General features: G+C 47.1%; 2 pseudogenes; both read right to left on the bottom strand.

Annotated features, from left to right (window-relative positions):
- Window positions 1-37,085: 37,085 nt before the first annotated feature.
- LOC141575504 (U4 spliceosomal RNA) lies at window positions 37,086-37,218 on the bottom strand (annotated as a pseudogene).
- Window positions 37,219-46,025: 8,807 nt separating this feature from the next.
- Window positions 46,026-48,116, bottom strand: LOC141575395 (G patch domain-containing protein 8-like; annotated as a pseudogene).
- Between the last annotated feature and the right edge of the window lie 23,664 nt (window positions 48,117-71,780).

Below are 71,780 nucleotides of genomic sequence, written 5' to 3'. Positions count from 1 at the left end.
TCCACCGCCAGTAACAGTGTTCTAGTTTCCTTAATGCCTTGCGCTCTTTCCCACCTGCTCCTTTCACTCAGGCTGCCCTTCCCCAAAGCCCCTCCACATCCCCCGTCTGCACTGGATCTCTCTTTTACGAAACAGTGCGGTGTTCCCAGCATTCCCTGAGCTGTCCACGTGCAGCAGACTCTCCTGTCCTTTGTGGCGTTACTGTACCCGTTCACCTCAGTTGTAGAGCTGTTGAGACTTTTCTGTGCTGATTTGTTTTCATGGATCCTGTGCCTCTGGCAGAACAGAGAGAGGAATCTGCCTTTTACTTGTACTGCCAGCTTCTCCCAGGATAGGGCTTATGATCTGATAGATACAGTAAATAACTGTTGTCTTCCTGACTGACTGACTGACTGAATGACCTAGTGTATGAACTTGATGGTTTCTGAAGTTCGGTTCTTGTTTTACGTTGTTTTGTGTTCCTAGGAAGGGGCGACTGAGCCCGAAATTAAGAACCCAGAATGCAAAAAGAAAAACAAAAGAAAGAAAAACAAAGGAAAACCAGAATACGTTACTGGGACGGTGGAATTTGCTCCAGGGGAGCTAAGAGATCATAACACACGGACCTCTGTTGGTGGAGCCAACAGAGCTTATACACTGGGTAAGTTAGTGAACGTGGATGGCATTTGTTTTTCTCTGTGCCTAGAAACAAGTGTGCTCTGGGGAGAAGGGTACATATAGCTCAGCAGTAGACAGAATGTATGCTTAGCGTGCAGGAGTTCCTGGGGTCAGTATCCAGGTCCTCCAATAAACGAGTGTGATACGGGTAAGGAAGGAAGGCACAAAGGTTTCGTTTTGCTTCAGCAGTGTCTTCGCAGGAAAGCCTAATCCTCCATCCTTTTCTGTGGTTTTTAGCCGACGCGGGACCTGGCGCGGCTCCGGTGCGGCCCGGCAGCTCCCTGCCGCCTGCGGCGACCCCGGAGGCCCAGGTAAGTGAGGTGGTCGTGCTCTGTTGGACGTCGTTCTGGGAAAGGTGATCTTCCTGTTTTCCCGGCAGCCGTTCCTGGCCTCGTCTCCAGACTGTGTGTTCTGTGACGGGTCTGGCGTGGCGTGGCGTGTCGCTGCCTTTCAGACTCCAACTCTTGCCCAGGGTTAGTGGGCTGTTTCTCCCGGGAGCCCGTCGCCTTGGCTGGTGCCTGCAGGAGCCATGAGGGAGTGCTTAGAAGCCGGGGCCCGCAGACTTTGACTGCGGGTTTCTCGAAGCAGCGTGAGGAGGGTGAGCCCGCGCTCCACACTGACTTCTCCCGGCTCGGCTGACTCCTTCCTGTCCTCCTGCACCTGGGGTTGCTCCTGGGTCACTGAGACGGATTTCTGTGTCGTCACTCTTCTGACTGGTTTCCCGGCTCAGGCCAGGTGATACTCCTGTTTAGAATGTCCATTCAGATCCTGGTAACTGAAATCACAGCCCGTCACTGTCTGTTCTCGGGAGGTAAGTGTGTCTTGGCCGCTGCCTCCAGTTGTACTCTGGGCAGAAAAGCCTGACTCTCCGAGGTGGTGCATTTGTAGCAGGGAGTAGAGGCTGGAAGGGAAAGAGCCCGCCGTGAAAATGCCTCCTCCCCTGCGGGGGAATTCCGATGCGCACCAGAGTGCCTACGTTGTGTTCCCCACCCTGCGCCGGGTCGGGCCTGCCCTGGAAGCTGTCAGAGCTGCTCTTCGGCCTCATCGCACACCGTGGGGCCTTGCGCACGAGCTAGGACAGTCCCTTTGGTGTCAGGTGTGGGATTGAGACTCCCCACGTCAGTCTCCCTTGGACGCGGGTAGGGTGCGTTCTGTAGCGAACGTAAAATCCAGACGTCCCTGAAGGTAGGGAGGATTGTAGCGGAGCCTGACTCCCTTCTGAGGACAGCCTTGTCCCCTCAGGAGCCCTTGGGCAGCTCCGCCGCAGGACTCCGGGATGCCCAGCTCCCCAGGGCTCTTTGCGCCCAGGGGCAGCCCCTGCGGGGCGGAGGAGTGGCCCTTTGTGAGGAGGGGGCAGAGAGGGCCTGGCAGGGCCCTGCAGGCAGAGCCCTGCAGGCAGAGCGGCGACCCCGGTGGAGAATGAGCTCTTCACGCCCGTCCCGTCTCCGTGTTCCTGGTCCGCGCCGGGCAAGCTTGCGTGGAGCTGGGGAAGGTGGCGGGGAGGGCCGTCCCGCCCGCCCAGAGCAGAGCGGCTGGCTCTTGGGAAGGCGCTAGTTTGCCCGTGTGCTGGAAGCTCTGTGTGCAGCCTCTCGGGCAGGAGGACCCTTGGCTTCCTCCACTTGGAGACAGCGGCGGCGACGTGCGGCGTCAGGGTCCTATCCCCGTGTCCTCCTGTGCGGCCCAGGCTGCAGGCAGGCCCCAGAGGGCTGGGCGGAGCGTGTGGCGCCGTGCTGCTCTCTGGGCACCCGGTGGAGGGGAGGGTGCCCGGTGCCGACAGCTGCTGCGTTGGGTTTCGGCTTTTGTCGGTGTTGGCGCTTTTGTCTGTCATCCAACCCAGCTCTCCCTTCTGTCCCGCAGGCCACCCCGTGGGCCGGAGGGCCCCAACCTTTCCGAGGACCAGCCCGCGTGGCCTGCCCCGAGAGCGGCCCGTCGTCGTCCAGCGGGCCACCTGCACCTGGGCCCCCCTTGAGCCCTGTGCAGCCTCGCCCCCCACCGCCAGCTGCTCCGCTCGGTAAGAGGAAAGCATAGTCCTCTGTTTCTTCCTTGAGTCACTGCAGAAGAAGGGCAGATCGCTCTCCAGTGCTTCCCCGTGCACGGGCCGCCCTGACCGGGCTCACGGCCGTGTCCCTCTGGTCCCTTAGCAGACGCACTTGATGGGCCGCGTCTTCCCCGTCCTGCCCTGGGGAGGGAGGTGTCTCTTGTGGAGGGAAAGAGGGTCCTCTGACGGAGGGCAGACGTGTCGGTTCTGCACACGGGCCTTCAACAGAGACCACGTTCCGGGCTCCCTGGAGGAGAAGCCCGCCCCTGTCACTGTCTGCAGCGAGTGGAGCCCTGACCTTCCACAGCCGATGATCGGTTATGGAAGAAACACCCGAACCCGGGGCCTGTTGTCTCTTCAGTCAAGGGTCCTGAGACCTGTCTCCCATTCTGTCTGATGTGAGGCTTAGTGTGATACGGGGAAGAAAGCCACAAAGATCTTTTGTGCTTGAGCAAACTAACATGTTTTGTAAGGTAGTGAACGGTGAACGTTTTTTGTATTTTATTTTATCTCTGCCGAGAAGCTAGCTGACTTGGGGAAGGATATAGGTTAGTGGTAAATAGAACGCTTGCTTAGCATGCAGAATTCCGTGTGCTCATTCCCAGTACCTCCACTTAAAAGAAGAAGAAAAGGAAAAACAAAAACAAGAGCAAACTTCAAATGTTAGAAATACATAGTGCGCAAACACAACTTCGATATCCATTCTTTTTACGTGTTTTCCTCTTACTACTTGGTTTGAAATATATCCCAACCGTGACTTAAGCACTTATTTTTTTAAATGCTCTAACTCCTTGAAATAATTTTCTGCCACTTTTATTTTCACAAATCCACAAACGGAGATAGACGCACATGGTGGTTCTAATTTACATTCGTGATTATTCTCATTAACGTACATGTAACTACATTTTACAGATGATATGACAGTGCGCCACGTTGCAGAAGAGAAAGGAAGAGGATCTTCCTGGGATGAGGTACTGTCTCTTGTTGTTAATGTCCTTGTGTGACTATGTAAGTACCAGGGGATTCTGAGACATAAGCCGGGGGTTGGTGTGAGTGTGCATTTTCACGTTTGCACCTGCTGATGAGAACTTTGGACTTATACTTTTAACTTACCATTTAGGATGTGATTCTGTGCTTAATGCCGTAGGACTGGATAATGCACTTGTGTTAATTTTCCAGACTCACCTAGTGAAACCAGTGTCTGTATGTGAATTCTTTTTTTCAGGGTCTTTCCGTTACTGTTTATTAGAGGATATGGAAAAGAAATTCATCCCTGGGAAAGTTAGGTGTATCTTGGAGTTGGTTCTTGTTTTAGCCGTCCTCACTTGAAATTAATTAAGTGATGTTTCATTTTGAAGGCAGCATGTTTTGTCTTCCCATTCCACCGCCAGTAACAGTGTTCTAGTTTCCTTAATGCCTTGCGCTCTTTCCCACCTGCTCCTTTCACTCAGGCTGCCCTTCCCCAAAGCCCCTCCACATCCCCCGTCTGCACTGGATCTCTCTTTTACGAAACAGTGCGGTGTTCCCAGCATTCCCTGAGCTGTCCACGTGCAGCAGACTCTCCTGTCCTTTGTGGCGTTACTGTACCCGTTCACCTCAGTTGTAGAGCTGTTGAGACTTTTCTGTGCTGATTTGTTTTCATGGATCCTGTGCCTCTGGCAGAACAGAGAGAGGAATCTGCCTTTTACTTGTACTGCCAGCTTCTCCCAGGATAGGGCTTATGATCTGATAGATACAGTAAATAACTGTTGTCTTCCTGACTGACTGACTGACTGAATGACCTAGTGTATGAACTTGATGGTTTCTGAAGTTCGGTTCTTGTTTTACGTTGTTTTGTGTTCCTAGGAAGGGGCGACTGAGCCCGAAATTAAGAACCCAGAATGCAAAAAGAAAAACAAAAGAAAGAAAAACAAAGGAAAACCAGAATACGTTACTGGGACGGTGGAATTTGCTCCAGGGGAGCTAAGAGATCATAACACACGGACCTCTGTTGGTGGAGCCAACAGAGCTTATACACTGGGTAAGTTAGTGAACGTGGATGGCATTTGTTTTTCTCTGTGCCTAGAAACAAGTGTGCTCTGGGGAGAAGGGTACATATAGCTCAGCAGTAGACAGAATGTATGCTTAGCGTGCAGGAGTTCCTGGGGTCAGTATCCAGGTCCTCCAATAAACGAGTGTGATACGGGTAAGGAAGGAAGGCACAAAGGTTTCGTTTTGCTTCAGCAGTGTCTTCGCAGGAAAGCCTAATCCTCCATCCTTTTCTGTGGTTTTTAGCCGACGCGGGACCTGGCGCGGCTCCGGTGCGGCCCGGCAGCTCCCTGCCGCCTGCGGCGACCCCGGAGGCCCAGGTAAGTGAGGTGGTCGTGCTCTGTTGGACGTCGTTCTGGGAAAGGTGATCTTCCTGTTTTCCCGGCAGCCGTTCCTGGCCTCGTCTCCAGACTGTGTGTTCTGTGACGGGTCTGGCGTGGCGTGGCGTGTCGCTGCCTTTCAGACTCCAACTCTTGCCCAGGGTTAGTGGGCTGTTTCTCCCGGGAGCCCGTCGCCTTGGCTGGTGCCTGCAGGAGCCATGAGGGAGTGCTTAGAAGCCGGGGCCCGCAGACTTTGACTGCGGGTTTCTCGAAGCAGCGTGAGGAGGGTGAGCCCGCGCTCCACACTGACTTCTCCCGGCTCGGCTGACTCCTTCCTGTCCTCCTGCACCTGGGGTTGCTCCTGGGTCACTGAGACGGATTTCTGTGTCGTCACTCTTCTGACTGGTTTCCCGGCTCAGGCCAGGTGATACTCCTGTTTAGAATGTCCATTCAGATCCTGGTAACTGAAATCACAGCCCGTCACTGTCTGTTCTCGGGAGGTAAGTGTGTCTTGGCCGCTGCCTCCAGTTGTACTCTGGGCAGAAAAGCCTGACTCTCCGAGGTGGTGCATTTGTAGCAGGGAGTAGAGGCTGGAAGGGAAAGAGCCCGCCGTGAAAATGCCTCCTCCCCTGCGGGGGAATTCCGATGCGCACCAGAGTGCCTACGTTGTGTTCCCCACCCTGCGCCGGGTCGGGCCTGCCCTGGAAGCTGTCAGAGCTGCTCTTCGGCCTCATCGCACACCGTGGGGCCTTGCGCACGAGCTAGGACAGTCCCTTTGGTGTCAGGTGTGGGATTGAGACTCCCCACGTCAGTCTCCCTTGGACGCGGGTAGGGTGCGTTCTGTAGCGAACGTAAAATCCAGACGTCCCTGAAGGTAGGGAGGATTGTAGCGGAGCCTGACTCCCTTCTGAGGACAGCCTTGTCCCCTCAGGAGCCCTTGGGCAGCTCCGCCGCAGGACTCCGGGATGCCCAGCTCCCCAGGGCTCTTTGCGCCCAGGGGCAGCCCCTGCGGGGCGGAGGAGTGGCCCTTTGTGAGGAGGGGGCAGAGAGGGCCTGGCAGGGCCCTGCAGGCAGAGCCCTGCAGGCAGAGCGGCGACCCCGGTGGAGAATGAGCTCTTCACGCCCGTCCCGTCTCCGTGTTCCTGGTCCGCGCCGGGCAAGCTTGCGTGGAGCTGGGGAAGGTGGCGGGGAGGGCCGTCCCGCCCGCCCAGAGCAGAGCGGCTGGCTCTTGGGAAGGCGCTAGTTTGCCCGTGTGCTGGAAGCTCTGTGTGCAGCCTCTCGGGCAGGAGGACCCTTGGCTTCCTCCACTTGGAGACAGCGGCGGCGACGTGCGGCGTCAGGGTCCTATCCCCGTGTCCTCCTGTGCGGCCCAGGCTGCAGGCAGGCCCCAGAGGGCTGGGCGGAGCGTGTGGCGCCGTGCTGCTCTCTGGGCACCCGGTGGAGGGGAGGGTGCCCGGTGCCGACAGCTGCTGCGTTGGGTTTCGGCTTTTGTCGGTGTTGGCGCTTTTGTCTGTCATCCAACCCAGCTCTCCCTTCTGTCCCGCAGGCCACCCCGTGGGCCGGAGGGCCCCAACCTTTCCGAGGACCAGCCCGCGTGGCCTGCCCCGAGAGCGGCCCGTCGTCGTCCAGCGGGCCACCTGCACCTGGGCCCCCCTTGAGCCCTGTGCAGCCTCGCCCCCCACCGCCAGCTGCTCCGCTCGGTAAGAGGAAAGCATAGTCCTCTGTTTCTTCCTTGAGTCACTGCAGAAGAAGGGCAGATCGCTCTCCAGTGCTTCCCCGTGCACGGGCCGCCCTGACCGGGCTCACGGCCGTGTCCCTCTGGTCCCTTAGCAGACGCACTTGATGGGCCGCGTCTTCCCCGTCCTGCCCTGGGGAGGGAGGTGTCTCTTGTGGAGGGAAAGAGGGTCCTCTGACGGAGGGCAGACGTGTCGGTTCTGCACACGGGCCTTCAACAGAGACCACGTTCCGGGCTCCCTGGAGGAGAAGCCCGCCCCTGTCACTGTCTGCAGCGAGTGGAGCCCTGACCTTCCACAGCCGATGATCGGTTATGGAAGAAACACCCGAACCCGGGGCCTGTTGTCTCTTCAGTCAAGGGTCCTGAGACCTGTCTCCCATTCTGTCTGACGTGAGGCTTAGTGTGATACGGGGAAGAAAGCCACAAAGATCTTTTGTGCTTGAGCAAACTAACATGTTTTGTAAGGTAGTGAACGGTGAACGTTTTTTGTATTTTATTTTATCTCTGCCGAGAAGCTAGCTGACTTGGGGAAGGATATAGGTTAGTGGTAAATAGAACGCTTGCTTAGCATGCAGAATTCCGTGTGCTCATTCCCAGTACCTCCACTTAAAAGAAGAAGAAAAGGAAAAACAAAAACAAGAGCAAACTTCAAATGTTAGAAATACATAGTGCGCAAACACAACTTCGATATCCATTCTTTTTACGTGTTTTCCTCTTACTACTTGGTTTGAAATATATCCCAACCGTGACTTAAGCACTTATTTTTTTAAATGCTCTAACTCCTTGAAATAATTTTCTGCCACTTTTATTTTCACAAATCCACAAACGGAGATAGACGCACATGGTGGTTCTAATTTACATTCGTGATTATTCTCATTAACGTACATGTAACTACATTTTACAGATGATATGACAGTGCGCCACGTTGCAGAAGAGAAAGGAAGAGGATCTTCCTGGGATGAGGTACTGTCTCTTGTTGTTAATGTCCTTGTGTGACTATGTAAGTACCAGGGGATTCTGAGACATAAGCCGGGGGTTGGTGTGAGTGTGCATTTTCACGTTTGCACCTGCTGATGAGAACTTTGGACTTATACTTTTAACTTACCATTTAGGATGTGATTCTGTGCTTAATGCCGTAGGACTGGATAATGCACTTGTGTTAATTTTCCAGACTCACCTAGTGAAACCAGTGTCTGTATGTGAATTCTTTTTTTCAGGGTCTTTCCGTTACTGTTTATTAGAGGATATGGAAAAGAAATTCATCCCTGGGAAAGTTAGGTGTATCTTGGAGTTGGTTCTTGTTTTAGCCGTCCTCACTTGAAATTAATTAAGTGATGTTTCATTTTGAAGGCAGCATGTTTTGTCTTCCCATTCCACCGCCAGTAACAGTGTTCTAGTTTCCTTAATGCCTTGCGCTCTTTCCCACCTGCTCCTTTCACTCAGGCTGCCCTTCCCCAAAGCCCCTCCACATCCCCCGTCTGCACTGGATCTCTCTTTTACGAAACAGTGCGGTGTTCCCAGCATTCCCTGAGCTGTCCACGTGCAGCAGACTCTCCTGTCCTTTGTGGCGTTACTGTACCCGTTCACCTCAGTTGTAGAGCTGTTGAGACTTTTCTGTGCTGATTTGTTTTCATGGATCCTGTGCCTCTGGCAGAACAGAGAGAGGAATCTGCCTTTTACTTGTACTGCCAGCTTCTCCCAGGATAGGGCTTATGATCTGATAGATACAGTAAATAACTGTTGTCTTCCTGACTGACTGACTGACTGAATGACCTAGTGTATGAACTTGATGGTTTCTGAAGTTCGGTTCTTGTTTTACGTTGTTTTGTGTTCCTAGGAAGGGGCGACTGAGCCCGAAATTAAGAACCCAGAATGCAAAAAGAAAAACAAAAGAAAGAAAAACAAAGGAAAACCAGAATACGTTACTGGGACGGTGGAATTTGCTCCAGGGGAGCTAAGAGATCATAACACACGGACCTCTGTTGGTGGAGCCAACAGAGCTTATACACTGGGTAAGTTAGTGAACGTGGATGGCATTTGTTTTTCTCTGTGCCTAGAAACAAGTGTGCTCTGGGGAGAAGGGTACATATAGCTCAGCAGTAGACAGAATGTATGCTTAGCGTGCAGGAGTTCCTGGGGTCAGTATCCAGGTCCTCCAATAAACGAGTGTGATACGGGTAAGGAAGGAAGGCACAAAGGTTTCGTTTTGCTTCAGCAGTGTCTTCGCAGGAAAGCCTAATCCTCCATCCTTTTCTGTGGTTTTTAGCCGACGCGGGACCTGGCGCGGCTCCGGTGCGGCCCGGCAGCTCCCTGCCGCCTGCGGCGACCCCGGAGGCCCAGGTAAGTGAGGTGGTCGTGCTCTGTTGGACGTCGTTCTGGGAAAGGTGATCTTCCTGTTTTCCCGGCAGCCGTTCCTGGCCTCGTCTCCAGACTGTGTGTTCTGTGACGGGTCTGGCGTGGCGTGGCGTGTCGCTGCCTTTCAGACTCCAACTCTTGCCCAGGGTTAGTGGGCTGTTTCTCCCGGGAGCCCGTCGCCTTGGCTGGTGCCTGCAGGAGCCATGAGGGAGTGCTTAGAAGCCGGGGCCCGCAGACTTTGACTGCGGGTTTCTCGAAGCAGCGTGAGGAGGGTGAGCCCGCGCTCCACACTGACTTCTCCCGGCTCGGCTGACTCCTTCCTGTCCTCCTGCACCTGGGGTTGCTCCTGGGTCACTGAGACGGATTTCTGTGTCGTCACTCTTCTGACTGGTTTCCCGGCTCAGGCCAGGTGATACTCCTGTTTAGAATGTCCATTCAGATCCTGGTAACTGAAATCACAGCCCGTCACTGTCTGTTCTCGGGAGGTAAGTGTGTCTTGGCCGCTGCCTCCAGTTGTACTCTGGGCAGAAAAGCCTGACTCTCCGAGGTGGTGCATTTGTAGCAGGGAGTAGAGGCTGGAAGGGAAAGAGCCCGCCGTGAAAATGCCTCCTCCCCTGCGGGGGAATTCCGATGCGCACCAGAGTGCCTACGTTGTGTTCCCCACCCTGCGCCGGGTCGGGCCTGCCCTGGAAGCTGTCAGAGCTGCTCTTCGGCCTCATCGCACACCGTGGGGCCTTGCGCACGAGCTAGGACAGTCCCTTTGGTGTCAGGTGTGGGATTGAGACTCCCCACGTCAGTCTCCCTTGGACGCGGGTAGGGTGCGTTCTGTAGCGAACGTAAAATCCAGACGTCCCTGAAGGTAGGGAGGATTGTAGCGGAGCCTGACTCCCTTCTGAGGACAGCCTTGTCCCCTCAGGAGCCCTTGGGCAGCTCCGCCGCAGGACTCCGGGATGCCCAGCTCCCCAGGGCTCTTTGCGCCCAGGGGCAGCCCCTGCGGGGCGGAGGAGTGGCCCTTTGTGAGGAGGGGGCAGAGAGGGCCTGGCAGGGCCCTGCAGGCAGAGCCCTGCAGGCAGAGCGGCGACCCCGGTGGAGAATGAGCTCTTCACGCCCGTCCCGTCTCCGTGTTCCTGGTCCGCGCCGGGCAAGCTTGCGTGGAGCTGGGGAAGGTGGCGGGGAGGGCCGTCCCGCCCGCCCAGAGCAGAGCGGCTGGCTCTTGGGAAGGCGCTAGTTTGCCCGTGTGCTGGAAGCTCTGTGTGCAGCCTCTCGGGCAGGAGGACCCTTGGCTTCCTCCACTTGGAGACAGCGGCGGCGACGTGCGGCGTCAGGGTCCTATCCCCGTGTCCTCCTGTGCGGCCCAGGCTGCAGGCAGGCCCCAGAGGGCTGGGCGGAGCGTGTGGCGCCGTGCTGCTCTCTGGGCACCCGGTGGAGGGGAGGGTGCCCGGTGCCGACAGCTGCTGCGTTGGGTTTCGGCTTTTGTCGGTGTTGGCGCTTTTGTCTGTCATCCAACCCAGCTCTCCCTTCTGTCCCGCAGGCCACCCCGTGGGCCGGAGGGCCCCAACCTTTCCGAGGACCAGCCCGCGTGGCCTGCCCCGAGAGCGGCCCGTCGTCGTCCAGCGGGCCACCTGCACCTGGGCCCCCCTTGAGCCCTGTGCAGCCTCGCCCCCCACCGCCAGCTGCTCCGCTCGGTAAGAGGAAAGCATAGTCCTCTGTTTCTTCCTTGAGTCACTGCAGAAGAAGGGCAGATCGCTCTCCAGTGCTTCCCCGTGCACGGGCCGCCCTGACCGGGCTCACGGCCGTGTCCCTCTGGTCCCTTAGCAGACGCACTTGATGGGCCGCGTCTTCCCCGTCCTGCCCTGGGGAGGGAGGTGTCTCTTGTGGAGGGAAAGAGGGTCCTCTGACGGAGGGCAGACGTGTCGGTTCTGCACACGGGCCTTCAACAGAGACCACGTTCCGGGCTCCCTGGAGGAGAAGCCCGCCCCTGTCACTGTCTGCAGCGAGTGGAGCCCTGACCTTCCACAGCCGATGATCGGTTATGGAAGAAACACCCGAACCCGGGGCCTGTTGTCTCTTCAGTCAAGGGTCCTGAGACCTGTCTCCCATTCTGTCTGACGTGAGGCTTAGTGTGATACGGGGAAGAAAGCCACAAAGATCTTTTGTGCTTGAGCAAACTAACATGTTTTGTAAGGTAGTGAACGGTGAACGTTTTTTGTATTTTATTTTATCTCTGCCGAGAAGCTAGCTGACTTGGGGAAGGATATAGGTTAGTGGTAAATAGAACGCTTGCTTAGCATGCAGAATTCCGTGTGCTCATTCCCAGTACCTCCACTTAAAAGAAGAAGAAAAGGAAAAACAAAAACAAGAGCAAACTTCAAATGTTAGAAATACATAGTGCGCAAACACAACTTCGATATCCATTCTTTTTACGTGTTTTCCTCTTACTACTTGGTTTGAAATATATCCCAACCGTGACTTAAGCACTTATTTTTTTAAATGCTCTAACTCCTTGAAATAATTTTCTGCCACTTTTATTTTCACAAATCCACAAACGGAGATAGACGCACATGGTGGTTCTAATTTACATTCGTGATTATTCTCATTAACGTACATGTAACTACATTTTACAGATGATATGACAGTGCGCCACGTTGCAGAAGAGAAAGGAAGAGGATCTTCCTGGGATGAGGTACTGTCTCTTGTTGTTAATGTCCTTGTGTGACTATGTAAGTACCAGGGGATTCTGAGACATAAGCCGGGGGTTGGTGTGAGTGTGCATTTTCACGTTTGCACCTGCTGATGAGAACTTTGGACTTATACTTTTAACTTACCATTTAGGATGTGATTCTGTGCTTAATGCCGTAGGACTGGATAATGCACTTGTGTTAATTTTCCAGACTCACCTAGTGAAACCAGTGTCTGTATGTGAATTCTTTTTTTCAGGGTCTTTCCGTTACTGTTTATTAGAGGATATGGAAAAGAAATTCATCCCTGGGAAAGTTAGGTGTATCTTGGAGTTGGTTCTTGTTTTAGCCGTCCTCACTTGAAATTAATTAAGTGATGTTTCATTTTGAAGGCAGCATGTTTTGTCTTCCCATTCCACCGCCAGTAACAGTGTTCTAGTTTCCTTAATGCCTTGCGCTCTTTCCCACCTGCTCCTTTCACTCAGGCTGCCCTTCCCCAAAGCCCCTCCACATCCCCCGTCTGCACTGGATCTCTCTTTTACGAAACAGTGCGGTGTTCCCAGCATTCCCTGAGCTGTCCACGTGCAGCAGACTCTCCTGTCCTTTGTGGCGTTACTGTACCCGTTCACCTCAGTTGTAGAGCTGTTGAGACTTTTCTGTGCTGATTTGTTTTCATGGATCCTGTGCCTCTGGCAGAACAGAGAGAGGAATCTGCCTTTTACTTGTACTGCCAGCTTCTCCCAGGATAGGGCTTATGATCTGATAGATACAGTAAATAACTGTTGTCTTCCTGACTGACTGACTGACTGAATGACCTAGTGTATGAACTTGATGGTTTCTGAAGTTCGGTTCTTGTTTTACGTTGTTTTGTGTTCCTAGGAAGGGGCGACTGAGCCCGAAATTAAGAACCCAGAATGCAAAAAGAAAAACAAAAGAAAGAAAAACAAAGGAAAACCAGAATACGTTACTGGGACGGTGGAATTTGCTCCAGGGGAGCTAAGAGATCATAACACACGGACCTCTGTTGGTGGAGCCAACAGAGCTTATACACTGGGTAAGTTAGTGAACGTGGATGGCATTTGTTTTTCTCTGTGCCTAGAAACAAGTGTGCTCTGGGGAGAAGGGTACATATAGCTCAGCAGTAGACAGAATGTATGCTTAGCGTGCAGGAGTTCCTGGGGTCAGTATCCAGGTCCTCCAATAAACGAGTGTGATACGGGTAAGGAAGGAAGGCACAAAGGTTTCGTTTTGCTTCAGCAGTGTCTTCGCAGGAAAGCCTAATCCTCCATCCTTTTCTGTGGTTTTTAGCCGACGCGGGACCTGGCGCGGCTCCGGTGCGGCCCGGCAGCTCCCTGCCGCCTGCGGCGACCCCGGAGGCCCAGGTAAGTGAGGTGGTCGTGCTCTGTTGGACGTCGTTCTGGGAAAGGTGATCTTCCTGTTTTCCCGGCAGCCGTTCCTGGCCTCGTCTCCAGACTGTGTGTTCTGTGACGGGTCTGGCGTGGCGTGGCGTGTCGCTGCCTTTCAGACTCCAACTCTTGCCCAGGGTTAGTGGGCTGTTTCTCCCGGGAGCCCGTCGCCTTGGCTGGTGCCTGCAGGAGCCATGAGGGAGTGCTTAGAAGCCGGGGCCCGCAGACTTTGACTGCGGGTTTCTCGAAGCAGCGTGAGGAGGGTGAGCCCGCGCTCCACACTGACTTCTCCCGGCTCGGCTGACTCCTTCCTGTCCTCCTGCACCTGGGGTTGCTCCTGGGTCACTGAGACGGATTTCTGTGTCGTCACTCTTCTGACTGGTTTCCCGGCTCAGGCCAGGTGATACTCCTGTTTAGAATGTCCATTCAGATCCTGGTAACTGAAATCACAGCCCGTCACTGTCTGTTCTCGGGAGGTAAGTGTGTCTTGGCCGCTGCCTCCAGTTGTACTCTGGGCAGAAAAGCCTGACTCTCCGAGGTGGTGCATTTGTAGCAGGGAGTAGAGGCTGGAAGGGAAAGAGCCCGCCGTGAAAATGCCTCCTCCCCTGCGGGGGAATTCCGATGCGCACCAGAGTGCCTACGTTGTGTTCCCCACCCTGCGCCGGGTCGGGCCTGCCCTGGAAGCTGTCAGAGCTGCTCTTCGGCCTCATCGCACACCGTGGGGCCTTGCGCACGAGCTAGGACAGTCCCTTTGGTGTCAGGTGTGGGATTGAGACTCCCCACGTCAGTCTCCCTTGGACGCGGGTAGGGTGCGTTCTGTAGCGAACGTAAAATCCAGACGTCCCTGAAGGTAGGGAGGATTGTAGCGGAGCCTGACTCCCTTCTGAGGACAGCCTTGTCCCCTCAGGAGCCCTTGGGCAGCTCCGCCGCAGGACTCCGGGATGCCCAGCTCCCCAGGGCTCTTTGCGCCCAGGGGCAGCCCCTGCGGGGCGGAGGAGTGGCCCTTTGTGAGGAGGGGGCAGAGAGGGCCTGGCAGGGCCCTGCAGGCAGAGCCCTGCAGGCAGAGCGGCGACCCCGGTGGAGAATGAGCTCTTCACGCCCGTCCCGTCTCCGTGTTCCTGGTCCGCGCCGGGCAAGCTTGCGTGGAGCTGGGGAAGGTGGCGGGGAGGGCCGTCCCGCCCGCCCAGAGCAGAGCGGCTGGCTCTTGGGAAGGCGCTAGTTTGCCCGTGTGCTGGAAGCTCTGTGTGCAGCCTCTCGGGCAGGAGGACCCTTGGCTTCCTCCACTTGGAGACAGCGGCGGCGACGTGCGGCGTCAGGGTCCTATCCCCGTGTCCTCCTGTGCGGCCCAGGCTGCAGGCAGGCCCCAGAGGGCTGGGCGGAGCGTGTGGCGCCGTGCTGCTCTCTGGGCACCCGGTGGAGGGGAGGGTGCCCGGTGCCGACAGCTGCTGCGTTGGGTTTCGGCTTTTGTCGGTGTTGGCGCTTTTGTCTGTCATCCAACCCAGCTCTCCCTTCTGTCCCGCAGGCCACCCCGTGGGCCGGAGGGCCCCAACCTTTCCGAGGACCAGCCCGCGTGGCCTGCCCCGAGAGCGGCCCGTCGTCGTCCAGCGGGCCACCTGCACCTGGGCCCCCCTTGAGCCCTGTGCAGCCTCGCCCCCCACCGCCAGCTGCTCCGCTCGGTAAGAGGAAAGCATAGTCCTCTGTTTCTTCCTTGAGTCACTGCAGAAGAAGGGCAGATCGCTCTCCAGTGCTTCCCCGTGCACGGGCCGCCCTGACCGGGCTCACGGCCGTGTCCCTCTGGTCCCTTAGCAGACGCACTTGATGGGCCGCGTCTTCCCCGTCCTGCCCTGGGGAGGGAGGTGTCTCTTGTGGAGGGAAAGAGGGTCCTCTGACGGAGGGCAGACGTGTCGGTTCTGCACACGGGCCTTCAACAGAGACCACGTTCCGGGCTCCCTGGAGGAGAAGCCCGCCCCTGTCACTGTCTGCAGCGAGTGGAGCCCTGACCTTCCACAGCCGATGATCGGTTATGGAAGAAACACCCGAACCCGGGGCCTGTTGTCTCTTCAGTCAAGGGTCCTGAGACCTGTCTCCCATTCTGTCTGACGTGAGGCTTAGTGTGATACGGGGAAGAAAGCCACAAAGATCTTTTGTGCTTGAGCAAACTAACATGTTTTGTAAGGTAGTGAACGGTGAACGTTTTTTGTATTTTATTTTATCTCTGCCGAGAAGCTAGCTGACTTGGGGAAGGATATAGGTTAGTGGTAAATAGAACGCTTGCTTAGCATGCAGAATTCCGTGTGCTCATTCCCAGTACCTCCACTTAAAAGAAGAAGAAAAGGAAAAACAAAAACAAGAGCAAACTTCAAATGTTAGAAATACATAGTGCGCAAACACAACTTCGATATCCATTCTTTTTACGTGTTTTCCTCTTACTACTTGGTTTGAAATATATCCCAACCGTGACTTAAGCACTTATTTTTTTAAATGCTCTAACTCCTTGAAATAATTTTCTGCCACTTTTATTTTCACAAATCCACAAGCGGAGATAGACGCACATGGTGGTTCTAATTTACATTCGTGATTATTCTCATTAACGTACATGTAACTACATTTTACAGATGATATGACAGTGCGCCACGTTGCAGAAGAGAAAGGAAGAGGATCTTCCTGGGATGAGGTACTGTCTCTTGTTGTTAATGTCCTTGTGTGACTATGTAAGTACCAGGGGATTCTGAGACATAAGCCGGGGGTTGGTGTGAGTGTGCATTTTCACGTTTGCACCTGCTGATGAGAACTTTGGACTTATACTTTTAACTTACCATTTAGGATGTGATTCTGTGCTTAATGCCGTAGGACTGGATAATGCACTTGTGTTAATTTTCCAGACTCACCTAGTGAAACCAGTGTCTGTATGTGAATTCTTTTTTTCAGGGTCTTTCCGTTACTGTTTATTAGAGGATATGGAAAAGAAATTCATCCCTGGGAAAGTTAGGTGTATCTTGGAGTTGGTTCTTGTTTTAGCCGTCCTCACTTGAAATTAATTAAGTGATGTTTCATTTTGAAGGCAGCATGTTTTGTCTTCCCATTCCACCGCCAGTAACAGTGTTCTAGTTTCCTTAATGCCTTGCGCTCTTTCCCACCTGCTCCTTTCACTCAGGCTGCCCTTCCCCAAAGCCCCTCCACATCCCCCGTCTGCACTGGATCTCTCTTTTACGAAACAGTGCGGTGTTCCCAGCATTCCCTGAGCTGTCCACGTGCAGCAGACTCTCCTGTCCTTTGTGGCGTTACTGTACCCGTTCACCTCAGTTGTAGAGCTGTTGAGACTTTTCTGTGCTGATTTGTTTTCATGGATCCTGTGCCTCTGGCAGAACAGAGAGAGGAATCTGCCTTTTACTTGTACTGCCAGCTTCTCCCAGGATAGGGCTTATGATCTGATAGATACAGTAAATAACTGTTGTCTTCCTGACTGACTGACTGACTGAATGACCTAGTGTATGAACTTGATGGTTTCTGAAGTTCGGTTCTTGTTTTACGTTGTTTTGTGTTCCTAGGAAGGGGCGACTGAGCCCGAAATTAAGAACCCAGAATGCAAAAAGAAAAACAAAAGAAAGAAAAACAAAGGAAAACCAGAATACGTTACTGGGACGGTGGAATTTGCTCCAGGGGAGCTAAGAGATCATAACACACGGACCTCTGTTGGTGGAGCCAACAGAGCTTATACACTGGGTAAGTTAGTGAACGTGGATGGCATTTGTTTTTCTCTGTGCCTAGAAACAAGTGTGCTCTGGGGAGAAGGGTACATATAGCTCAGCAGTAGACAGAATGTATGCTTAGCGTGCAGGAGTTCCTGGGGTCAGTATCCAGGTCCTCCAATAAACGAGTGTGATACGGGTAAGGAAGGAAGGCACAAAGGTTTCGTTTTGCTTCAGCAGTGTCTTCGCAGGAAAGCCTAATCCTCCATCCTTTTCTGTGGTTTTTAGCCGACGCGGGACCTGGCGCGGCTCCGGTGCGGCCCGGCAGCTCCCTGCCGCCTGCGGCGACCCCGGAGGCCCAGGTAAGTGAGGTGGTCGTGCTCTGTTGGACGTCGTTCTGGGAAAGGTGATCTTCCTGTTTTCCCGGCAGCCGTTCCTGGCCTCGTCTCCAGACTGTGTGTTCTGTGACGGGTCTGGCGTGGCGTGGCGTGTCGCTGCCTTTCAGACTCCAACTCTTGCCCAGGGTTAGTGGGCTGTTTCTCCCGGGAGCCCGTCGCCTTGGCTGGTGCCTGCAGGAGCCATGAGGGAGTGCTTAGAAGCCGGGGCCCGCAGACTTTGACTGCGGGTTTCTCGAAGCAGCGTGAGGAGGGTGAGCCCGCGCTCCACACTGACTTCTCCCGGCTCGGCTGACTCCTTCCTGTCCTCCTGCACCTGGGGTTGCTCCTGGGTCACTGAGACGGATTTCTGTGTCGTCACTCTTCTGACTGGTTTCCCGGCTCAGGCCAGGTGATACTCCTGTTTAGAATGTCCATTCAGATCCTGGTAACTGAAATCACAGCCCGTCACTGTCTGTTCTCGGGAGGTAAGTGTGTCTTGGCCGCTGCCTCCAGTTGTACTCTGGGCAGAAAAGCCTGACTCTCCGAGGTGGTGCATTTGTAGCAGGGAGTAGAGGCTGGAAGGGAAAGAGCCCGCCGTGAAAATGCCTCCTCCCCTGCGGGGGAATTCCGATGCGCACCAGAGTGCCTACGTTGTGTTCCCCACCCTGCGCCGGGTCGGGCCTGCCCTGGAAGCTGTCAGAGCTGCTCTTCGGCCTCATCGCACACCGTGGGGCCTTGCGCACGAGCTAGGACAGTCCCTTTGGTGTCAGGTGTGGGATTGAGACTCCCCACGTCAGTCTCCCTTGGACGCGGGTAGGGTGCGTTCTGTAGCGAACGTAAAATCCAGACGTCCCTGAAGGTAGGGAGGATTGTAGCGGAGCCTGACTCCCTTCTGAGGACAGCCTTGTCCCCTCAGGAGCCCTTGGGCAGCTCCGCCGCAGGACTCCGGGATGCCCAGCTCCCCAGGGCTCTTTGCGCCCAGGGGCAGCCCCTGCGGGGCGGAGGAGTGGCCCTTTGTGAGGAGGGGGCAGAGAGGGCCTGGCAGGGCCCTGCAGGCAGAGCCCTGCAGGCAGAGCGGCGACCCCGGTGGAGAATGAGCTCTTCACGCCCGTCCCGTCTCCGTGTTCCTGGTCCGCGCCGGGCAAGCTTGCGTGGAGCTGGGGAAGGTGGCGGGGAGGGCCGTCCCGCCCGCCCAGAGCAGAGCGGCTGGCTCTTGGGAAGGCGCTAGTTTGCCCGTGTGCTGGAAGCTCTGTGTGCAGCCTCTCGGGCAGGAGGACCCTTGGCTTCCTCCACTTGGAGACAGCGGCGGCGACGTGCGGCGTCAGGGTCCTATCCCCGTGTCCTCCTGTGCGGCCCAGGCTGCAGGCAGGCCCCAGAGGGCTGGGCGGAGCGTGTGGCGCCGTGCTGCTCTCTGGGCACCCGGTGGAGGGGAGGGTGCCCGGTGCCGACAGCTGCTGCGTTGGGTTTCGGCTTTTGTCGGTGTTGGCGCTTTTGTCTGTCATCCAACCCAGCTCTCCCTTCTGTCCCGCAGGCCACCCCGTGGGCCGGAGGGCCCCAACCTTTCCGAGGACCAGCCCGCGTGGCCTGCCCCGAGAGCGGCCCGTCGTCGTCCAGCGGGCCACCTGCACCTGGGCCCCCCTTGAGCCCTGTGCAGCCTCGCCCCCCACCGCCAGCTGCTCCGCTCGGTAAGAGGAAAGCATAGTCCTCTGTTTCTTCCTTGAGTCACTGCAGAAGAAGGGCAGATCGCTCTCCAGTGCTTCCCCGTGCACGGGCCGCCCTGACCGGGCTCACGGCCGTGTCCCTCTGGTCCCTTAGCAGACGCACTTGATGGGCCGCGTCTTCCCCGTCCTGCCCTGGGGAGGGAGGTGTCTCTTGTGGAGGGAAAGAGGGTCCTCTGACGGAGGGCAGACGTGTCGGTTCTGCACACGGGCCTTCAACAGAGACCACGTTCCGGGCTCCCTGGAGGAGAAGCCCGCCCCTGTCACTGTCTGCAGCGAGTGGAGCCCTGACCTTCCACAGCCGATGATCGGTTATGGAAGAAACACCCGAACCCGGGGCCTGTTGTCTCTTCAGTCAAGGGTCCTGAGACCTGTCTCCTAGTGTGTGTGATATGAGACCGAGTGTCATACGGGTAAACAGGGCTCATAGTTTTGTTTCTTTTGATAATTTCTACTCAGAAATGCCTAATCCTGCATCCTTTGTTTAGTTTTTTTCTGATGCAGAACCTCTGCGTCTCCAGTGTTCCCCGGTAGCTCCTGCCTGCCTTAGGCGACCACGGAGGCCCAGTTAAATTGGGATGTCATTTTCGGTGGAAGTCTTTCTGGGATATGTATTCTTTTTTTTTTTTTTTGTAGCAGCAGCCTCTTCTACCCTGTCTGCAGACTTTATGTTCTGTTTCGTGTCTGGCATCTCATTTTTTTTCAAATTGAAACTCTTGCCCAGGGTCCATTGGCTTTTCCTCTCAGCCAGTCACCTGAGTGTTGCTTGCAGAAGCCATTAGCAATGGAGTACATGAGGGCTGAGAACCTCAGCTTTGACTGTTTGTTTCTTAAAATAGCATAAGAATGGTGAGCCCTTGCTCCATACTGACTTCTCCTGGCTCGGCTGACTCCCTTTTACCTCCTTCACTTGGGATTGCTCCTGGGTCACTGAGACTGTTTCCTGTTGTCATTCTTTGAATGGTTTCCTTGCTCAGGCTGGGGGATTCTCCTTTGTAGAATGCCCATTCAATTACTCGTAACTGATAACTGAGCAAAGCCACCCCTCCATCCTTACACCGTGTGGTTTGTGCAACTTTTGAGTCTTCCTGTGTGTGGTAAATATCACAGCCCGTCACTGTCTTTTCTGGGGAGGTAAAGGTGCCTTCCCCTCTGCCATCAGTTGTACTTTTGGGCAGAAAAGTCTGACTCTCAGAGATGGTGCATTTGTAGTAGGGAATAGAGGATGGAATGGAAAGAGCCCGCAGTGAAAATGCCTCCTTCCCTGCAGGACCAATTCGCACCAAAGTCCTGGCATCATGTTCTTCATCCCGCGCTGGGTCGATTCTGCCCTGGAAGCTCTCAGAGCTGCTTCTCTGTCTCATCACACACCATGGGATTTTCCACATGCGCTAAAATCCCATTCGTGTTATTTGCAGGATTGAAATTTCCCCCTTCCCTTTCCCATAGGACAAATGTAGTGTGATTTTCCTAGCGAACTTAAAATCCAGACATCTCTGAGAATAAGGATGATTGTAGCGGAGCCCGACTCCCTTCTGAGGACAGCCTTGTCCCCTCAGAAGCACATTGCCAGCTCCCCCACAGGACTGCAGGGTGCCCAGCTCCTCAGAGCTCATTGCGCCCAGGGGCAGCTCCTGCTGGCGGAGGAGGGCCCTTTGTTAGCAGGGAGTAGAGAGGGTCTGGCAGGGTCCTGCAGACAGAGCAAGTACCCAGGTGCGGCTCTCATTCTATGTGTGGGAAACCAGGCCTTCGGTTCCTTTCTTTCTCTGTGTTTCTGGTTCATGCAGACCATGCTTCTGTGGAGCTGGGGAAGGTGTCAGGGTGGGTTGTCCTGCACAGAGAGGCTTCCTGTTTGGGAGGCCCTAGTTTATCAATTTGCTGGAACCTCTGTACATCGTCTCAGGCAGGACTCTCGACTTCCTCCACTTACAGACACTGGCGGTGTCGTGTGGCAACAGTGTTTTATCCCCAAGGTCGAGTGTGTGGCCCTGTGCTGCTGTCTGTGCACCCGGTGGAGGGGAGGGTGCCCGGTGCTGACAGCTGCTGCATTGGGTTTCAGGTTCTGTAGGTGTTGTTCCTTTTGTCTGTCATCCAACACAGCTCTCTCTTCTGCAAGTCACTGTGGATTCCAGAGGTCCCAGTACTTGTCCAGGACCACTTGGTGTGCCTCGCCCAATGGGACACCCAGTGTCACTTCTCAGAGGCTATTCGTCACCGCCACCCCGACCTCCCTTGTGGCCTATGCGGTCTCAGCCACCGCCACCCCCCCACCACCAGTTACAGCACTCGTTAAGATGAGAGCATGTGCTTCTGCTCCCTTGTCGAGTCTTTGCAGAAGGGGAGATGGCACTCCAGGGCCTTGCGATGCCTGAGGAAATCTGACTTGGGACATTGTGACGTCTGTCTAGCTTCCCAGCACACACATCTGATGGACTGTGTCATTTCCCTGTCCTGACCTGGGAAGCAGGCGTCTCTTGTATAGAACAGAAGAGACTTTTGACAGAATATCAAGTGAATTTGAAGTCCCAGTTTGGCCGATGTGCTTCTTGCATGGACCATGTGATGTGCTCTGTGAGGGGTGAAGCACACCCCTAACTTCAGGGGCTCACGGGGTTGCCTCGAGGGGTGAGGGAGCGAGTGAGGGAGAGAGACATTCACAGCAGACAGCTTGTCACCATAGCAGATGTGCCCGTGCAGGGCCTCAGAGTGCAGAAGAAGGACACGTGAGCCACACAGGAGTGAATAGGAGGGTGTGGAGGGGAAGAAAGAAATTGAGGGGCTGCCCAGTGGGCGTTTGTTGGGTTCACTCAGATGGAGCTGGAAGGTCACTCCCGGCAGGGTGGGCAGTTCAGGTGGGCCGTGTGAATGCAGCGTGAGGTCCACTCAGAGCCACGTGTGTGTGCAGGGGACTCAGTGCAGCCATGCACGTATCCCCTTCAGAACCCACTGCCTCCAGAAAGCCCTCAGTTCACAACCTCATATAAAGATAATTGTTCTCTTGGGTTTCTGAAAGTTCTGGGTCTGGATGAAATCTGTGGATATCAGAGAAACTGAAGTTTAGCTTGTTTTTTTCAGGGTATTTGTGTGGCTGAAGTTTTCTTTTAATTTGAAAAGTGCAGGCAGGATTTAGATCAGCTGAGCAGGTGCCTTGCCCTTCAGCATGAGGCAGGTTCTTTGGGGGAAGTCAGGGGTGATCAGGAGACCCCCTGTAGGACCCCTGTCCCCACACCCCTGCTCCCTCATCACCATGCCCACTGTCAGCTTGGCATCTCCACATTTATGTCACAAGATCCAATTTCTGATTCTTTGAGTTCTTGCAGTTCATCCCCTAACACCAAGACTCAGTGGGGCCCCCACAGGGTCTCAGCGTTGTTGTCTGTGAGCCGGGGGGTAACGCTGTTCCCTGACGTCATTGTGAGGAGGGTTGGGTCAAGCACACATATTGTTTTGCAAAATGACTGGGACATATTTCTCACTCAGCATTCTCATAGTTTAAAAGAAAGTGTCTGCACACAGTATCATCAAAAGAGACTTCAGGAAGTACATTAAATTAAACTGAAGATATAAGAGCTCAGGCCCAGAGCTTACCACTCTCTGCTTTAAAGATAAGGCGAAAGGTCCCTTTCTTCTATTAAATATTAGGTCTTACTAGTTAAAGAAGGAAATATAATAATGAGAATGTGCACATTTTGACATCTGTGTCTGAGATGTGAAAACAATTATTTTCATTCTGTATAGACACGGAGATGCACACACAGACTACAGTGTCCATCAGAGGCCTTACATACATTAGAGAAGACAAAATTGGGAAAAAATAAGATCCTATTAAAATAAATAACTCTTTTTGCCTTACAGCACATTCTGCCAACTGAAGGGGCCCCTCAGCTGTGGCAATGATGTGTTTAGAGAAGATGTCAGAGGTGCATTATGGCCGAATGTTTCCCTGCTCCAACCTGCCCCCTCTGCTGTTCTCTCCTATTGTCACCCCTAATGAAATTGTCACAGTTCTCTCTGTGTCAGTGTCTGCTTCCTGGAGGACCAGTGGTCACACACTCTTGAGGGCATGCAGTGATTTACGGGCACACAACTCACAAACCAGCAGGAACTAAGATGACAGGGCAGACGCAAGATTACCCCTTCAGGGCAGCAGTGACCGCAGGGGCCCCGGGGCTCCTCCTGGGTGGTGGGTACAGCCTGTATCTAGATCTAGTGATGGCTGTGCTGCTTCAGTCTGTAAACACTCACTGGGCATGTGGGGCCTGTCAGTCACAGGGGTGTCCGGTCGTGAGCTAGATGACCAGAATGAAGTGGCCGTGTCTCATGGTGAGGAACGGATGAGGTGCAGGAGGGAGCCATGGGCGTCCAGCGAGAGGCCCTGCACTGACCAGGCCCATGCCCCCACCCCATGTCAGCTGCCCGGCAGCCCCGGCTCCAGGCAGGCCCTGAGGCGGGCTGAGGGCGGCAGTGCTCTCAGTGAGCCCCGTGAGCACCCCTCATCCTCCCACAGCCTCCTGACTCTGAGGTGGGCGGGGCAGGGTCAGTGGGTGGGACGCCACCACTGCCAGGGAGAAGGTGTTGGGTATAAAAAGAGTCCACTCTACTCTGCGCCAGCTGTCCCTGGAGCCCACGGGGCCCTCCCTCCTTCCAGGTGGGGGAGGCAGCCAGCCCTGCAGCAGCTCTGGGGTCCAGGCTGGGCCACAAACAGGTCAAGGTGAGACTGCTGCACTGCCTGGGAAGTGGGGGGAACAGCGATGCAGCAGTAAATGCCAGCAGGAGCAGCTCTGTAACCGGCCTCCACTGTGAGCAGAGCTGGGGCTGGAACATCACTGTGAGGGTGGGAGGGCTGGGAGAGATGTGGCCCTGTGGCCCTGGACAGGGCTAGACCTGAGCTCAGGGCCTGAGGGCCTGGGGGAGAGATAGAGAAAGACACGCAGGGAGAGACAGTGTGTGAGTGAGAGAAAGGTGGGGGTCAAGTCCTAGAGAGGGACAGGAGGTGACAAGAGAGGGACACCGGGTAGGGGGAAGCAGAGACAAGAGGAGGCAGGAAGGAAAGAGGGAGCCAGCCCAGGGTGCATGGTGGGGGACAATGGGCCAGGGTGACTGGGAAGGGGAGTTGGCCCATCCTTCACCAAGCCGTGCAGCTGCCACCGTCAGGGCCGCAGGGACCAGCAGCCCGCCCAGCTAGATAGGAACCATCGGCCCTCAGGACGGGGCTGACAGCCACGCCCAGGGCCCTCCGGCCACTTCCCAGGTAAGGAGGACCAGGAGGGCTCTCCCCAGCACCACAGCAGCACCATCTCTAGCTTCACAGAGACCCTGTGATCAGGCACCGTCCCATCCCCCGTTCCACAGAAGGGAAACTGAGGCTCGGCCAGCCAGCCAACTTGGCCCTGTCTGCAGGGTTATTCACTTTCCCGATGCTTCTTTCCCAGGCAGGCCTGTGCCCCTGTCCTAAGAAGGGGGGCTGTGACAAGCCCGAAGGCCTGGGTCCCACCCGACTGCCCTCCTGTGCTGGGTGACCTGGGCAGGTCTCTTCCCCTCCTTGGGCCTCGACTGTATGACCAGCGGACCTTCTCCCCATTTTCCTGGGAAGTGGGACCCCAGCAGGGCCATCACTCCAGGCCTACCAGGGCCCTGGTTGGGTGTGGGGTGAGCTCTGGCTCTCGGGGGAATTCCTTTCTGGGCGGGGCGATGGCTCATGTGCGCTCACCACTTTTTATGGGGTCACATCCTGCTATTTCCGTCTGGAATGGGACTTATCTACCATGGAGCCTGAAACTTGGTTTTCCACATTTTTCTAAATTGGTCCTTGTGCAGAAGAGCAGCTCCCCTGGCCGGGATGACAAACTCAGTCCTGGTGAGGAGGCCCTTCTTACTCCCCTCACCTCACTGCTGCTGGTCACACCCAAACTCCAGGGCCATGTTCGCCCCCTTGGATTCCCTGCTCCCCCTCCCCATGCCAAGCCCAGCCTCCTCCTGCCCCAGCGACCCCTCCTCCTGAGGGAAGTTGTGGGGCCCTTAGGGTCAGGACTTCAAGCCCTGTGTCACGGCAGGGAACACCCCAGCTGATTGGTGGCAGGCCTGGAAGCAAGGGTGGGGCCCTGAGCCCCAAGACGGGCTGTGTGGCCTTGGTCAGGTCACAGCCTCTCAGCCCAGCATCACAGCCTCGCACACCCCTCCAGGCCCACGTGCCTGAGATGTCACTCAGTCACACACGCAGGCTCCAGCCCCACTCCCCACCCCCATGCAGGCACATGGAGGGCACACATGCACACACAGGGACATGCACACACATACAGGAACACACACACATGCATGGGGACACACACACAGGCTCATCCCCCAGCCGCCAGGATGCCACTTTTTCATTATCCTACATGTCGCTGCTGCAATAAAATAATTAAAACATGAATATTCAAACGGGAAATGCTGGAGAGGGTGTGGAAAACTGAACCCTTGTGCACTGCTGGTGGGAATGCAGTTTGGTCCTGCAGTTATGGAAAATGGTATGGAGATTCCTCAAAAAACTAAAAATACACTTACTATATGATACAATAATCCCACTCCTGGGCATATGTCCAAAGGGAGCCTTAATACAGAAAGACACCTGCACCCCAATGTTCATAGCACTATTTACAATAGCCAAGACATGGAGACAGCTTAAATGTCCACCAACAGATGACTGGATACAGAAGCCGTGTCATGTATACAATGGAATACTACTCAGCCAAAAAAATAATATCATGCCATTTGCAGCAACATGGATGGCCCTGGAAAACGTCATTCTAAGTGAAGTAAGCCAGAAAGAAAGAAAAACACAATATGACAACACTCATGTGGAATCTAAAATTAAACAGACATAGAAAACAAACTTATGGTTACCAGAGGGGAACAGGGTGGGAAGGGATAAACTGGGAGTTTGAGATTTGCAGTTAGTGACTGGTAAATATAAAATAGAGCAACAAGTTTATACTACACAGCACAGGGAACCATAGTCAGTATCTTGTAGTAGCTCATGGTGAGAAAGGACATGAAATGAATATTCGTATGTCCATGTATGACTGAAGCATTGTGCTGTACACCAGAAATTGACACAACATTGTAAACTGACTATACGTCAATAAAATAAAAATTTAAAAACCTGAACATTTAAAACGACCCTTGAGAGAAATGGCCCCATCTCACCAAAGGCAAGAAAACGCTGAGACACTATGGGGAGGAGGAGGCGAGATGGTGCTGAGAGGCTGGAGGAGCGGGAGGGCAGCTACAGAGGGGCACCAGGCAAGGGGCGAATGTGGAAAAGAGGGGATAGCTGCTCTAGCCCAAGGAACGCTTGTCAGCCAGATGTGTGACGTGGCCCTGTGGCATTTGGACAGGCCAGGGTGGGGCAGGGTTAAAAATGGGCCACAGGCTGACCTGGGCCTCTTTCTGGCTTCCAGCTGGGCTGGGGATGGAGGGACATGTGTGACCCAGCCTCCCCTAGCCAGTGTGAGTTGCAGACCTCCCTGGGCACAGGCTCAGCCAGGAAGGTCTAAAGCTTGGCCCCTGCCTGGGTCAGCTGTGTGCTTTCTGAATGACTGCTGGACCTCTCTGGTCTACGTGCCACCCCACACTGACACACGTGCGTACACACACACACACCCTCCCAGTAGAGTGCCTTGTAGGGGATGCTCCATGTGGGGCCACCAGGTGACACAAGCTGGCAGTTGGGAAGATGTACACACTGTGTGTTTGTTCCATTTGTACTTTTTGTTTCTTTGGTCAGGTTGGATATATTATCATTTGTTATGCTCCTCTTCATTTTTATGTACTGAAATTTATTTATTTTTTGAATAGAAAACATGACAATTAGGCAAGTTAAATGGCTGAGAGGTGACACACACACACACTGGGGTGCATCATGAACCCCCTGGATCTTGGCTAATGATGGAAGTGGACACATGAAGGATTCCCTGATGTGACAAGTGAATGTGAGCATCTTGAAGCCCAGTCATGTGATGTTCCTACCTTAATGTTCTTTGGAATAAATGATTGCTTCCCCATGTTCCTGCTTTACTGAATTACCCACTGCTTTGGTGAGTCAGCCTCAGATACCAAAACCTGCAAAGTAATATACCACATCATATGCTTTCACTAATGAAAAATAAATGCACTAGCTTCCTTTTTTTGAAGTAAATCATTTTAAATTTGCATCTTATATTTGGTTATCAAGAGGCAAGCAGAACCCTCCGATTTTAATGAGAACAGTGCTTCTGTGTCTTTTTGTCACATATCTGCTTAATGTTAGGTGTGGTGTTGCTAAGTCAGATCCACATCTAGTTGTTTTTTTCCAGCATAATAGGAAAATCCTGCTTCACACAGGTGCATGGTAGTAAACGAAGCAGTACACAACCTGCACGCATTGCAACGCTTGTCTACTCCTGACTCAGGCTGCTCCAAAATCATTTCATGAAAGTTCAGTGAAATTTTGCTTCACCTGGGAATCAGATGTTAAATCAATCAGGCTCTCATAGTCCCATGACACTAATGAGGTTGGGTTAGGTTACTGTAAATAAATTTCTAACCCAAGCATTATTACCTTTTGTTACAGGAAAATATTAACAGAGTAGGATGCAAACCCCTGCGGAGCTGCACAGCGGCCCTGAAAGTATCTCCATCAACCATAGGATTAATTTCAGTCAAGTCACTGAGTGTAGGAAAACAAAGTTTTCTTTTGATGACATTTCATCAAATACTGTAAAAACTGTCACATTTTCCCCTTGCATTGACAGATTAACCTCATTTAATTTAGTAAAAATATCTGCAAGATATACAAGTCTTAGCAGCCATGATGAATTTGTTAAACAATCAGATCTTCAAAAAGCAGAATCCATGAAAACCAATCGTTCACAACGAAGCTCAAAAAGTCTTACAAGATCTTTACGTCGGGAAAGCCGCCTCACCTCTGTATTTAGAAGTGCTGTGTGCTGGGCACCCAATTCTTCACATAAAATTTTTAGTAGTCTGGGCTGATGTAGCCAAGCTTCAATATAATTGATGATTTGGACTGCCTGATCGAGCATGTTTTCCAAAGATGTAGGCATTATTTTAACTGCAAGTGCATGTCTATGTAATAGGCAGTGATTCCTGGTGCTTTCGGGAGCCACATATTTTATCCAGGTGACAGTCCCAGCAATTTTCCGGTCCACCCCCCTAGAAGCATCACTACAAACACCAGCACATTTTCCCCATTCAATTTCACAGTTTTGCATAAAGCTGTGGACGCAGTTGAAAATGTCCTCACCAACGGCATTCTTTGCAAAGATTCACGTAAGAGCAGGTTGTCCTCAGTGGACTTGTTAAACCTGCAACAAGCAAACACGAGGAGCACAGCGAGTCCTGAGACGTCGGCTGGATCTGGAAGCTGCAGTGAGAACCTGCCACAAGTTTCCCGTCTACAAACAGGCCCTTCTTCAGTGGCAGCAGCTAGAGCCTTAATTCGACCAGCAGCCATACTGACAACTGCACGGCGTCTATTTGCTTTTACAATACTGTTCGTCACACATCCACATCACAACGGCTTTTGCACAAGGCTTGGTGAGCAATTCTCTGATGTATGAGCCTCCACTCAGGGCTGCATTGTAACTTACACTGCATGATGCTTCTCTAGCGCTTCCATGAACTGTGTTGACAATTTTAGGTGCTGGGGGTTTATTGTTTTCATGTGAATCAAGATGTTGCTTGAAAAAGATAATGTCTTTGTCTTTATATGCAGCATGTTTAGTTTCCAAATGTCTTCAAAACTTACTAGGGGCCAAAGAGCTTTTCAATAAAATTTTCTTACATAACACACACTGAGCATGAGGTGCAAATCTATTTCCAAAGGAAGTAAATCCAAAAAACAAATAACTTTCCTCATATTTTCTTCTTAGTGGTTTCTTACTAAATGTTGTTATTTTGTTGGAATTGGACATAAACTTGACCCTGGAAAACTCACTTCCTGAATTTCTAGAAACGGAAGGCTGCAAGTGCTCATCTTTACTTTGTAATATTCTGACCTTTTGATCACTTGATTCAGACACAATTTGATAACAAAAAAGATTCTACTTCTTGTTTAAGTCTTCCTTGTTTCAGCAACAGATCCACAGGCAATGTGTTTGTGGTACAAAACATGGTTAATTTAGAATAAACATTGAGTATCACAAATGTGTTGAAATTATAAGTCAGGACACAGAAGATGAGCCATCATCAAAGAGATGATGCCAAGCATCTCATCAGTGACTGTGTTAAGTGCTGCCTGGGCATCAAGGCGCAGGTGGAGCATCGCACGCTCATGTATCAGGTGATCTCTCACTCGACATCCTGGTGCTCTCAGGCATGGGACACCTTTTCCTAAAGGTAGGTTATCACATAAAAATAAAAGCCATAGCAATGAGTTTGGTAGTCTTAAATTTTATTTTAAAATAAATTACAAATAAAAAATTACTGTTAGCATGGATCTTTTTCCCACAACACTTATTAACTTAGACAATATTAATATTCTGCAGAAGACAGTTTGGGAACCGTTGGACTAAGAAATAATGAAGAGATCATAAGTGTATTTTTAAGGAAGGGACTTCGAGGTCCCATGGCAGGGGCTGGCAAACTTTTCCCTAAAGGATCACACGGTAAATATTTTTGACTCTATGGGGCCACACGGTCTGTATTGCAACCACTCAGTTTTGTAGCTGTGGCAGCAGCCACAGGCAATACGGTAAAGAATGGGCACAGGTGTGTCCCAATGTATCTCTATTTACAAAACTAGGATGGGGCTAAAATTTACCAACTCCTTTCATGGATACAGTATCCCGGAATCTCTTTTAGCTTTCTGCTGCCTGCTGTCATTAGACACACTCGTTGTTGACACCATTATACATCTGAAAGCTGCTTTCAGGGCTAGAGACTGTTTGATGAGCTATGTCAAAAACACACAAACACAGTTCAAGGTTTTGCAAGACACAGAATTCTGCTGTATCCCAAATACTGTGTGTTAACATTGAAAAATAAACTATAAACTGAAAGTTAGTTACTACTTCTCTGGACTTAAAAGTACGTAAATATTTACAGTATACAGAATAAGACTCATTAAAAGTACTGTATATATTTTACTGATTACTCTGCATCCCATTATTTTTTTTACTGAAGGCTTAACAAAGACCTAATGAAAACATAATCTCTCATTTTAATAGGTTTATTCCTCATAGAATAGCTTTTAAAAAGCATAATTAAATGGAAAGGTAATGCAAGTTTTAGGACCTCTAAAGAATGCTGGCTTTGTAAGTTTAGGCGTTCAGACTTAGGGTCTGCCTAAACATAGCTACTTTTGATTTAAGCTTTATGATTTGGCTGCAGAGTGAGCACGGGCTCCTCATGTTAGATCCTGACTCTGGCTTTCCTAGTGACAGCTAGAGAGCAAGGTACCTGGATGAGGAGTCTTTCCTTCTGTAATCACACTCTTTGCCCTAGCAGCTTGAAATGCAGACTCTTTCAAAAAATAAAATTAAGGGATAGGGTGGAAGGGGAGTAACCAAAAGCCTAGAATGAGAAAAAATTAAAATCAGACACTGCAAAAGCAGAACTAACTACAAACCTCCTAGATGACCATTCCTTACAATTTATTTTATAGCCAGGCAGTGCAAATTCTTCTTCACCATAATGCCGATCTTAAGAGTGAAGTAGAAGATGCCTAGCATAAGAGAAACACTAATATTTTTGTCCTGTTTATTACCCAGGTAATTTCATTGCTTTGAAATGCTCCCCCATCCACTGACTTCATAAAAAGACATTAAAAACTTTCAGAAATAAACCTAACTTTTTAAAGTACAGCCATACCTTAATGTCTCTAAAACTAAGCATAGAAAGTAATCTAAAATGGAATTATACATAGAAGTGTTACACCATGACTTTTTGCTGTAACGACTCTTGTCTCAATAACCAAGCTCCTAAGGTTACTAATGTTTGAGTGACCATTGTTTACTACGTGCCAGGAACTGCTAAATCTTTCATAGATTGGCTCATTTAATCCTCAGAACAAACCTGAGAGTCAGACTATCATTTATCCACCCCCAACAAGCAGGGATAAAGAAATAGACACAGAGGTTAAGCCACCTGCTAAGTTAACACACCTGTGAAGAACTAAGAACAGAACCCAAAAAGCTCACTTACAGAGCCCACGTGCTAGTCACTGCTGTGTGTCCCTGAACACTCCTAACTTCCCAAGCACTCAAAACACCTGGTACCAGGGGTTGGCTGGTGCAGAGAGAAATGACCAATGATGGGTCGCAGCTGCCAGGAAGTCAAGGGTCTCAAACTGGAGGCGGCAGCGGCAGCAAGGCCTGCTTTTCCATTGCTGGGAGAAAATGAGACTGTCCTTCCACAGTCCCGAACGGAATTTGGTGACAAGAACTGTATGGAGCTGATCGCTGGGTGACCTAAAAGCTTAGGACCCCTCTCCTTTGCTGCCCGAGAAGGACGTAGCGGAGTAGGAAGCTTTGTTATCAGGAAGGGGGGCCTCATCCCCACCTCTTTAGTGGTGCTTCCCCGAATCTCTTGAGGACAGAGATTGTCCTCTCTAAAGTTTCTGTTCGACTCCCTGAAAAGGGCAGGGTGAGGGGGAACCCTCAACTTTTGTCTCTTCCGGTTAAGCTGACAGGTAGCACAACCCACTCACCCCCACCTCAGGCGGTTCCGGCTTTGAACAACACCCTTGGGGGCAGGAAGGCTGAGGAAGAGCACAGTCCACTCACAAAGGCAGGGTGGGCACGGACACCCCATCCAGCACCTGAATGCTTTTCTCAACAGTCACCTCAACCTGCAGCCTGGGCCAGCTGTCCCTCGGCTTCTCCTTGTCACAGGTGCGCGCTGCCAGCTGCCCCCGACAGCTGGGAGCTGGCTTTCCATCGGAGTCTACCCTCGCTTGCGGAGCTCCTCTTGTGTCCCTGGGCGGTGGTCTCAGCTAACAACTACAGGAAAAGGACACTATCTTTCTCCTTCATCTCCATCAGTGATGGGGAGAACAGTGTGGCTGGGCTGTGGAGCCTGGGGCCACCCTTTCACAGAGCGCAAGGCAGCCGTCTCGCCAGAGGGCACCGCTGGGCCGCTGCGGGGCTGCGGTCCCACCCGCATCCGCACCCAGGCCTGAGCAGGGTCAACAGCCAGTCCTCGTGGACGAGAGGGGGGAAGGGGAGGAAAGAAGTGGGGAGGGGGAGGCAGGGGGAAGGGGGAAATGAAAAAAAAAAAACAGAGGAAAGAAAGGAGGATTCGGGATCGGGTGATGCTCTCAGCTCGGGGATATCGCCTGTGCCTTCTCCGCAGACATCCATTCGCGGTTGGCGCAGCCGCTCATCTGAAGACACATTGAGCTCTCTGGGGCACCGAGCTTCCCGTCTTGCACTAGCTTCTTGAACTCGCCAAGTTTCGTGATCCTTGCAGCACTAAGTTCTCACACCTTGAGGGTGAAGTCCTCCTCTTCAGAACTCCTGACGAGGCTGCGACACCAATAATCCCATCCACACTCCTCCCGGAGAAGGGAGAAGGGATGGTTTAAGGACATTTTCCCGAGTGTGCAAACGGTGTTTCCATTTCTATCTCTGGGGGAATTTTTGTCACTTGACCACATACAGAGACCTTCAAAGGAGTCTGAAAATTATGATTTCTTTTTTTAAAACTGAAGTAGAGTTGATTTACAATATTGTGTTAGTTTCAGGCATACAGCATAGTGATTCCGTTTGCTGGGCTTTTTCCTTACAGATTATATTTCATTCTGGGTTATTACAAGATATTGGGTATAATTCCCCATGCTGCACAGTAATTTCTCATTGCTTATCCATTTTATGTTTGGTGGTTTGTGTCTGTTAACCCCATATGCCTAATTTGCATCCCCCATTTTGGTAACCATAAATCTGTTTTCTATGTGAGTCTCTTTCTGTTTTGTATATAGTTTCATTTCTATTATTTTTTAGATTCCACATGTAAGTGATATCATGTAGTATTTGTCATATAGTGTTTGTCTTTCTCTGTCTTAAACTGGGTGTACTGAGACTTGTATTTGAGATTCAGATTCTAAAGGTGAGGTGAGACTAGTTCAGAAAGAGCAGTCTTAAACACGCCCCGCAAAGAGCATTCCTTACATCATATGTTCTGGTTACCTATGGCTGCGTGTTAAACCATCTCAAAGCAATAATCCTCTCTGTGTTCAGGATCTATGGGTCAGGACTTTAGTTAGGACTCAGCTGAGTGATGCTTCTGCTCCTAGGTTTGACTGGGGTCACGCAGTGGCATTCAGCTCGCAGCAGCCTGTCCCTAGTCTGAGAAGGCTTTTTCCACGTGCCCGAGACTCTGGTGGGCACAATACGAAGGTTGGCTGAGTGGGCGTGCTGTCCCTCCCCATGCATTCTCAGGGCTTCTCCACACAGTCTCCCCGGCAGGTAGCTGCTCTCCTACCTGGTGGCTTAGACGCCCAGAGCGGGCGATCCTTGCAAAAGGGGAAACTGTCGGGCTCTTAGCAATCAGACTTTGAAACTGACATGACAAGCCTTCAAATGCAAGAGAGGAGAAACGGCATACAGACGCCCCGTCCTGCTGGAGGGATGGCCAGACAACCGTGGCCATCCTAAACCCGCCCTGCAGGTGGGAGGCTCAGCAGGGTCCTTGTGCTCACTCTTATGAAATCTGAATCACAGTGCTCAAACTGTAAAAGTAAATAAATAAAATTTTAAACCTCAGGTTTAAGAAATACCCTGGAGAGTTTTCCTAGATACAGATGACTTATAAAAAGCTAAGCTATTGGTTGTATCTACATTGTAGGATTTTTCACAATTTAAATTTTAGGTTCTGGAAGTAATTACCAAAGTTTAAAAATATTTAGTGTCCTTTTGAATACAAATAGGCTGTTATCTTCCTCTTGAGTTAGTCTGAGTGAAAAAAAATCTAGGGTCACACCTTTCATAATATAGTTTGGATACCAAGCAACTGGACGTTTGGGGTATATGTTGTGTGTATTTCTAGTTTAGGAAGAGATTAAAAGGACAGGTGAGTTGTCGCACATCAGTGTGTCATTCCTTCTGGGATGAAAATGAAATTTTAGACTTCTAATTTGGTGTTAGATGCAGAAAATAAAATAACCTCAGAATAAACATAGAAGGCTGACCAAGTGTCATCCAAGACCATTACAGCTCCAGAGACACCCCATAAACCATATAATCTTCTTTAGCTAAATACACACCAAAAGAGTTCATTCTTTGCTGACTGGACAAGTCTTTTATTACTTTGTAAGTAATAAAATAAGAAAGAGACCACTTCTGAAAGTTTTATTTGGAGGTCCTGAATTTATCTTTAAACTTCCATTCTTAATTAGAGGTCACCTGTACTCTCCATTATTCCACTCCTTAATTTTACTTTGAAATAATTTTAGACTTTCAAAAAGGGTAAAATATTACAAATATTGTCCATATAGCCTTTACCCAGCTCCTCCAAAGACGAATGTCTTATAAAGTCATGGTGCAGTCATCAAGCCCTGGGAAGTTAACAGTAACAAGATGTCACTAACTAACCTACAGGCTTTATTCAAGTTTCACCCTTCATTCCACCAGTGTCCCTTCTCTGGTCCAGGACACACACTGGGTTTAGTCATCAGCTGTCCTCCGTGTCCTCCAATCTGTGGCGGTTCCCTGCCCTCCTGTCCTTCACGAACTTGACACTTTGGAAGAAGAAAGGCCATTTTGTCTATTTTCCCTCATTTGGGTTTGTCTGACTTTTCCTCAGTTTTATGTTTAAATTGTCTTTATTTTTTTTGCAAAAACACCAGAGAAATGGCTCTGTGCCCTCCTCAGTGCCTTATATTGAGGCGTATATGACATTAATATGTCTCATTATTGGTGGTGTTAAATGAAAACTTGACTAAAATTATATCCAGTAGGTTTTTTCACTATAAAATTAGTTTTTCTATTTATAATTATAAAGTATTTTGGGGGGAGACACAAACATGTGCAAATATCCTTCTTCCCATTATACAGAAGTTTTGGCCACAAATTTTGGCATCCATTGATGGTTTTTTTCCTGCAGAAGTTATTACAGTGGTATATGCCAAAAAAGATTTTCTACTTCCATTATTTTTATATATGTATTAATTGGAAATATTACTAATTGCTTAAAGGAATTCTGGATTTTATTTCCCACCCTACTGTGGCTTGATGATAACAATGATTATATACGAAAATAATACTGAGTTTTAGGTTTTGATTCCCCTCTGTTTTGGGGTAGCTATTATTAGCCTTACTTTGATCTATTTGTTATTAAGGCCATTTTGTAGGGAAGTATTAAGGCTATTCCATCTTCTTTCTACCTGTCTTTTCCTCTTTGTCTCTAAAACTTAATTTTTTAAAACCATACTACCTTTTTATTTTCCACTTTTTTTTCTCTATCATCTATTTCATGTGGAAGATATTAACCATAATATAGAAGCTTTGGATGTGATATCATTTGAAGAGAAATAAATTAATTAATAGAAGAGAAGAAAACAGTATTTTATGTTGGTTTCATTTTTTGAGCCAGAAAATTGACACATTAGCGAGATGAGAGAAAGCAGCTTGGCATGACCAGAATGATCAATAACTTCCACAGCCCCTAGGAAACAGGTCGGAGGCAAAATTCAAACAAACCAAGGGGCCAGTAGGAAAGAAATTAAGTACACAAGTTCAAAACAGAATAACTGGCCCCTGGAGGATTTTTAAAACAGTAGAATTTTAACTGAATCTTGAAATGTTTCTGACATTCTTTGAACAAGAGGAGACGTAGCCCTCAGGCCACAGACGGAGTGTTTTGGGGAGACTGGGAGACATCCGTCTGGAATTCCACTGCCAAGAGCAGAGTGAGGCCGGGGTGCTTGTGAAGACGTGGATCTGGCTTGACTGGGACTCAAAGGATGGTGGTGGAAGAATGGTTTCAATTAAAAGAGGAAAAAGACCTGTAAAGTATGTTTATTTTCATCTGAAGAAGAGTTGAGGACATGTATCTAACTAACTAACTAACTAACTAACTAACTCACTCACTAAATAAATAAATAGAACAACAACAACAACAACAACAAAAGCAATGAATATATGTATGTTCACGTATAACTGAAAAATTGTGCTCTACCCTGGAAATTGACACAACATTGTAAACTGATTATAACAATAAAAAAGAAAGAAAGAAAGAAAAGAAAAGAAAAAAGACAGGACAGGACATGTGTCACATGATGGTATCACCTGTCAAGCTCATCTCAAGGGAGAAAACAAACAATTTTGAGGAAGCAGTTCTTCTGTATCATCATTTTTTCATGGGTAGATGGTAGGAATGATTTATTTTATAATCTTTCTGATGAAGGCAAACAGCTCATAAGCTAAGTCATAGCTGAATGTTTGCCCCATTCTTCACCTCAACATACTTCTGGTCATCCATCTGCACAATCTAAAACACAAATGATTGGCACACAAACTGGCCCCCCTCTGCAAAGAGTTCCAGGCTCCCAGGATAAACTTCAGCCCACACAAGGGTGGTGGATGCAGGAAGTCTCAGCTCCTGAAGCCTGCTGCTCCAGTGCCTTCAAACTGTGCAGCTCTCAGTGGACCAGCCCTGACCCAGCCTTGGGTAGGAGAGACCAGCAAGCTCTGGGAGGAAGAAAGGGGGCTTTGGATCGTGCTCTCAACCATGTGCATTTTATTTTATTTTTGCTAGCATATTCAAAATTAGTGAAACTTCAACTGAGAAGAAATTATATTATATAGTGGTCCATTTTACCATAAATAATGCAAAAATAGACTACAGCACAGAAATGAGATAATTCATGGACAAATTTAAAATGTCTCCTGAGTTCCAACTCAACTTTGTTTGAGTGTGACCCTAAACTTCACACTTATGAAGCTGACATCACTTTCTTCCATAAACTTATCTTCCCTTACCCAACTTCTTATTTTTTATTAATTGTATGGATCTTAAGTTTTAGAGTGTTCTGAGCGTTAGAGTCAACTTCAATTATTCTTTCTCCATGATACTCCACTTTTCATTGGTCACAGAGTTCTGTCAGTTCTTCATTTAAAATATATTTCAGATTATGTTTTATGTAAGATTGCATTGAAAGAAAGTGTTGCTGTTTTTCAATTAGCAATAATCATGCCTTGGATAAACCTCACCGGCTATGATACTGCCACTGTGCAAAACTTAAGTGTTGCTGTTTTTAAAAGTCTGTAAATGGTGGTATAATAGAAGGGGTGATTGGCTTTGGAGTCAGCCTCCAAGGCACATCATAGCTCTACTACTTTGGACAAATTAATATTTTAATGTCTTCATCCTTTAAATGAAGATAACTTCTTTGTAACATTGTTGTGGATTAAGGTAATTTGCAAATTGAATGGCATTTAGTAGAAGTTCAATATATTTAATTTTTGTTCTGACTTTCCTAAAGAGCACAGACTGGCAAATACTCATTTTTTTCTTCCAGTTTTATTGAGTTATAATTTACACTATATAAGGTTAATATGTACAGCATAATGATTTGACTTCAATATATCATGAAGTGATCACCACAGCAAGTTTAGTGAACATGTATTATCTCATATAGATACAAAATTAAAGAAATAGAAAATTTTTTTTCCTTGTGAGAACTCTTAGGATTTACTCTCTTAACAACTTTTATTATATAACATACAGCAGTGTTAATTATACTTATCATGTTGTACATTACATCCCTAGTACCTATAACTGGACATTTATACCTTTTGAATGCCTTTATCCAATTTCCCCTCTTCTCACTCTCCACCTCTGGTAACCATAAATCTGATCTTTTTTTCTATGAGTTTGTTTTTGAAGTATAATTGACCTACAACACTTTGTGAGTTCCTGTTGCAAAACATAGTGATTCAATATTTCTATATATTTCAAAATGATCACCATGGTAAGTCTGGTTTCCATCTGTCACCAAACAGGTATCAGCTAATTACTGACTATATTCGCCACACTGTACATTTCATACCCATGACTCATTTATTTTGCAACTGCAAGTTTGTACCTCTTAATCTCCCTCACTTATTTCTCTCCTCCCTTTATCCCCCTCCCTTTTGGTAACCTTCTGTTTGTTCTTTGTATCTATGACTCTGTTACTGTCTTGTTATGTTCATTCATTTGTTTGTTAGATTCCACATGAAAGTAAAATCAAATAGTATTTGTCTTTTTCTCTCTGATGTATTTCACCTAACCTAATACCTTTCAGGTCCGTCCATGTTGTCTCAAATGGCAAGATTTCATTCTTTTTTATAGCTGAGTAGTATTTCATTGCACATATGTGCCACATCTTCTTTATCCATTCATCTATTGATGGCCATTTAGGTTGCTCCCATATCTTGGCTATTATAAATAATGCTGCCATGAATGTTGGGGTGCATGTATCTTTTTGAATTAGTATTTCTGTTTTCTTCAGATAAATACCCAGGAATAGAATTACTGGATCCTATGATAGTTCTTTTTTTAATTTTTGAAGAACCTCCATGTTTTTCTTAGTGACTGCACCAATATACATTCTCACCACTGCTCGAGGGTTCCCTTTCCTCCACATGCTTGCCAACACTTGTTATTTGTTGTCTCTTTGACAACAGCCATTCTGACAGTTGTGAGATAAATAGCTCATTGTAGTTTTGATTTGCATTTCCCTGATGATTAGTGATATTGGAAGTCTTTTCATGTGATATTGGCCATCTGTATGTTTCCTTGGGAAAAATATCTATTCATATCCTCTGCCCATTTTTTAATTGGGTTTTTTGTTTGTTTGTTTGTTTTGATGTTAAATTGTGTGAGTTCTTTGTATGTTTTGGATATTAATCTTTAATTGGATATAGCATTTGCAAATATCTCCTCCCATTTAGTAGGTGTGCTTTTAATTTTGTTGATAGTTTCCTTTGCTGTGCAAAAGCTTTTCAGTTTGATATAATCTCAATTGTTTATTTTTGCTTTTGTTTCCCTTGCCAGGGGAAACATAATCTAGAAAAATATTAATGAGACTAATGTCAAAGAGATACTGCCTATGTTTTCTTCTAGAAGTTTTATGATCTCAAGCCTTACATTTAAGTCTTTAAATCATTTTAAATTTATTTTTCTGCATGGCATGAGAAAATAGTCCAGTTTATTTATTTATTTATTTATTTTTGCATGTAGCTGTCCTGTTTTCCCAGCACCATTTATTGAAGAGGCCGTCCATTGCCCAGTGTATATTCTTGCCTCCTTTGTTGTAGACTAATTGCCCATGTAAATGTGGGTTCACTTCTGGGCTTTCTGCTCTGTCCCTTTGATCTGTGTGTCTGTTTGGGGCCAGCACTATGCTGTAGCTTTGTAGTGTGATTTGAAATCAGGGAGCATGATACCTCCAGCTTTTTCTTCTTTCTCAAAACTTTTGGCTACAAAGATCTTTTCTGTTTCCAAGCAAATTTTGTAATTTTTGTTCTATTTCTGTGAAAAATGCTATTGGTATTTTGATAGAGATTGCACTGGATCTGTAGATTACCTTGAGTGGTGTGGGAATATAACAATACTAATTCTTCCAGTCCGTGAGTGTGTTACATCTTTCCAACTATTTCTATTGTCTTCAGGTTCTTTCATAAGCATCTTACACTTTTCTGTGTACAGGTCTTTTACCGCCTGAGATTTATTCCTGGGTATTCTTTTTGCTGCAACTCTAAAGGAGATTGTTTTCTTAATTTCTCTTTCTAATAGTTTGTTGTTAGTGTATAGAAATACAACAGATTTCTATATGTTGATTTTGTATCCTGCAACTTTTCTGAATTCATTGATGAGTTCTGGTAGTTTTCTGAATGTATTTTTAGGATTTTCTATGTATATATTATGTCATCTGTCAACAGTGACAGTTTTACTTCTTTCTTTCCAATTTGGATTCCTTTTATTCTTTTCCTTGTCTGGTTGCTGTGGCTAGGGCTTAAATAGTATGTTAAATAAAAGTAGTGAGATTGGGCATCCTTGTCTTGTTCCTGATCTAAGAGGAAATGCTATTAGCTTTTCATGATTGAGTATGATGCTAGCTGTGGGCTTGTCATAAATGGTCTTCATTATGTTGAGGTGTGTTCCCTCTGTACCCACTTTGTTGAGAGTTTTTATCATAAAAAGGATGTTAAATTTTGTCAAAACCTTTTTCTGCATCTATTGAGATGACTATGTGTTTTATTCATCAGGTTGTTAATATGGTGTATCACATTGACTGATTTGCAGATACTCAACCATCCTTGCATCCCTGGATAAACCCCACGTGATCATGGTGTTTGATCTTTTTACTGTATTTAATATTTGGTTGAGGATTTTTGCATCTGTCTTCATCAGTGATATTGACCTGTTTTTTTTTTTTCTGATATTTTCATTGGGTTTTGTGTCAGGGTGTTGCTGGTTTCTTAGAATGTGTTCAGAAGTGTTCCTTCCTGTGCAGGTTCTGAAATGGTTTGAAAAGGATAGGTGTTAACCTCTCCAAATGTTTGGTAGAATTCACTTGTGAAAGCCTTTTGGTCCTGGACTTTTGTTTGTTAGGAGTTTTTTGTTTTTGTTTTTATTTTTGTTTTTCAGGTTTTGTTTTTTTTTTTTTTTTTTTTTTTACTAATTCAGTTTCATTAGTTATAATTGATCTGTCCATATTTTTCTCCTGGTTCAGTTTTGGGAGATTGCACATTTCTAGAAATGTTTTCATTTCTTCTAGGTTGTCCATGTTATTGGTATATAGTTGTCGGCAGGAGTTTCTTGTGATCCTTTGTATTTCTGTGGTGTTGTAATTTCCTTTTCATTTCTGACTTTATTGATTTGGGCTCCCTCTTTCTCTCTCTCTCTCTTTCTTTTTTTGATAATTCTGGCTAAAGGTTTATCAGTTTTGTTTATCTTCTCAAAGAACCAGCTCTTAGTTTCATTGATTTTTTTCCATTTTTCTAGTCTTTATTTTGTTTCTGCTCTGTAAATACTAAATTTTTTAAAATCTCCTCAAGTATATCTTCCCAGCTTTAAGGAGGTGTTAAAATTTAAACTTTGTATTTCTTGAGTACTTATTAATTGACATTCTGATTAAACATTAACAATGTTCTTTGGCTGGTCATTTTTATACTTACCATCAGTTGTATAAGCTGCTTTTATTTCCTAATTACTACTGAGTCTTCTGCATTTCTCTCCCTGCTCAGAATATCAAAATCACAGGTATCAAAATCTTGGCATATCACTTTTGGAATGTTTTACATTCCTGTTTAGGATATTATTAATATTTTATTTTTAACTTTTTTTTATTGAGTTACAGTCATTTTACAATGTTGTGTCAAATTATTTATACTTTAAACAGAAGCTTTTGTTTTTATTTTTGTCCTTGGGTCATTTGGTCTCTGTTGCAAAGATTCAGTGTTAGTGGGAAACAGGCATTTCTTTACTATTATAGTCTTCTGTCCCTAGTTTTAATGAACAACCAAAATATTTTATTGGCTAAGATTCAAGAAATGAATATATAACTGAGTTTGCTTGTGAATAAGTCAGTTAAAATATTTGCATTTTTGTTGTTCCACTTCTAAAAATCTGTATAGATGTCATTTCCTATTTCAGATGTTTGAAGCAAGACATGGTAGGCAGTTGTTATTTGGAAATTTCAAGAGTAAGCCCTGAAATCGTCTCTTTGCAGAAATCTAGAATTGAGAATGTATTTCCCGAATACATATACTTGTTAGTGCCTTGGTTCCTTATTTTGACAACTTTATAGTAGGACTACTGCATTGACCAGAAAAGAATAAGCTGTTTGTTTGGGGGATTTTCTGGTGAATATATTTCTGCAGTGAATCTGCCTAGAGTAAAAGAATGTATAGGTCTCATTTTATTTACAAAACACTGTTAGGTGTAAATGGGACTTTCCAATTGGTTTGACAGTTGTTCAGAACATAAATATTCAGTGTATATAAATTAATTGTTTAAATATTTGACCTTCAAAGTTGTACTCAAACACCTTGATAAAATATTATTAAATAGCGGTTAAAATCACCTAATTCAGGGATCAACAGACTTCTCCTGTAAAGAATCAGACAGTAAATATTTTAGGTATTGTGGGCCATACGCTCTCTGTTGCAAAGACCCAGCTGTGCTATTATAGTGCAAAAGCAGCCAAAGACAGTACATAAACAAATGAGAGTGACACTCAATAAAAGTTTATTTAGAAAAACAAGCAAGAGACTATAATTTGCCAATGAGTTTCAGTTTTAAAATACACTATATATGGGAACTCTGTACTTTCTGTTCAATTTTTCTGTAAACCTAAAACTACTCAAAAAAAAAAGTATTACTATTTTTAAAAAGTCCCAGAAAATAAAAATAATTGGGAATCAAGATTAAAACTTCCATGGCATTGCTTGGTTTTCACTGAATGATAATCTACTGGATGATTAACTCACAAGTCCTGACTGGCACATATGCTCTCAGAGGGTCTCATAGTATTCTGTTTTACTGGGATCTTTTTTAGGACTTACTTTATTCATTGATTAAAACAAACAAAAAATTGTGACATACTGTTTCCTTATGAACCATAGCATCAATGCCCAGAGCACCTTCTTTGATGCATGGGGGACTTGTTAGAGAAATTGATCATTTAAAATATGTCCTTGGTTGAACAGAAAATCATTCCTGAAGAGTTTTTAATTATACTGCTATTCTCCAGTCATTTATATGTTAATTACTTTGAGTTTCGACCCTACAGTATCTATTTTCTTCTATTCTATGAATATAGCAAGGAGTATGTGTTTCAGTAAGTCAGCTAAAATATTTACAGTCATTGGCTGTAATACCTAGATAACTCATTTGACAATTAATTTGAAAAAATTCATTTAAACTAATGTGTTGTAGCTGAACTAACTTTTGAAACTTAAATATGACTATAATATATGTATTTACTTTTAACCTTTCTATTGTGACATACAGCACATACAGAAATGTGCATGAGACAGAGATGTCCAGTTTAACAAGTTATCATGAAGCAAACAGTGGAACTAGCAGGCAAGTCAGGATATGGAGCATAGCCACCGTCTCAGAGACTTCTTGTATGCCCCAGTCCAACCATAACTCCTTCCCTAAATCCTAGGGCTAACTACAGTTGTGATTTTTATAGTAGCCCTTTCCTTTTCTTTATATGTGTACAGCTCTAAACAGTATAGTTTAATTTTGCCTCTTTTTAAATTTTACATTTGGACTCATATAGTATGAATCCTTCAGTTTATGAGTAATCCTTTGTACTGTATTCATTTTAGCTATTCAACAATATAAATGGCCATGGTAGACTGAAATGATGAAATACTGAGCTGTGTTCAAGGCTGTGTTCAGTAGAACTGCTCCCATGAGTGACCTGTCAAATTGTTGGTGTCTCTTCCTGCCCTTTAATTGCATTTTCTACCATGCAGGACGCTGTTGCAGGCACCTAATGATGACCAGGGTGGGTGGTGAAAGGCGCACCTTTCACCTTTTATCACCCTAAGTTTTACGGTGATAGGATTGACTTTGTTGTGTTAAAGACTGGTTATAAAGATCTTAAAAATGTGAATGTTGTATACATATAGTAGATACACATAGCACATGTACAAACTTGTGTTTCTGACTAAAGAAACACTTTAATCACCAAAACATTTGATTTTACATAAAAAATATTTTGTTTTTCATGTGAAATTTCCACCGACAATGGAAATCATAACTGCTGAGCAACTGATGGAATATTTAGGTTAGTGTTGAAAAGTGAATGATTTTTAGATCTTTTAATATAAAACAAAGTTTTCAAAACTTACAAATATATTATCAAATTTCACCTTTTGAAGTGCTATTATATGAGCTATTTTTAAATTATAATTTTTAATCTCTTACTTTAAAAAATTTATCAGTATATTACTGTCTTGGATGTTCAAGCCTTCTTTCTGACCAGCATTAAAATTTTGTAATGTAAATATGGAGACTGGTGACATCTGGAAAGTAACAAGATATGTATTAATTCCAATAAATTGCAGAATGGAAAATGGCACAGAAACTCTAACACTTCATGCAGAAAGTGTTTAAAAATATTCAGTAGACTTGAATTAAAACCCAGGAAGCACTTTAGAACAGTGCTACCCTGAATATAATTCACTGATCTCTGCCTGTCTATAAAATGCTAGTTACTAGTCTGCAGTGATACAGAGGCTTGTATTAGAATGTAGAGCATTTAAATTAGTAAGCACACTGTTTAGTCCATCTGAAATTTTTTCAGAGCAAAATTTTCTTGATGAAGGAAACAGTATATTAAATTGCATTCTTACAAAAGCTTCTTATTTCAAAACAGACCAGTAATGTACAGTTTGCAGACCAGCTGCATTGAGTAGAACTTGTTTACAGAGCAGGTAGTTATATATCACACTGAAATATTTTATGATTTAGCAAATAAAAATTTTTATGTTAATAATGTTACCAAATAGGAAATCTTAATCCATTTTTACAGCTTTATTAGTAATTAAATTTTTATTTAAAAAAATCTCTTTAGTTGATTAGTTTGCCTGTGCCATTCCAGACAACTAGCTAACTGATTTTTTGTGAGACGTAGGTCTAGTGAAGTAATTAAGATTGCATCTTTTCAAAGACCTTTTTCTTTATGTAAGTAATATCATTTAATCCCATTCACCAGCCAGGGAAACTCATAGTTAACTGTTGACTATTTTGAATACCTAGATATCTGGAAATAGAATTTCTGTTTATAACCTTTTTAGTCTAGCTTGGTGGTGATTCTTTTTTCTTCCTACCTTCCTACCTTCCTACTTTCCTACTTTCCTACCTTCCTTCCTTTTTTCTTTTCTTTCCTTTTCTTTTCTTTCCTTTTCTTTTCTTTTCTTTTCTTTTCTTTTCTTTTCTTTTCTTTTCTTTTCTTTCTTTCTTTCTTTCTTTCTTTCTTTCTTTCTTTCTTTCTTTCTTTCTTTCTTTCTTTCTTTCTTTCTTTCTTTCTTTCTTTTCTTTCTTTCTTCTTTCTTTTTTGCATCTAGCAGAAAACAAATAATTTATTTTTTTGTTTTCAGTTTATAACCTTTAAAGTTTCTTAATTTAACTAGGGCAAACATATTTACATAAAGCCACCAGAACAAGGATCACTTAAAGTGCTGGATATAAAAAATATGATTGCAGTATACTACAAATATGGAATCTTTTTATATGAACTACAAAAAGCAGCATTTATGTTTATAGAGTTCAGTGCGATTGTTTACATTAAAAAATCCTGTAAATTAAGAAGGCAACAACGTGACAGAAGAAAATACAACCGCTGGACACACGAGCTCCTCTCTGGGGAAGCACGTGGGCGACTCTGTCCTGCAGAGCTTCTATTCATGACACGATCTTCTTTTCTGGGATATGCAGGTGTCTCTTCTGGGGTGACGGACACGAGGACAACCGTGCCAAATGTGTGACTCTTTGTGTGGGGAGTGGATCGAATGACAGCCTGAGTGGCATCTAATTCCAGATCAGACCCCGTTTCCACCTCACTCTGGATAAATAAGGTCACCAAGGTCAAAGACACTGAGAAGACAGGACAAGATAGACAACCCACCAGCCAGAAAGGAGAAAAATGTTTTAAAATGTATAGCTAGAAGTGCAGAGTATAAAAAGTAGATGGAGGAGGGGAATATTTCAACTTGACTGTTGGGCGGTGTTGCTGCAGAGGGGCGGGTAGCACTTCCTGGTGCGCTGTAGCTTAGGAACACAGGCGAGGGAGGGGCAAACAGAAAGGGGAAAGGGAACAAAATCCCTTTTGGGGATAGCAGTAGATTTTAGAGCGAACCCTTTAGAGTAAACCCAAAGCAAACCTCAAATCTAAAACCACCCCTGCAAGTCATAATTCAATTCTTTGGCTGTCAGACAGCCCATCCCAGCTTTTACTTGCTGGTATTAATGGCTCAACACTCCCAAAGGAAGAGTTATGGGCCACCTTCCCTGGCCCTACCTGGACTTCTATCCCTCAGCTCATGTGCCCTGGCTGGGGTGATGTTGCAGGTCCTGACCTGAGAAGATGGGGCGAAGCAGTGGGTGAAGGCGGGGGTGGTGGCAGCTGCTGCGGCAGGCCACGAGGCAAGCAGGGCCAGGTAGAGGGCAGCATGTGGGACGGGGTGGAAGGTGAAAGGCCCAGGATGGACCGCTGAGGCGGGAATGATGTGGATGGGATGGCTAGTGAGAAAGGTGGCAGGGTGGCCAGGGATGATTGCGTGAGTAAGGTGGGACAAGGAAATGAGGATCAGGTGAGGCTGGGGAGTATGATGTACTGGGGCAAGGGCTGGGGTGAGGGTACGGGTGGATGCCGATGGCGGCGGCAGCTGCTGCGGCTTGATGCTGTAGGACACAGGCTGAGTGGCTGTGTCGGAGGTGGCAGAGGCTGTGGCTGGCTGCTGAGTGTGGACGGGCTGCCAGGCTGGAGCGGCTGGGCTGGGGCAGCAGAGGCTGGGCAGGCATTTGCTCGCTGGGCCAGCAGCTGCTCTGGGTGTGTGCTGTGTGGCCTGCTGGAGCTTGCTGTGCTTCTCCAGCCCCTGGGGGGCTAGGGAAGCACCTCGGTCCATCAGCTGAGTCAGTCCTAGGCTTCCCCCCGACCCCGGAGGTGCATAACTGGGGAAGTGCTCCAGGTCTGACGCTGTAGGCAGCAAGCCGGGTTCCACAGGGCCTGGTTGGCTGCCACTCTCCGAGGACTCGAGGGTGTCCCCAGCACTGGCATCAGGGAGCAGTTATGGGTGATGGTTGGGTCCCCAGGATAGCAGTCAGAGTGCACTGGGGAGCCTAGCGGAGCCACAGGGTGATTAGCAGTGGCTTCTTCAGACTCTGGCTCTTCTGGGGGCAGGTCTGATAAGGGGCTGGCTGTTTCCTCTGAGGGGAGCTGATGTCCAGATGGGGCATCTCTGCTCCCTGGAGGCCCTTCTCCTGTGTCTGACTGTTCTTGCTCTTCCCCCTTTCTCAGCCAGACTCTTCACATTTCTTGGGGCTAGGCTTTCAGGAAGCTGGGAGCTTTCCTATTGGTGGAAGAACAGGCTTACTGCTAAGAGAAGGTGGGAGCTTGGGCCCAAACTGACCTTGTGGAGGGTCCTTGAGCTTCAGCCAGCTTTACTAGGGGTGGCCAGCATCTCCTCACTCACACTGGGTTTCCTCTCCACTTTCCTCGACTGAATCTTCTCCAGTAGTTTGGCAGTGACAGTTCTTGTCTTCAGGGCTGCAGTCACCTTCTGACCCTCTTCCTGCACCGATGTTGCTGTTCTGGGAAGGTGGGCCTAACCCTCTGCCATCTTCTTCTTCTCCCCGGGGCCTCCTCCCCAACCCGATCGAAAACAGTGGGGCGACCGGGAGCGGTAGATTTTAAAGCGAATGAAGTCTCGACAACCAGACCGCCTGTCCTCGGGGCTCTCGTGACCCCATGATCCCTTCCTGGAGCCTGACCTCTGGGAGGGGCTCCAGGTGTGCCGCGGCCCCTGCTGCAGCTCCGGCTCCGCCGCCGGCTGTGGGACCTCGATCGCCCCCTCGTGCGACTCTGAGACAGGCGCCGGGACTGGCCGCAGCTGGGGCTGTGGTCATCACCAGAAGATGAGTATTTGTGCGCTTTGGACCGGTGCTTGGAATTGGCTTAGTCTGAGTCATCCGAGTCATGGGAGCTATTGGAGTGCCTTTGTGATCGGTCACTATAGCCACTGTAGCTGTCACCAGAGGAACTGCGCGGCCTACTCTGGCAGCTCTGGTCTGAAGACGCGTCTGAGCTACTTGAGTAAGAAGGCCGGGGAGGAGCGGCGTGAGGAGCGGCGCCGGCCAGGCCGTGAGCGGCTGCGGGAGTGCTCGCTGCCCGGCTCCTCCACCCCCTGCTCCCCCCTCCTCCCTCCTCCTCACTGTACTGGGGTGGAGACTTCAGGTGCAGCCGGCGTGACGAAGCACGATCACTATCCTCATCTCTGCTGGGTCGACTCCGATGGCTGGAGCGGCTGCTCCGTTTGGTGCTAGCTCCTCGCTGGCAGGATGAAGCTGGAGGTTCATCTTTGTGTTTCCTCTCACCGTGATCTTGGGAGGTGCCACCGGCCCCACCTTCATCCTTCTTGCCGCTATTTCCTTCTTCAGCTAGAATGGGTCTCCGCTGGGAACCGTCCTGAGCTCGCCGCGTCTTCGTGGTGGTGCAGGGCTACCACTCCCAGCGGTTCTGGTTTAGGCCCCGGCTCAGAAGCTTCTGGGGCTGATGACTTATTTTTCTTTTGTTTTCATTTCTTGCGCTTCTTAGACTGCTCCCCAGACTCTGCCTTAGAGCTTTTCTCTTCTGGGTCAGCTTTGTGTTTCCATTTGTGTTTGCTGGATTTTTTGTGTTGCTTTTTCGTTTTGTGTCTGTGGGACTTACCAGATCATTCTTTCTTGCTAGGAAGGCTTCTCCATGTGTCTTCTGTCTCTGACCCATGGCTGCCTCTGGATTCTTGCTTATTCAGGCTGCTACAGGCAGACCCTGAAGCAGGGGCATCCAATCCACCTCCTGAAGAATGCTCTACATTATGCCCCTCTTCCTTGCTTTTATTTGGCTCACCAGGATCACAGCCTTGGAGACGGTCCTTTGAGGAGCCTCCTATGTCCTTTGGCTTTTCTGTCCCTTTAGCTCTGGCATCGTTGTTCTTTGAAAGCTTAAAGTCAAAGTACAAAGAGTTACAACTGTATGAAATGGAGGGTTCTGCCTTCGTGAAAATTAATAGTTCTGATGGTCAGTGGAGGGCAGTGCTTTCATCTTTGCTCAAAACTGGAAAGAAGGGACCAGTAGGATGTTTAGGCCCCTCCCGGCTTTCTTTCCCTGGTGGAGGGGCCTGAGGGGGTTCTTTAGAAGGGTTAGACTCTCTGAATCCTTCTGACTGACTTTCTAAGCTTTGTTCACTTTCATCCCCTCCTGAGGTCGTCTTTGTCTCAGCTTTGCTCCTACGCTCTGTGGGCTCAGCCACACTGGTTTCCGTCGGTCTTTTCTAATCCTTGGCTTGCTGCCAGCTTGACGCAGCCCTTAGGCTTGGGAGAACTACTTGTTTTGCTCTCTGGGGATTCTTTGGGTGTGTACTATTATCACCTTCCCTTTGTTCGCTGGCTGTCATGAAGAGTAGGAAAGGAAGATTAGGTTTTACTTCGCACTGTGCTGGGAGGATGTAGTGGTAGTATTCTGGCTCTGCAGCCCCAGCTCCTTCTTCTTACTTCATTCTTTTTAACTTAGATAATTTTGAGACAAGGGACCCTCCATCCTGAGCGTGTTCATCCTCTTTTTTTACCATCAAGATTACTGCTACCATCAGAGTCTCCCACCTTCTGAAGTCCTTAGTCAGAAGCCTTCTCAGCAGCTTTTGTTCCATCTTCAGAGGTCCCTTCCTCTGCCTGGTCACTGGAAACTGATGCTATTGATTCAAGTTTGACAGGACCCTTCTTGGCAAAGGAAAATGACAGCCCCAGTTTTTGCAGTGGGGTCCCCAGATTATTCTTAATGCCAAAGCTGATGCCTTGAGAGGCTAGCCAGTGAGCCTGTGCCAGTCCAGTGGTATTAGTGATTTGTATTGCAGTAAAAGGGCCTCCTTTATCTGTGGAGAATTCAGATCCCAGGCCGCAAGTAGCGGGCCACTTCCAGGTGCACATTCAGCTTGTTTTCTTTGCTCTGCCAGCTCATGGAGCCACCGTAGGGCTTTCTCCTGTTTCCCCTCATCCTTGCGGGATTTTGAAGATACATTTCAAGCAAACTCTCTCTGCTTAAGATCCTTCCATCTCTGCTTGTGTGCATGACCATAGGAGTTGATATGGTTGTCAAATTCCTGGTGTTTCTGATATTGCTTATCACGGAGTTCACAGTAAAAGCTGGCTCTGAGATCTTCCAATGCTTTGGCAATAGCCTTTTCTTTGTCAACATAATCCCTGTACTTATGTCTCAGTTCTTCTGTGTCTTCTTTTTCCACTTCTAGGACACGGTGCCGTACCGCAGCATCTTCAGCATAAGCAAGCTCCATTTCCATGCAAACCCATGCCCATGACATCATACTTGACAACAATCGGAATGGGATCAGTTTTCCCCTGAAGAGATTTTCCCCAATGCCTGGCCCAGCTTCCACCCATGTGTCTGGAGTAAGTGATGTCCAATACTCTCCAGTTCTATAGGCTTGTCAAGTGATGCTTGTTCAATTTCCAAATGTCTTTCTTCATACTGATCAAAGTGATTACCCTGAAAATCTTGGTCCTTGTTGAAGTGGGAGAAGCAGTCTGCCCTCTTGCCGCCTTCACTCCTCTCAGGATGATGTTCTCCGGTTCACTCCTTCCCTCCCATGACACCTGCCCCTTGCTCCCCTCTTGGTGATTCTTAAACTTTGTGATTTCTGAATTACATTTCATGGAGAAGGCTGAAATATGCTTGGTGCTTTTGAGGAACAGCCAGTATGACTGCCAAGGACTATGCCAAGGGAAGGTATTAGGAAATGAAATTAGTGAGGTAATAGTGTAATATCATATAGGGCGCTAGGCTATTGTAGCAACTTTGACTTTTGCTGTGAGTGATCTGGGAAGCCATTCAAGGATTTTGGACAGAGGATTGACATGATCTGACTTTGAGTTTCACTAGAATTCTCTGGCTGTTATGTTGAAAATAGAAGTTGGTAGGGGGTAAAGACAGAAGCAGGGAGATCAGTCAGGAAGCTGTTACACTGGCAAAAGGTGGTGGTTCTTCAAACAGGGTGGTAGAAGTGGAGATTATAAACTGTGCTCAGATTCTGGATACAGGGCTGACGGAATTTGCTGATCAATTGAATGTGCAGTGTGAGTGAAGTCAAGGGTTAGTTACCCTGTAGTTTTTGGTTTGAACAACCAGAAAGTTGGAGTTAATATCAATTGAAACAGGAAAAAAATGGAAGGAACATGTTTAGGGAGGAACCTGAGGAGCTTGGTTTTGAGATGTTTACTGACATCCAAGTGAAGATACCAGGGAGGCAGCGGGGTGTAGAGTTCAGAAAAGAAGTGTAAATCATCACTGTGCAATAAGACTTCCTGTGTTGATGGACATGTTCTGTTTCTGTGCTCACCAGTTTTGTAGTGGTAGTTAGACTGAGTGAGATCACGAATAGAATAAATGTAGATAGAGGAGGGAGGAGATGAGTGGACTGAATCTGGGACATGCCAGTGATTAGAAGCTGAAGAAGAGGAAGTATAGGGGTGTTCAGCTCTGTCGAGGACAAACAGGAGACTGATTGCCCAGAATCTAAATGAAGAGTTTCAAAGAAAAGTGAGAGATTAGCTGAATCAGACGCTGCTAATAGGTTTTGCAGGATGAAGACTGAAAAAATGACCATTGATCGAGCTGTAGGGAAGTAATCATTAACCTTGACAAGTACGTGGGATGAGTACCTGACTAGAATGGGCACAAGAGAAAATCAGAAGCCCTCAGACATAGCCAGCAGTAATGTAACACAGTGCAGCCACTGTGGGAAATGATTTATCAGTTCCTTAAAAAGGTAAATACAAGCCAAAACATGGAAACAGCCTAAATGTCCATCAACAGGTGACTGGATAAAGAAGATGTGGTATATTTATACAATGGAATACTACTCAGCCTTAAAAACTGACAACATAATGCCATTCGCAGCACCATGGATGCTCCTGGAGAATGTCATTCTAAGCGAAGTAAGCCAGAAAGAGAAAGAAAAATACCATATGAGATTGCTCATATGTGGAATCTAAAAAACAAAAACAAAAGCAAACAAACAAAAACAAAAGCATAAATAAAGGACAGAAATAGACTCACAGAGAATACAGACTTGTGGTTACCAGGGGGGTGGAGGATGGGAAGGGATAGACTGGGATTTCAAAATTGTAGAATAGACTACACTGTATAGCACAGGGAAATATACACAAAATGTTATGATAACTCACAGAGAAAAAAATGTGACAATGAGTGTGTATATGTCCATGAATAACTGATAAATTGTGCTGAACACTTGAATTTGACACAACATTGTAAAATGATTATAAATCAATAAAAAATGTTAAAAAAAGGTAAATACAGAATTACCATAGGAACCTACAGTTTCACCCAAGAGAAGTAAAAATACATGTCCATACAAAAACCTGTACTGAAATATTCATAGCAACATTATTCATAATAGCCAAAACATAGAAACAGCCCAGCTATCCATGAATTTATGAATGGGTAAGCAAACATGGTGTAGCCATACGCTGAGTCATTATTCAGCCTTAAAAAGGGATGTACTGATACATGCTAAGGTATGGAAAAGCTTTAAAGGTATGATAAGTCAAAGAAGCCAAGTCACAGAAGACCACATATTATGTGATTCCATTTATACGAAGTGTCCAGAACGGGCAAATGTATACAGACAGAGAGTAGGTCAGTGGTTGCTTAGAACTGGGGGAGGTAGGAGGGAAGTAGAGACTGACTGCTAATAGGTATAGAATTTCTTTTAGTTGGGGAGACAAATTTTATAATTAGATCATGTTAATTTCACAATCCTGTTAATATACTTTAAAAACATTGATACTTTAAATGGGTTAATTATATGGTATGTGAATTGTATTTCAATAAAGCTGTTTTTAAAAAGAGAAAGGTAAGGAATTGACAAGAGTACTTGAGACGAATAGAAGAATTAGTCTTAGGTAGTACAGCTAGTTCATCCTTAGCAACAGGAGGGAAGATAAGATGTATTAAAAATAGATGCAGGTAAGTGGGTAGATGGTGGTTGTGGTAGCTTTTTGGAAGGTCTTTTGACTGGTTTTTTTTCTCTCAGTGAAATGGGAAACCAGACCATCAGCTGAGAGTGAGGATGAAAGAGGAGCTGTTGAGGATGGGAAGGAAGGTGTAACACAGACGAGTGAGGAGGGAGGTGCAGGACGATTCCTCAGCATCACCTGTGAGGTTGGTGAGACCAGCCAGCAGGGCTTCTCCAGTCACATTCCGCTGCACAAGGGCAGGTCTGAATAGCGAGATTTAACCAGAGCTGGGTTTTTGCCAAGTGAGCACGTTGAAGAGTCTACAAAATTGAAGATATGTGTAGAGAGTGATTATAAACATGAGCCATAGAATTTAAGTTGCATTAAGAGACAATAAGGCTATAAATATGTGGAAGGAAGATGTGATTGGGTTAATGGATGGTAGGCTCTGATAGAGCTGAAGAATTTTTGGAACCTGATAATAACAAACCCATGTGACCATAAGATCTGAGATAAGGTGAAATAGAAGATTTTTGTTGGAGAAGATGTCAATTAACAAAGGCCAGGGTATCAGATGAGTTATCTCTATGAATATTGAAATTACTGAAATTTATGGCAAGGTTTGTGACAGAAAGAGAGCTGGAAATGAGGAGATTCAGTGAGAACATCTCAAGACCAGTCAGAAGTTGGTGGAGGACTATAGTCAGGTGGGTGGACAATGGGTAGTATTAGATGATGGCACGGGTATTGCAACTCGGCATTTCAGGGAGAAGAGGGAGAAGGAATGACAATGAGGAGCAATAGATACCTGATCTACCTCCAGGCTCACTGGTAAGAATGTATGAGAGAAAAGAGCTTTCACTAGAGAGGGTGGGAGTATCATCAAAGGACAAATTTAATTTAGGCAAGAAGGTAAAGGACAAATTAAGAAAACAAAATACTTGGAAAATTTTGTTGTTGAGAGACCATGAGTTCCAGGGGACACTGAAATTCAAGATAAGAATTTAGGAGTCATTCATATAAAAATAGTATTTAAATCTTTGGAAATTGGTGAGATCATGAAGAGAGGAAGTATAGAGAGAGAACAGAAGTGGGCCCAGGATTGTCCCCTGAAGCTTCCCAGCATGCCAAGATTTGGGTAAAGCAGTGTTTCTCACCTTTTTTTTCATTGTTCCCCAAGGAGCCTTTGTAGACATTTGTGTCCTAATCATGCACTCCAGGAAATTTTAACACCACAGATACACTGTTTGTCTCTTCATGTACTGTGACCCTTTGAAGGCCACAAACCATTATAATATCTGAGATAATTTCCCCCCACCTTCCAAGAAGCATTTTTTGCTCCTTTGGGGGCAAGGTTGCCTCCACTGAACTGCATGGGTCACAGGATAGAGAAGTGAGGGGAGGAGTAACCACTAAGACAGGAGAAAAGCCAGGAGAGGGTGACATAGTGAAGCCAGGAGAAGGAGCGTGTGAGAAGGGACAAGAAAGGGTCCTGAATACTGGAGAGTACTTTCCACATGATTTGGCAACGTGGAGGTTACTGTGACCATCACAGAAGCAGCGTCAGCACACTCACGGGCCAGAAATGCAGCGGTGAGTGAAGAGCATCTAAGAGGCGAGTAAATGAAGGCTCAAGTGAGGGTGGCTTTGAGAAGCTTGTCTGTAGATGAGTATGAGGAGTCGGCGAAGAGCAGGAGGAGGCTTAATGGGGAACATGAGCCTTGCTGTCAGTTGTGTGATACAGTTAGACTCTAAACCCTTACAAAGAAGCAGAAAGAATGTTTTGGTAGGTGGAAACTATTTTAAGCTCAAGCTAGAGGTGAAAACATGTAAGACGTATTTGGAAGAATGGTGAAGGAGTACAATTTGCCTGTGGTTGGTAGCTGTGTGTCACACTGTTTTAGGGATGGAGACTGTATTAGTAGGCTGCAGCTAAACTCAAGAGTCTTGGGAGCTAAGCAGGACAGTTTGGGTTTACTATGGTAGGCCGCTTAATTTATCTTAGTTTCTTACATGGAGTAAATAACATGTTAAGTGCAATGTTTAGGGTGGTCTGGTTGAGACCAAACAGGAAACAGTAGTTCACATGTAGTCAAATATTAACAGATTTTTGAATGCCTACTCTATATAGAAAATGTGTATTTTTGAGCCCAGTTTCCTATTCATCTCTTCCATTATCCAACCACTGTCTGCCCTACTTTTTTGGTTCTCATATCGTGACCATAGTCACCTAAATATGCACTGTCCAGTATAGCAGTCACTAGCCACGGGTGGATATTGAGCGCTTGAAATATTGCCAGGGTGAACTGAGATGTTCTCGAAGTGTAAAATACACCCTGGATTTCAAAGATTTAGCCCACACAAAAAAGAATATAAAATATCAATAATTATTTAAAATGATTATGTGTTGAAATTAAATATTTATAATATACTAGGCTAAATAAAATGTTATTTATTAATTTCACCTGTTTCTTTTTACTTTTTTTAATGTGGCTACTAAAAATTTAAAGTTACACATAGACTCGCATTTGTGGTTTGCATTATATTCCTACTGGACAGCGCTAACCTAAATCATGCTGCCAAGCCACAGCTGCTAACTGCTTTCTAGCTCTGCTCTCTGTGCTGTCAGAGGCTGATGCCACCTACCTGCCCTCCACCCTGCTAGTTAATGCCATCAATCTACTTGTCTTTGTCTACACTGCCCGGTGAGAAAATGAGCTCATTTGCTGTTAGTTCCCATAACTAAAGAACACGTAGTGGCAGAGACCCATGAGCAGAGGCAGAGGGTGTCTGAGTGGAAGAACTAATGGTAGAAAAGGGTAGGACTGGAGTGGAAATAAAAGCATTGTCAGTTGTAATGCCTCATCATTTACAGATGAGGTGAGCTCAGAAAGGTGAGATAACGAGCTGTCTCTATCTGGACACCTTCTTGTCAGATTGTTAAAAATCTCAAAAATATATCCCCTTTCCCTCTCCACCCCTCAAAAGTGTTTTTAGTATATTTTAAATTCCTATACTTTTCTTTTTCTTCTCCTCTCCCTTTTTTCTTATCCAGCAAGCACTGACTTATGTACTGCGGACAGCTTATTTGAAGGTGTCAGCAATACAGTCAGTGCGACTACATAAACGTACTTTACAATGAAAACGTTAACATGGTATTTTTCTTGAAAAGAAAGTAACTTGGTATATTAAATTTATCTAGCTAGCAAAGTCCTGAGGAAATAGGACACATAATAGAGAATTTTTTTAATTAGGGAAAAAGAAAAATCAATGAAGGCTATCCAGATCCGGGGTACCTAAAGAGGCCTGAACATCCTTAATGAGGGGGCTCAGCTGCCAGGGACGTCGTGAGAGTAGTATGATCCTAATGGGAGGGGGGAGGAGCGAGCCAGCATGATGTGAGGAAAGAGATTCTGAAAACTCGGCCTCACCAAAAGTGAACTTCATTCAAGGCCAATCCTGCCAGAACAAATGGTTTAATTTTCTAAGCTCTGTGGATTTTCTCCTCTTGAGCTTACTCCAGTTCTCTGGAGAAACCAGAGATACTTTTGCATTAATAAGCAAACAATAGAAGAAAGATTGCAAAAGACTGTAAAATTAATTGCTTCCCTAGCACCTAGCTGAGGAACCACAGGGAATGGGGATTTTGGCTGGCAAAGGTTAGAGGAGGAGTGAATTTTAATTTGGAAATTTCTGTTCCTAGAGTGTTAGAGCAGGGCCAGAGCTGGGCACAGCTTGTTGGAGGCTCTAGCGTGGGGAGAGGAACACGGCAAGCTGGGGTACCTAGGAAGCGCTGGGGGATCTCAGTAATAAGGTGAGGAGGAGGTGAAGGTGGAAAGCAGAAAATGGGTAGGAAGACAAAGTAAAAAAGCATAGCACAAACTAGAACGTGCAGCGTGACTTTAACCACGCAGGCCAATCTGTGTGATGGTGAGACTAGCACTGTGTGTCACAGTCAGGAAAATAGTTATTGAGATGGTGGTGCTGTCTGACTTTTCAAAAGATAACTTATGTTCATCTTTTGAAAACAAATACAATAAAAGGAGGTCAGTGTGGAAACATTTTAATTTTGTTCAGAGTTGACTGTCTCTCCTTTTTCCCAAATGCTCACCTGGGGCTTCTGCCAAGCCTTCTCTTCCATTTTTGGCTTAATGTAGCTAGCTGCAGGTTTTTGTTCCTTGATTTCTCTTTGTCTAGAATATCCCATTAGTAGCAAAGTCTGATGGATCCTTTCTCTGAAATCCTTTCCTCTCTCTGTGTGCTGGTGCTTCACAGCAGGGTTTACTGCAGACTCTTTTGTTTCCTCTCCTCTCCAAATTAGCTTATGTACCATTGTTACCTTCCTAAGCACCAATTTCATCCTTCACTTGTCTGCTTTATTAAAAGCATAAAGATCCCTTATGATTTTTCACAAATAGCCAAACTTATTAATGTATTATTTATGATTTTCTATAATCTGATCAAGTTTGCCCATCCAGCCATATTTCCCACCACTCTGCAACATAATCTTATGTATAAACCTTCTTATAATCTGTCCATATGGCACGATGTTTCTTATGTGTGTTTTTTCCATCACTTGTTCTCCCTCAGAGAATGCTGCTTCTCTCACTACCTTGGCAAGTTCTGTCCATTTTTCTGAATCTGGTTTAGATATGATCCTCTCCAAAGGATATTTCTAAGTGCTAAAGGATTTATCAACATCTCTTTTCAAACTCATTCGGTGCTTAAGGCATTTATTGCATTTTACACTTTATTATACTTTATCATTATCTTAATCTCTGTTTCCTGTATGTTCTTTGCCCAACTGGATTATTAGCTTCTTTAAGGGAACAGGCATTTCCAAACAAGTTATTTGCTTTAACCTGTTACTAAACACAGAATAGATTCTCAATATTTTTGATTGAAATAGTGTTGTTGACCAATTGTGATAGAAAGGTTAGATAAGCGAGATAAAGCAGCATCCGTAAGCGATGATTTACTTAGATATCTGAAGCTGAAAGCTGCTCCCTTAGAAACTCAAACTCAGTCTTGTAAAAAATCTAACTCTCTATTATAAGTTTTCCTAAAAATATAGATATCTATTGCTGCATAACATATCAGCTGAAAATTTGGTTGCTTAAAATAATGAACCTTTGTTATCTCATGTAAGTCAGGAAGCTGGGTGCAGGTGAGTGATTCTGGCTTAAGGTCTCTCTCTCTCTCATGAAGTTGCATTCAGTGTGTCAGCTAGGATGCAGTCTCATCTCCAGCCCAACTCAGGAGGATCTGCTTTCAAGCTTATGTGGTTATTGGCAGGATTCAGCTCCTCACAGGTTGTTGGATTGAGGTCCTCAGTTCCTCACTGTGCCCAGAGGCCTCCTTCAGCTCCTTTCCATGCAGGTCTCTCCAGGACAGCTCAAAATATGGCAGCTGGCATTCCTCAGAGGGAGCAAATGAGGGAGCACCATGCCCAAAGCCACAATAGTTTGTATTCTTATTTTGGAAGTGGTATCTCATTAATTCTGTCATTTTATTCACTAGAAGGGAGTCCAATCCACACTCAAGGGAAGGGGGTTATAAAAAGGTATGACTGTCAGGAGATGGGGATGATTGAGGTCCATTGAAGAGGCTGCCTCTATCAACTAGGCTATTCTCTTGTCCACAGAGGTTTTCTGACATCAGAAAAAGAGGAGTTCTTAACTGGATTTTTTTCCAAAATTATTCTATTCTTAGCACTTAAGTTTTTAATCAATGATAGCCTTTCTAGAGTCATTTTAATATTGAATAATATAGTGTTCTGCATCTTGACCCTTCTAAAGTGTTAGGAAAGCATATACTACAGTCTGTTATCAGGATCAATACAGAACTTTAATGAAATACAGGATACAAGTATAGCAAATATGCTCTCAATCATTTGAATAAATAATGTATAAAACTTACTCAAAACATAATTTTCAGTTAAATGTATTAAAACCTCAACATATAAATATATAATGTGCCATGTATGATAAGGACACAAACATATTTGTTAAGTGTGTGTGTGTGTGTGTGTGTGTGTGTATGTATATCATATATATTTCTATGAATCAATTAGTTTAATGCTTTTAGGGCTATATAATTCTATGAATCAGTTAATTTAATGCTGTTAGGGCTATATATTTCTGTGAATCAATTAATTTAGTGCTTTTAGAGTTCCTGTGCCTATGGTGGAATAAAATTACTACTAGATTTTGCTCTTAAAGTACTAATTAAAAGCATAAATAATAATATATTGATGCTCATAGGAATTCTTTCATTATCAGAGTTGGAAAGATTAAGAGAATACTTGATGCAGTCTTTAGAAGTTTATATTAAATTAGAAAATAAAGATTATATTAACAGTTTCATCAACATGTTAGTGACTTGGGAGGCTGGATGAGAAGTTGGTTCCATATGTTACTGTTTATATCAAAATAAATTCCAGGTAAGTTAAAGATTTAAACATTAAAAAAAGCAAACATAAAATTACATGAAGAATGCATTTGGAAATGTTTGTAGACTCTGAAAAGGTGAATATCTTTCTAAACATGACATCCAACCCAGAAGCCATTATAGGAGAACTGACTGTATTAAAACTAATTATTTCTGAATGGTGAAAATAGGCAAAAAATGGGGAAAATAAATATTTACCACACATATAACAGGAAATGTTCTAATTCGTCTAATAGAAAAATAACTTTTATAATTCAATAAGAAAAGAGTAAAACTTGTATAGGCAAGTGATTCAAAGAAAAAAGTGTATATAGTTAATACATAGTTAAAAAGGCAAAACATAGATTAAAAAGGTACTGCATATATTAAAATAGTGCTACATATGTTTAAAAGGTGCCACATACACTAAAAGTCATATATGTATTAAAAATGTGATCCACAAATGATAAATGCTAGAGAGAATGTGGAGAAAAGGGAACCCTCCTACACTGTTGGTGGGAATGTAGTTTGCTGCTGCCATTATGGAAAACAGTATGGAGATTCCTCAAAAAACTAAACATAGACTTACCCTATGATCCAGCAATCCCACTCAGCATATATCCAGAGGGAACTCTGATTTTAAAAGATATGTGCACTCCAATGTTCATAGCAGCACTATATACAATAGCTAAGACATGGAAACAACTTAAATGTCCATCAACAGATGACTAGAAAAAGAAGCTGTGATGTATTTGTACAATGGAATACTACTCAGCCATAAAAAATAATAAAATAATGCAATTTGCAATATCAGTGGACTTGGAGGTCGTTATTCTAAGTGAAGTAAGCCAGAAAAAGAAAGAAAAATACCATATGATATCACTCATATGTGGAATCTAAAAAAAGAAAAAAGACACAAATGAACTTATTTACAAAACAGAAACAGACTTACAGACATAGATGACAAACTTATGGTTACTGGGGGATAGGAGGTGGGAAGTGATAAATTGGGAGTTTGTGCTTTGGAAATATTAACTACTATATATAAAATAGATGAACAGGTTTCTTCTGTACAGCACAGGGAACTATATTCAATATCTTGTAGTAATATATAATAAAAAATATGAAAATTAATATATGTATGTATATGTATGACTGGCACATTATGCTATACACCAGAAATTGACACAGTGTAAACTGACTATACTTAAATAAAATTAATTAATTAATTAATTAAAAGGTGATACCAATAAAAGTACATGTATAAAAACTATTAAACTTTTTGAAGAATAGTTGCTTTACAATATTATATTAGTTTTAGATATTCAGTATAGTGATTCAGTATTTTTATAGATTATCCTCTGTTAAAAATTATTACAAGATAATGGTTATAATTCCAAGTGCTATACAGTATATCATTGTTTGTATCTTTCAGTTCCGTACCCCTGTGTTGCCCCTCCCCCTTCCCTCTCTCCACAGGTAATCGCTAAGATATCAGTATTTTTAATGTAAGGAGAAGTTTGTTTATGTCTAAGAATGGCAGACATTTAGAAGAGTGGTAACGCTTGTTCTTGGAAAAGTGTGGAGGTAATGTTTATACTTGTTGATGAAACTTGGTTAAACCTTTTAGAGCTTTATTGTAGTGACATGGCAAGATGCTCAAATATATTGTAAAGGGTAAGAAAAAATTCCAAAGCATTGTAGGATGTACACTGGAAAAATTTATGTGAGACTGTGACTAACGGTTAACATTGATTTTCTCTGAATGGGATTGAGGAGTCACTTTTGTATGTCGCATGTTGCTATAATTTATCATTAAAATATATTACCTTCGTAATTAGAAAGAAAACATTTCTAAAAGGCAATTTTACAATTTCTCTTTACAGGAGATTACATGTTTGATACAAAGCCAAAAGAAATGCCAGAAATTCAACATTTAAACTATGAGCAGGTAATTGACACAGTTTTTGTTATATTAAAATATGTAATTTTAACTTATGGATGTATTCTTTGATCCCTATCAGTGGCTTTTCAGGTATATTCTTTGATTTCTTTATTTTGAACACCCTTTCAAAAATATAAAAAACATCCTTTTTGTAAATGAGGATAAAGAATTTTTATTATTTTTTAAATGTGATGATGTATGGTGGTTTTATTTTTAAAGCCCTATCATCTAGATATGTGTACTGAAGTATTTATGGATGATATAAATATGTCTGGGCTTTGCTTCAAAATAATACAGACGAGGGGAAGTGGGTGGGGGTAAGGGTGAGGCGTCTTAGCCAGGGGCACATGGGATTATTATAATTGTCTACTTTTGTGTCTGCTCAAAATTCCCTACAATAAAAAATAATCATAAAAAAATGCAAATCAGATCAGTCTCTCCCCTCAAAAGCTTCCTCAGCTCCGCAGTTACTTAGGGTAAAATCCAAATATTTCCCTGTGTGGTTGGGACCCCACCACCTTCTGCAGGCTTCTCTCTGTCCCTCAGAAACCCCAAGCTCCTTCCCACCGCTGGGCATTCGCATCACCTGCCACCTGCCCCCTCTACCTGGAGCCCCCCACCACCTTATCAACACACCTTATCAACCCTCCCTCACCCCCCAGGTCTCAGCTTAGACATATTTCTTAAGGCACTTTTATCAACCACCAAACCACAGGGGGCCCCATTAGACTTCCTTGTGGCACGGCATCCTGTGTTCTTCCTTCAGGAGGCTTATCCCAGCTGTGAGGGCAGGAATGTGTTTGGAACTTTCTCCCCACAGGACGGCCAGTTCGGCGAGGGCCTGCCGCCCCCAGGCCTCAGGCAGTGCCTGTCCCGGAATGCCCTCCCCTGCCAGTCATCTAATTCAGGTCCCAGCCTGGCCCTTTGCCCTGGATCTGAAGCCTGACCAAGGAAGGCCAGAGAAACAGGGAGAAGGTGGGCCAGGGTTGCCCCCAGAACCAAAGGTGGGTTTGCCACCTGCCCAGCCCTCATCCAGACACGAATTTCAAAGCAGCCCAGGAAGTTTCTCCTCTAGAGCATGGGAACATCATCCCCACAGCCTTCTCCTCCCTCACCCGTGTCTCCCTGAGCCCCCACCTCCTTGCTGATCCCACCCAATCCCAGCTTCCCAGGACCTGAGTGTCTCCCTGGCCCAGACTCAGCCCCACTCCCCCAGCCCCAGCCTGGCTCCAGGCTCCAGGGATGAGGGGACATGATTCTGAACAGGCACCTTAGGGGTGAGGACCACGGCAGAGCCCCCACTGATGCTGAGGATAGGCACGAGGGGCTGGGAGGAGATGAAGTCCAGGATCTGGGCCACAGCCTCAGTGCCGACGTTGCCCTCAGAGACGATGCCTTGGACGCGGGCAGCACCCAGCAGCCCGCAGATCTGGGTGAGAAGACTGCTGGGGTTGGTGGTGTTGACCCCACGGTGAGTGGTTGGATCTCTAGGAGCAGGTCCAGGAAGCTCTGGGGGATGAGGCGGGTATGGGCCTGGGCCTGCAATGGACCTGAGCTGCCGAACACCACGGCCACCGTCACAGCCTGCTCGCCCTGCCCGGGGCCCAGCCCTGCGCATGCATCAAGGAGTGAGGTGAGCAGCACGGCTGGCCCCAGAGCCCCCCACCATGTCCACCAGAGGGTCCTGCAGAGAGACCAGGGTAGGCATGGGGAGGGAGGCAGAGGCACGAAGAGAAAAGAGAGACAGAGAGGAGGCGAAGGCCAGCGTCACAGGGGCACGCATCCAGAGGATGAAAGAGAAGGGGGGGAGCCTCCTTCCTCAAAGAGAGGCAGAGAGAGAGGGAGACAGACAGACACAGACAGACAAAGAAAAAGAGACAGAGGTTAGCTGAGCATCCAAGCGCAGCCCAGAGGGCGGGGGCTGGGAAGAAGATGCCAGGCTAGGTGCTCATTACTTCCGTTTTATGGGTGAACACCATGCTTGGAAACTCATCCATCTGGGTTCTGCCCCAGGAAGGTACACAGCAAATGCTAATCTGGTGCCAAGTGCATGGATTTGTGTGGAGAGGCTTGAGTTCAAGTCCCAGTTCTGCCACTTACTAATTGTGTGATCTTGGGGAAGTTGCCTAGCCTCTCTGAGCCATGTTTTCTTGCCTGCAACAATCACAGGACCTACTTCACAATGGTGTGAGGGGTGCCCGCTCTTATCAGCATCCTTATCCTACAGGTGACAGCCCCACAGCCAGGGGAAGGCAGGCAGCTCTGTCACACACACACACACACACACACACACACACACACACCATTCTCCATCCTAAACTGGACCTAACATCTCCAAGGAACCTCCTCTGCATAACCCTGCCTGTCTCAGAGCCCCCTCCTCCTGGGCACTGGACATCCCTACCCTCCCCCCATTGCCTCAGTTAGTAGCCGCTCTTCCACAGCAGGTGTGTGACCCAGTTGATTTGTTCGGAGCTCAGAGTCACCTGAAACCCTGAGGTATCTCACATATGAGCTGCCTCCCTAGGCCATCACTGATGGGAGGGGATTTTTACCATAACCCAAGGGCCTGATGTGTATCCCTGCTAAATGAGCATCATGGCTTTGGACTGGGACCAACAGCCACACTGGTGAGTGGTGCCCATGCATGCAGTTCTCCCTCCCAGCCGGCCATCAGCCACAGCTTTACCCCCTCTCCATCTCCATGACATCCCCAAAAAACTTCCGAACAGGGGAGAGTGGAAGTGCGACCAGGCCGGGCCTGGTTGAATTCAGGAGGAGGAGACTGGAGTTTTGGCGGGTGAGGGAATACTGTGCTCACTTTTCTGCCCTTGCAACTCCCCCTGTGTGTGATTTCCTCGTACACTGACTTCCAATGTCAGCCTGGAGGCGCGTGTGCGTCTTGTGTGCGAGCCTGAGCGTGCTGTGCCCACAGCTAGCTCCAACCAGAGGTTTCAAATTACACCTGAAAAGGGCACTGCCGTGCTTGTTCCACACTTTGCAAGGCCTCTCTGTGCTCCTCTCTGCCCATACCTGTAGGTTCCCCACCCTCTGGGAAGCCCAAAGCTTCCCCCACCTCTGCCTCCCAGCTCTGAGCTCCAGATCTCTGCTGCCCAGAACAGCAGCCTCCAGTCACGTGTGACTATCGGGCACTTAAATGTGTCTCTTTGGAATTGCGGTGTGTCGTGTCAAATACACACTGGCTATTGAAGACTTAGTGTTCAAAAAGGAAAATATCTCAATATTTTTATATGGATTACATGACAAAAGAACATTTTAGATACATAGAGTTAAACACAATATAGCCTTAGAATTCATTTCACCTTTCTTTTTACTTTTTCTACTGTGCCTTCGTGAGCTCTCATGTGGTTTCTTTTGGAAAACGTGGCTGTAGATGAAGGCCCCAGGTCCTCCCTCAGCTCCAACGGGGCGCTGTCCCCCGAGACTCTCTGATGGTAACGTGTCCTCCAGGACTGGAGTTGAGGAGAGGAAGCTGAGGGAGGTCTTGCCTCTCACAGAAATGGATCTCAGGATGCCTCTGGAGGGAGGGGTCCCAATCAGGCAAGTCTTTGAACTTAAAATAGCAATGGGCAGACTCAAAGAGATGTAGACTCCAGAATGTTAGCACCACATGGCATCCAACCTCCCACAAAGGCAGGAGAGGGGGACCCACTGGCCTGAAACACTCCTCTGGCCACTGCAACCCTCAAACAGCACAGCTGCTCCCTGGTGCCCACAAATTAAGCCCAGACACTGGGTCTCATGGACAGAGCCCCACACACTCTGACCCCAACCAACTGTCCTCCCTTCCGTGGACCACACACTCTTGTCACTTAGGGGTGACCCTACTACCCTCGTCTCTTGGCTTTTGCTCTGCTGTTCCCTCAGGCTAGAATGTCCTCTTCCCACCACCTCTCTCTTGTCTGCACAACAGATCCCCGAATTTTCAGAGCCCAACCTCAATCCCTCTCCCACAGAGCACCTGCCTTAGTTCATCCAGGCTCTGGAAACACGCGTGAGAAGACAGAGGGTCTGGGTCTGGCTCTAGGCCGGTTGCCCTTCCCCCCACCCCACACCCCCACTTCTCCTGGGTTGGGGAGCTCCTCTGCCAGGGTTTCCCTTATTTTGCTCCGTGGCAGGTTATTTGCCAGCCCAAGATGCCCCCGACCCACACTGGACTATTGTCTTACAGACCTCTGCCCACCCACTTGGGGTCCACCCCTTTCACAAGTGAGCTGTTAATATTTTATGAACACCCGGGCCCAAAAAGGGTCCAGGGAGAGGATGGCATTGGTCAGTATTCCAGGACCCTCAGCATCACCTTGAACCGCCTGAGCATCTCCATGTGCTCGCCCAATCTCAGGCAGGCTCCCACACACGGACATGCACACACACTCACACTCCAGACATCTGATGGCTGCCCCCTCTCCCAGGCCAGAAGCCTTGGTCCCAGGAGTTGGCCCCACCCACCAGCCACGCTGTCTCTGGGGGAGCCGAGGGACCGAGGCTCGGTGGCTCCTCTGGATCCACTTCCCTCCGAGTGAGCGGACTCTGCTTTACCGTCGGGTTTTCCTCCCTCCCTTTGGCTGAGCTAAAACCCAAACCCAGGTGTCAGGGGAGACAACCATTTCTCCATCATGACCCCACTGACGCGGGCACGGAGATCTCCCTCCTCCAAGACTAACTCCCCCCTCCCCGCTGATTCCGCCCAACCCCCAGGGAACCTCTTACTCTTGGCCTGTGAAGTTCGGGGTATTTTTAGGCCAGCGATAAATAATTCATAGGGAAAGTGGCATCAGGCTACCCCCACGTGAGGAAGGGGTGTGTGCGGCGAGAGCCACCATCACCCGCGGCTCAGGGACACTGGCGTTGCGGCAGAGGCAGCAGTGGCGACTCCGAGTAACGGGACCCGCGCCACGCCTCCTGGCGGCCAAGCTGGGCACCACGCACTCCACGCCCCTAGCCTCACAGGTACCCTCTGCGGGGGGGGCGTGTCCTCGCTGCCAGGCCCCCTTCCCCACTGCCCCAAGCTGGTCGCCACCGCAAGCCCCGAGGGTGGGGGTTGCGGAGCTCGCCTGACAGGCAGAGCTGTGGGCGGGTACCACCCCGGGCCTGCCCTGGGGCAAACCCAGGGGTCTGGAACCCTGCTGACCCAATCCCCTGAACAATGCTATTTGAGTTTCTAGTATTGGCACAGCCAGAAACTACATGGGTTCCAAACTAGAATCTGCTGAGTCCCCTCCAAGTTCCTCAGTTTCTCCATGGCCTGGATCAGGACCAAGCCAGGGCAGTGCCCCCATCGGAGGGCTGGGACCCGAGCCAGAAGTCCTATCGGGTGAGCAGGGCTAGGGCTAGTGGGGTGAGCTCAGGGCCCAGTGGGGTGAACTCAGGGCCCAGTGGGGATTCCCCTTCGCTCACCCAGCAGGATCTTTGGATGGATCGTGGTGCGCACCTTTTGGAATTTTTTGGTTGCTGGGTGCCTTTGCCTTCTCATGGCCCTGGCCCTGCCCGCTTAGGCCTAGGCACCAACAGCCTTCCGCAGCAGGAGGCTCGGGGTTTCCCTTCCCCGCCGTCAGGGATCCTGATGGAAGACCCGGCAGACCAGAGCCAACCCACTGGTGCGGCAGCCAGGGCCCAGAGCACAGGGGCTCACGGCTCTCCCGGGTCCTCTTTGCCCACCGGTCCTTTCCTATCCTCGGAGCCTGGGTCCGCCTGGGAGCGAGGTCAGCACTTGGGAAGATCCCACAAAAGGTGAAGCCCAGGCTTATTACCTGAGGTCAGAGGAGGGAGCGGTATGCGGAGCAGCGGAGAAAAGGAAGAGCTGGAAGGGGAGGACCTGGGGGGAATCACGGCGGGTGAAAGGGCAGGGGTGTGAAGGCAGATGCGCGCAGTAGGTGCTCAGCAAACCTCTGGAAGCAGGGGACCAGGCTTCTGGAGCCGCCGACAGCCCTCTTCGTCCTCTCTGCTCTGTGCCCTCTCCAGCTCGCTTCTGTCTGGCAAATCCGGCCATGGCCCCAGCTCACAGCCCCGTTCCCTCCACACCCACCCCCCACCCCCCGGCTTCCAGCAGCAACGGTTGCGGGGCCGGCAGCCCAGACTCCCGCGTCCAGCACCGCCCCCTCCCCCACGGTGCCGTGTCGCCGGGAGGAGCTGGAGGGCCGTGTGCCTGTCACCTGGGTCTCTCTTCTTCACCTCCTCTCTGCCCGCCCCGGTCCAAACCCAAGGCCCAGACCCCGAGAGTCTCGGTCCCCCGACCGCCCCCTTCTCGGGGTCGCTGTGCTGGCCAGATTCTCCCTGGTGTCCCGCGTCTGCCTCCATTGTCCTTGCCCGAGAGGCGCCTGAGCCCAGCCCCAAGTTTGCGGCGCAGCTGGCGCCCCCAGCTCGCCGCCCTGCCACTCATCGAAGGGAAAAGGCGCTGCGCCGGCGCCCAGAGCCCGCACCGGCCGCCTCCCGCGCGGTGCACGTCCCGGCGCCTTGGCTCCACGCGCTGGCGCACTCTGTCCTAGCTCGGCGGGCACCTGAGCCCGGGCGCCCCGGGGCCAGTGCCCGTGGCCCGTCCTGGCGGGCTGGGCCGGGCCCACCCCCGCGCCTCATGCCCCGCTCCGTGCTCTCCTCCTGTGGGCGGCTAGGCGCCCGGGTCCATCCCGGGGTGGGCTGCACCCGGCATGTCTGGCTCCCTGGGCCAGACAGCCAGCCAGCTGTGGGAAGCGCTGGCAGCCACCCGCGGGGGCCCGCCCGGTAACAACCATTCTTAACTCAGCAGTATTTATCACATGCCATGTTTTGCTGATCTGTTTTATATGAATATATACAATACATATATAATTAAATATAGATATCATTCTACACACCTATGTAGAATGGTAACCTGGTAATTTCCTTGAAAAAATTGACTTTCAAGTGAATTTGTCATTGATTCATCTTTACTCATTTATTTGTGTTTTACAATTAAGTTGCATTTAGAAAATAGTTCAGCAGATGATGTCTGGGGTATGGCATTAGGACAACACCAGCTGTTCCATAGTTTCCGTGTGTCTGCATTTCTTGGCATGTTCCTTAGAGACACTAGTCTGTAATATACGAGGGAACACTGCGTTCAAAACTACTGACGCTGGAAGAAAGCAAGTAGAGCTTCATTTTCTTAAGTTTTCTTTTTGACAACAGAAGGCAAGAAGAAATCAGATTCTTACAGTGGAAGAAAGTATCAGCCAATGCAGAAACAGACATCAGTGGAAACTTTATATTTATTTTCAAAGTAACTTTTTCTACATACCTTCACCAGTATCCAAATGGCAAAAAAGAAAACTCACTTCAGTATTGCAAAATTTCTTGAATTTGAATGTTCTATAATCTAGTCCTAACAAAATCTAAAAGCCATTATATTACTGAAAGACATTTCCAGTGTGGGGGTGGGGAAGACCTAATTACTTGCTTTTTATTGGAGAAACACACTACACAGCAAACCTGAGTTAAAAGTAAAGGATAGAAAAACATATACCATGAAAACACTAATCATAAAAATGTAGGGCTGGCTGTATTACTTCTTTCAGAAGATGTAACAATCCTAAATGTATATTCACTTAATAACAGGGCTTCAAAATACACAAAGGGAAGACAGAACTGAAGGAATAAATTTAAAATTTCACAATTATAGCTGGAGATTTCAACGTTCTTCTCTAAGTAGTTGGTGCAACAAGTAGAAAGAAAATAAGCATATGGGAGGGGCTTCAAGAGGGTGGAATAGAAGAACATGGAACTCAAAAAATATGTACTGAATTCTGGTAGAAGATCATATACAAGTGGAGCTACAGGAAAAGTCTTCACATAACTGTGTAGGAAGAAAAAAGAAAAGGAATCAGGATCAGACCTGTGCCCAGAAAGGGAGTGGTTGAAGGGGAAAAGTGGCCTCACCCTGGAAAGCCCCCTCTGCAGAGAGAAGGTCAGCTGGGACAGAAGAGCTTCAGAGGCTCAGAGGAGAGTGCAGCACCTGCTCTGTGATGGACGGAGTAGGGAGAGACCAGCACAGATGGTCCCTGTAGTCCTCAGCCCAGATGGGAGCCTGCTGGTGTGTGCCAGGACTGGGTGCTGGAACTTGAGCTGCAGAGGACAGACCCAGGGAGGGGGCTGGGGCTGGCTGCACAGAGGCAACCTTGGGGGGCTGGGGTGTGGCCTGGGCTGAGGCTGGGAGTGTGTGTAGGGAATCCTGGGTGTGCCATCGAGGGCTCCAGTGTTGGTACATGTGAAGGGAGGGGCAGGACTGAGCCACAGCAGCCTGCTTCTCAACTTGCTCTGGAAAATAGAATAATGGAAATCACCCAATCAAAACAGCAGATAGAAAAACAAATTTAAAAAAGAATGAAAGCAATATAAGAGACCTATCAGGTAATATAAACAACCTAACCTACTACCTAAAAGAATTAGAAAAAGAAGAATAAACAAAACCTAAAGTCAGCAGAAGGAAGGAAATAACAGAGGTCAGGGAGGAAATAAATAAAAATAGAGATTTAGAAAATGATAGAAAAAAATCAACAAAACCAAGAGCTAGTTTTTTTTGACAGAGTAAACAAAATTGACAAACCTCTGGCTAGGCTCACCAACAAGAAAAGATAGAGGACCCAAATAAACAAAATAAGAAATGAAAAGAAGAAATTACAACCTATACCACAGAAATATAAAAAAATCACAAAAGAATATTATGAATAATTATATGCCAACAAATTGGATAACCTAGAAGTGGACAAGTTTTTACAAACATATAGTCCACCAAAAGTGAATCAAGACAAGATAGGTAATTTGAACAGACTGATTACGATTACTAGAAGTGAAATAGAGTCTGTAATTTTAAAAATGTTCCCTGCAAACAGAAGTCCAGGACTGGATAGCTTCACTGGGGAATTCTACCAAACAAAGAAGAACTTTCACCAATCCTTTTCAAACTCTTCCAAAAATTGAAGAGGAGGGAACACTCCCACAGTCATTCTGTGAAGCCATTACCCTGATACCAAAACCAGACAACGATATCACCAAAAAAATTATAGACCAATATGTTTTATGAATATAAATGCAAAAATCCTTAATAAAAATATTAGCAAATGAAATCCAACACCACATAAAAAAGATCCTATACTACTATCAAGTCAGATTCATCCCAAGGTCACAGGGATGGTTCAGTATATACAAATAAATCAATGTATTACACCATGTCAATAAAAGAAATAGCCTGAAATATAGAGGAGAGCCTGTTCCCAAGGCTCTGACCTTTAAGGACATTAACACATTTCCATTCACATAAAGATAACAAATTGCAGAATACAAAATAACATTTCTTTTGTTAGAGGTTTACAGGGGCACCATGACCTGACCTACGTGGACAGCTGCAAGAACACAGGATTCCAAGAACAAAGAATTCTTATGTTAAGAAGTTTGCAAAAACCAAGCAAGTAGGAAAGAAGCCTGAATTCTGACTTGGGGAAGATGGTTCTCCAGGACCTTAATCTGCTATCTTCTTGGTCTGCCGGCTTTCTGAATGGTTTTCTAAATAAAGTAACTGTTCATTGCCCCAAGGCCCTGTCTTCTAATTTACTGGCCTTTGTGCAGTGAGCAGAATGAGTTTGGACTTGGTGACATTTGTACCTTCTTTTTTTCTGTTTTTGGCCCATCTTTCTGCAGTGAGGAAACTGGATGGAGCCACAGTGGGTAGACGGGCTGGTTTCTGGAACTCTCTGTAAGCAAGGAGGTAGAGACTAGGTGTTTCCAGAAGATCAGGATGAGGCAAAGCAAAGCCTAGACCCAGCTCAGCACCTGGCTTGAGCTGAAAGGGGCTCAGACAGTGAGATTTGTGGCAATCTGTGCTTAGATGCTCTGGTTTATTAACCTCTTTAAAATTAAGAGTCTGATGAAAACCAAGGATCTTTGTGAATCTAATGAAACTCTGAACTGTTTCACCACACCTGGCCTAATGCCTGGCAGATAGTCTGTGCTTAATTCTGCAGAATTCTTGAAACCCAGAAAAATACGTGCATATGTTGATACACAAGTTTTGTGTTCTGTGTGTGTGTGAGGGGTGGCTGGCATACTCATGGGTCTGTTCCTTAAAACGCCATGCTCCGTGTAAGCTCAGAACGGCAGGCAGAGGGTCTGGACAATTCTCAGTAACTCTAGGGCTGTGCGTCCTGCAAAATCAGTACTATCTCATTTGCAGTAAATGCTGTCACCTCTGATGTGGTAGCACTTTCTCTGGATGTCCCTGGAGTAAAACTGCTTCTTATTGGCATGCTCAAGGATTAGGCTACTACTGTCAAAGGAGAAAAAGGTAATGAGACAGAAGAGAGGGTGGGGAGGAAATGAAGGTGAAGCTCGTGCTGGAGATCACCAAACCTGTCCTGCCTGCCTGTCAGGTCAAGATGCATCACACAGAACAAATGTCTGACTTCTACAGGACACATACATTTTCTACCAATTTTAAGTCAAATTTTTTTTCAATCTTAGGGCATTGGCAATTAATGCCCAATTCATATTTCTGAATATAATATCAAAAGTAGCCAATATTATCTACTGAAAATCATTACAGAAAATGAAAGAAAAATGGGACAGTTTCTAAGGAAACATGGCTATAACATTAGTCATAGGCAACAAGCATTAACTGGTTAATGTGTGTGGAGGGCATTCAG

The sequence above is a fragment of the Camelus bactrianus genome, chromosome 28, assembly GCF_048773025.1.
Source record: "Camelus bactrianus isolate YW-2024 breed Bactrian camel chromosome 28, ASM4877302v1, whole genome shotgun sequence".
In the NCBI taxonomy this organism is placed as follows: domain Eukaryota; kingdom Metazoa; phylum Chordata; class Mammalia; order Artiodactyla; family Camelidae; genus Camelus; species Camelus bactrianus.
The sequence above is the reverse complement of the archived record's forward strand: the minus strand, read 5'-3'. Positions and strand labels throughout refer to the sequence as shown.